The sequence below is a fragment of the Oryctolagus cuniculus genome, chromosome 11 (genome assembly GCF_964237555.1).
Source record: "Oryctolagus cuniculus chromosome 11, mOryCun1.1, whole genome shotgun sequence".
NCBI classification, from domain to species: Eukaryota; Metazoa; Chordata; class Mammalia; order Lagomorpha; family Leporidae; genus Oryctolagus; species Oryctolagus cuniculus.
This window is the reverse complement of record NC_091442.1, coordinates 52,694,460-52,755,407: the sequence shown is the minus strand read 5'-3', so window position 1 is coordinate 52,755,407 and position 60,948 is coordinate 52,694,460. Positions and strand designations below refer to the sequence as shown.

Sequence of the window (60,948 nt, the reverse complement as noted above, 5' to 3'; positions counted from 1 at the left end):
TGCCCCCACACCCAGACACGGGCTGGCCCCAGCCAGTCTCTTTCTGCCTCTGTCATTATGTGAGGTGGTGATGGGGGTGGGTGCAAGGAGAGATGAGAAAATCGCACCTGCCACCTGGTAAGCATGCCCTGTGCCCTCCATTTTACACATGTTGTTCCCACATCCCTCCCCCTGCCTTGATCCTAACAGCCCCATTTCCACCAGTCCTGGGACCCCTCCTCCCAGCCTCAAGCCCTGTGGCTGCTGTGATTCCCCTAGGAGGGGCCAGGCCAAGGAAAGGATACAGCTTTTCCTCTGGCCTCTTCCCCATCAAATCCTGTGTCTCCTCTTGGTTGCCCTGCAAATAAATGTCTCTCGCAAGAGGGTGCCGAGCACCTAATCTGCATCTTAGTTGTGGTAATTTGCATAACAACCCTCAGTCCCCGCCCCCATAAAAACACCGGTTCTGTGGTGTCCAGGCTCCAGCAGAGACCCCTGGGCCGGGACGAGCCTGGCACCGGGCTAAGAACGGGCTGGGTGGGCAGAGCAAGCAGAACTGGAGCTGCTCTCTGGCAACTTTCTTTCCCACCCCCAGGGAGACTCTTTACTCCTGAGGCAGGAGGAATGGCATTTGTGGGGTCCCACAAATACAAATTTCTCCTCTTATACAGCACACACACACACACACATACAAACACACAAAGACAACACACAAGCCCACTCACCCAGGGACGGACCCACAAGTCCAGGCTCCCGAAGCCACCTGTACCCTTGCCAACACACAGTCACAATGCACAGGCCCAGAGCTGCCACTCTGCTTGCAGGAGTGCCCCGCCCCCGCGTCTTCCCCACAGTTGATATGCCACATTGGAGTCCGCACACGGACCTGGGTGTCTCTGCCGCACGCCATTTACATCTCTCTCCTGATCTGTCAACCTGTCTCAGCTCCCGTCTCTCTCTCTCGGTCTATGTCTCTCCCTCTCCCCCCACCCTGGGGGCTGTCAGTTAGTCTCTTTCCTAAGCTTTGTCTCTGTCTCTGCATCTCGAGCTGCCTTTCTGTCTCTCTGATTCCTCTGTCGCTCCTTCTCTGCTTGCCTGTCCGTTGCTTGCTTGCTCACTCCGAAGGCTGGCCTGTCTCTCTCTCCCCATCCCTCGTCCCCGCCTCCCCTCTCCCTCTCTACACACACACACACACACACACACACACACACACACACACACACGGGTTTGCTCCGAAGCCCCCAACACTGGGACCCTATGAGGGTGGTTGGAGATTTGACTTTTCTAATTCAGGTCAATGCTAGCCGCTTGTTCTTCGGGCACAGACAGGGAGGGGCGTGGGCTGGCAAACGTGTCTCTTTCCTTGCCCTTCTTGTTTAGTGTTTGTTTTTTGGTTGAGGCTCCCACCCCTCATCTTCTCAGCTCAGGGTCCACCTGTCTTCTCTATGCCTGCATTTTGGTCCTCCTTTATTCCTCAGCGCTGTTTCTGGCTTCTTCTGGGCGCTAAGAAGGCCAAACGCCGGGTCGAGGGTGGAAGTAAAGACAGGGTGGAGACCCGCGATTTCCCCTGCAGAGCCGGGAACGAACCTGGAGGCTCGGGGGACGCGGGTGGGGGGCCGCGGCCTGCCCCGCCCCCGTACTCCCCGCTTCGGACGCCAGGGGTCGCTCCGCGGCTGGCCGCTTATAGTGGCTCTCGCCGCGCGGCGACTCACACCACCCGCACTGCCGCCCCGGGAGGGAGGCGAGGAAGCTTAGGGACGCAGAGAGCTGGAGCGCTCGCAAGAGGCAGCCGCGGGGCCAGGGCTCTGGCAGGGGCTGGGGCCGCGACTAGAGTAGCCAAGGCAGTGCCGTGGTCTCCGGGAACCAGAACGCAAAACCCCCCTGGAAGGTCGCGCCCGGTGGGCTCCACCCGCAGTTCAGAGCCCGGGACGTCCGGAGCGTGGGCAGCAACAATCTGTCTGGGTAGCCTGGGACCCGGGCAGCGCCATCGGTGAGAAAGCAGCTGTCTTGGAGAGCACGCACCCTAGCCGTGCAAGAAACCAACCGTCCGAGAGAGAGGGAGAGAGAGAGAGAGGCCGCGGAACTCAGGCGCCCAGGATCATCTCGGACTGCACAGGAGGGTGGTAACAGGAGCACGGGCTGCGAGCCGTCGGGAACTACCCTTGGCCGAGCCCGTGGGGGAGACCCCCGCCTTGACGGACGGTTTGGGGAACGGCACAGCTGCGGCGGGGGCCCGCGGGGGCAGGAGGCCCGGGCACAGCCGTCGGGGGGGGTCCAGACCCAGGCCCGAGCCCGGCCACCTCCTCCAGGGCCCGCGGAGAGCCCCGGGCCTCCGTCGCCATTGCGCCCAAGAGTGAGGAAGATCTGCTGGCCCTGGCCGCGTCGCGGCTGAGCCGCCGCAAGCGGGTGGCGGGGGTGGCCGTCGGGGTGGCCATGGTGCTGCTGCTGCTGGTGGCCATCCCGCTGCTTGTGCACAGCTCCCGTGGTCCGGCGCACTATGAGATGCTGGGTCGCTGCCGCATGGTCTGCGACCCGCACGGGCCCCGAGGCCCGAGCCCAGACGGCACCCCCGCTTCCGTGCCTCCCTTCCCTCCGGGAGCCAAGGGAGAGATGGGTCGCCGGGGAAAGGCAGGCCTGCGGGGCCCCCCGGGGCCACCAGGTCCCCGAGGACCCCCGGGAGAGCCCGGGAGGCCCGGTCCCCCGGGTCCTCCAGGCCCCGGCCCCGGCGGGGTGGCGCCCCCGGCCGGCTACGTGCCTCGCATTGCCTTCTACGCCGGCCTGCGGCGACCTCACGAAGGGTACGAGGTGCTACGTTTTGACGACGTGGTGACCAACGTGGGCAACGCTTATGAGGCAGCCAGTGGCAAGTTCACCTGCCCCATGCCAGGCGTCTACTTCTTTGCTTACCACGTGCTCATGCGAGGTGGCGACGGCACCAGCATGTGGGCCGACCTGATGAAGAACGGACAGGTGAGGCTCCCTCCCTCCCCCCCGCCCCTCCCCCCCGCCCCAGCCCCAGTCCACAAACTGAGCTCCATCCTGGAATATCGCCACCGAATCCAGAAATGCCAGGCTGCTAACAAAACTTAGGAACCGTTTCAGTTAGCCACAGAGGAATTGGAGGCCAGATTTGGGGAGTGGAGTCGGGGGGCGGGAGAGCACTTGCTTGGAGGGGGGGGTCTCCCAGTGCCTTAGGAAGGCGGTCACAATTAGAACTCAGGATTCAAAGCTTCAGGTGTGTGCTGTCCGCCCTCACACTCAGACGGAAGGCAACCTCACCAAATGTCTTGTCTCACCCTGCAAATGAGGTTCTTTTCCATCCTCTCTTGGGCTACCCGATAGTCTGTAGCAGCCCTCCTGGCCTTTGGGGAGGTCCCCCTGCATTGGGTGAGCTGCCTAACTTCAGGCTGCTTTGGATTAGAATGGGAAACCTGTGTTTCAGGCAGTAGGCAGTTAGCAGCTGTTCCTATATGGGGGGTGGGGTGGATTCAGCTTCTGTTCTTGAAGAAAAGGTAAAAAAGAAAGAAAATGCTCACTTGGCAGGCAGCTATGCTATTGCTCACCCGGGGCCTTGTGGCCAAGCCTACGATAGGCCTTGCCCTCAGCTAATACTGAGCCATAGGCAGAGGTGGGAAATAGCTTAGCAGTCCAGGAGCCAGCCAGATGGCTTCAAGGAAAGGTCTGATCCCAGCAGGAGGGAGGCAAGGGACAGGCAGAATGGCAGCTTGCACCCTGGCCTGTCCTGAGCAACCTGTCTCCAAATTTCCCTGTTCCCAGTCCCTGTGGGCAAAGCTGGAGGCATTGAGCCCCCCTGGATTGCAGGAATAGCTCCAAGGACTCAGCTCTGGTTCGATGTGCCTAGCAGAAGGGTGTCCCCACCTTGCAGGTGCAGGCATGGGGTGGAGTGGGGGCTGGTTCCAGGGTCACAGAGGCCTCTGGAGGTTGGGGTTGAGAGGTGACCTTTGGGTGCCCTGTGCGGTGCTGGGGTAATCTTATGGGGCCTGCTCCTCTGGCCTCTGTCCAAGACCTGGGCCCTGCTACAGCCACAGCGCCCTCCCGCTGCCCATCTGTGGGGGGTTTCCTCCCAGCAGGGCCACCTAGGGACCCAAAGAAAGGGAGTGACAGTGCCTGCATGCCTGTATGGGTGTGTGATCTGCGTGTGTGTAAAAGGAGTGTGTGTGTGCATGATACGTGTGTGTCATGGTGCATGAGGCAAGGGTGTGTGACACAGGGTGTCTGCCTGTGGTACCCAGTAGGTGTGCTTGGCCTGCACAGGGCATGCAGTAGAGGAGGTAGGACGCCGCGGGTTGCTGTGCGGGCTTGCCAGAGTGCGCGGCGCCGCAGCTCCCACTCTGTATTCCGCTGCGCGGGCGCTGCGGCCCCGGGGACGGTAAATAATGATTAGAATAATGATGAATAATTAATAAGTTAATAACCAGCCCCAGTGGGACGGAAGAGGGGGCTGGGGAGGGGGCTGGTGGCCTGAGGGGACCCGTTGCCACGAGGACAGAGAAGGGAAAAGCTCCCTGTTTCTCGGGGAGGCGGTCCCCACCCCACGTCACAACAGTGTACCTTCCCCTGCCCCATCAAGAAGCAGGGAGGAACCCAAGGGTAACTCTAACAGGAGGTCCCAGAGGGTAGGAAATCTTACCCTAAGGGTTTGTTTTATTTTAAAAAATGAGACCCATAACAGCAAAGCGTTTTCCGTATGGAAACGGAGTTTTGGACACATTTCAGCCTAACGACCTGGTGAGGTGGGCTCTGTAACTACTCCCACTTTATAGTTCCAATCGAGGCCCAGAGAAGGAGTGAAACTTGCCTGCAGTCACACAAGGCAGCGAATGGCCGTGCTCTCCAGGCCTCTGCCCAAGTCACGCCTGGTTCCTGCGGCCGGCGGCCCCTCGCTCCACCCTCCCCCGCTGGGGCGCGCACCGCCGCCCGGCCTGCTGCGCTCAGCCAGCCCCACACGCACGCACAGGACGTGTGGCTTTGCTGTCCCTTCCTCTCTAGGTGCGGGCCAGCGCCATAGCGCAGGACGCCGACCAGAACTACGACTACGCCAGCAACAGCGTCATCCTGCACCTGGATGTAGGCGACGAGGTTTTCATCAAGTTGGACGGCGGGAAGGTGCACGGCGGCAACACCAACAAGTACAGCACCTTCTCGGGCTTCATCATCTATCCGGACTGAGCCGGCCCCTCCCCGCGCCCTTCCCCAACCCCCTCCCCCTGCCCCCCCCACCCCGCCCCGTTCCCCACCCACCTCCCGCCCGCCCGCCACACCCAGGGCGCTGTGCGCGCTCCGGGCCTAGGTGATAGGGGAGCCTGGGGGAGGAGCCGGGAGGAGCCGACCGCCCACCGACCGCATGCCCCTGACAGCCTGAGCGGGGAGGGCGAGGAGGTCACGGCCCTGCGTCGTGCCCTGAGTTGGGGATCAGAGGTCCGGGAAACAGGAGGAAAAGAGCAGAAACAGGAGCCCATCTGAGACGACAAGAGGCGTTAGGACGGGGTAGGTGCTGGTCCTGGTCGCTCCCATTCCCGCCTCCCTTTCATCGCCATGTTCAGTCTCCAGGCTCCAGCCTTGGTGCCTGCCTTTGAACTGGGGGAATGCTGAATTTTTCCGTTGGCATTGAAAACTCATTCTGTACAGTCCCATTTCACCCCATCCAGGGCGAGCCCTGGGGCTACAGCTGCCATTGCCTCTTCCAATAAAGTGAGGCTGGGAGACTGTGTGTGGCTGCTTAACTTGCTGCCCCGGGGGTGGGGGACACGGCTGGCTGACCCGTTCCCTGTCACTCCCTGCTTCTCGGGGTGCCACTGTGTGTGCAGTGGTGGTGGGGGGGCTTGGAGGGAGAATTGGGGAAGGTCTGAACTCCAGCAGAGCTGGGGGAGACACCACCCAGAGTGACGCTAACAAGTGAGGGTTCGCTAACAAGTGAGGGTTCGAAAGGCCTGGGTCTGGTGCTGCTTCTCTTCTGTTGTGACACATGGAGAAAGTTCTAGAAGAGGAGTGCTAGGGAAAGAGGGAGTGCCAGATGGCTCCTGCGGGTGGGACACATCTCAAGAAGCGGGGAGAAGAGCAGGTGCCACACTGCTACCCCCCCCCCCAGCTCACCCAGGGGTGGGGTAGGCGGTTTCCAGACAGGGGGAGCCTGGGGCTGGCCTCCCAGCTGGGGGGACACTGCCACCATGTGGGCAGTTGGAGAACAACACCCGTCGCGACCTAGTCAGACTCACCAGCTGGATATCTGGACACTTCAGAAACTTTATTAAAGGACAAAAGGGTTTTGGCTTCCAATCCCGTGAGCACACGGGCAAATAAATAGGGGCTAAAAAGGCGAGGAGCACGCAGGTGGAGGCAGGTGACTCAGGGTGGAGAGTCCTGCAGGGCAGCAGAACCAACTGGGATGAAACTCTGGAGACAGAGAGAAGACCCCTGTCACACAGCCCGGCACCCTTCCCCCAGACAGACAGCCAGCCCAATGACCTCTCTGGAGAGCAGCCAAGGCCCGCCCCCTGCCCCGCCCCCACTCCCCACACAGCCTGGCTGGGCCAGGCCAGGGAGGGGGGTGAGAAGGGGGGTGGCGGCTCACCAGGGCATCCTGCCATTCGAGTAGTGTGGCCACAGGGTTGGTGCACACCCGGCTGGGGCCTGTGGGAGGGGCTCGGCTGGTGTAGAAGGCGCACTCGTCGTCCAGCCGGGCCTCGTGGAAGCAGTAGATGGCACTTAGACAGGCTTTGAGGCGCTGTCTCAGGGCCAGGGCTCGCGGGGCCAGCCTGCTGGGGCCTGAGGGCCACAGAGAGTTGAGAGAGGGCTCTGAGTCCCATCTCAGAGTCCTGTCTGCCCCTGCTCCCGACCCCAGGGCTGCTCTCCCAGTCCTCCAAGGCCGAGCCAACTAGGAGCACAGGGCTTAGAGAGGCAGCTCCTAGCCTGCTCCCTGCGGAACCTGGCTGGGGCAGGGTAGAAGGTGGGACGTACAGGCAACAGGGCGGCCCCAGCGCCCAGTGACTGAGGGGGGTTCCTTTGTTCACAGTGTTCGTCACCCACCTCTTACCTGCCTGGCCCGCCAGGGGCCTCGGAGACTGGAGGGAGTGGATAGGGGGGCTGGCACACAGTGGCCGCTGGGAAGAGAAGGTCAGGCTGGTGGTCGCTGGAGCCCCCTGGCTGCAGGAGGGCTGTGGGCTGGGTGGCAAGGAGCAGGCCTCTGATGGCGCCTGCTCCACCCTAGGGCAGGCCTCAGGGGCTCTGGCCTGGCCCTGGGGGCAGGGCTCTACTGGAGGGCAGGGCTCTGGTGTCCTGGGCTGATCCTGGGGAGACGGCTCTGGCACCTCACCCCTACAGGACTCTGGGGTTGCTGGCTCTGTTGCAGGGCAGGGCCGTGTCTCCTGGGCCCCCTGTGGAAGGCAGGGCTGCGGCAGCTCAGAATGAAAGCGGGAAGTCCCAGAAGCGGGCTCCAGGACATCCACAGTTCTAGAAATCTCCGCCAGCACAGGCTGCAGCTCAGTCATATCCAGCGATGGGGCCCCGTGGAGGGGGACACACTTGTCCCCTGCCAGTCCCTCCACCTCTTGCCTTAACAGCTGCTGCAGGACACTGATGCGCTGTGGGGGGAGACAGTACCCCGCTGTGACACCACGGTGCAGGGACCTTCAGCCCACCACGCTGTCCTCTCCCCACCCCCACGCCCCCGCCGGCATCGGAGCTGCTGCCCCCATAGGCCCACCTGCATCTTCAGCTCCTGGAGCCTGGGGACTCCACTGGAGTGCACAGCAGGGGGCGCTGCCAGTGGGTCCCCAGGCCCCTCTTGCAGCTCACCAGAAGTCTCCTGGTCAAACAGCTGCACCGCAATCTGCCCCTGCCACGGAGCGGGAAGGGGTATGTGAAGGAAGCCGGGGCCCGGGGCAGGAAGACAGAGCCCGAGTCCCACCCTTGTCAGGAAGGGAGGCTTCAAGTAGAAGGGGCAGTAGAGATGCAAGGAGCAGCTTTTCTAGAGAGAGCACACCTGCTCCAAACTGCTGGGCCTCTGGGCAGCCAGCACCGCACACAGGTTCTCAGCGCAGGAGGGCTTTAACACTTACCCAGGAGAGGGCGGGCTCCTCCTGGCAGGACTGAGGGGAGAGGCCACGCAGCCATCGGGCCTGGCACGGAAGTGAGAGGTCACCCACAGATGGAACCCACTCCCCCCGTGCCTCTGTCTTAACCGTCCCTACCCCTACCCGTCTCCTTTCTCCTCTAGTCTCAGTCCCCAGCAGCTGCCTCCCACGCCCCCTCTTACCTGCTGGACTCGGGGGGCTGACGGGATGGGTGTGAATCGCGTTTTGGGTCGCATGGTGAAACGCCGCAGCATTGAATATGATGTCTGGGGAAGCGATATGAGCAGCTGAACCTAGGCCTGGCAGGGGTCACCGGCCAGCTTGTTCTGCCCTCGCCCAGCCCCCAACCAAGACCGTTGATACAAACCGTTGCCGCCGAGGCACCAGGGGAGGGGACACGCTGAGCTCGTCCGAAAGGTGATGGCCGGGCAACAGGAGGTGGCGCCACACGGCCGGGCATGGGCAGGGTCACAGGGGCAGGGGAGGGTACCAAGTGTGAGTGTTGGCCGTCCTTTGGAGGGAGACAACGTGGGAAGAATGAGCCTTTCCTATATCTGGCTCTCACTACTCCAGACTAAAGCCAAATCATGTCCCTCCCCTGCTCACCCAGCCTCCCTGTGGCTTTCCACCCATTCCACATGAAGGCCAAGGACCCCGGCTCACAAGTCCTCATCCGATCTGTCCCACCCCTGCCCCCATCCCTGTAGCCCCACCTCCTCACTCTACTGCTGTCTCACAGGCCTCTCCTTTTTGCTGATCCTCAAACACACTAGGTACATTTCCACCCCAGGGCCTTGGCACCTATAGTTCTCTTGGCCTGGAACATTCTTCCCCCAAATAATCTGCATGGCTCACTCCAGGGCTTCGCTTCAACACTGTTTTCTCTGTGACAAAGCTCCCTAACTCACCTGTTGTGAACTGTAACAACCCAGTCCACTCTCAGTACCTTAGTTATTTTTTATACCATGTCACAACTATATTTTACATAGGTGTTTATTTTTGTCTCCCTCTTCTAGAATATAAACTTGCTCACTGCTGTATGTGCAAAGCCCAGAATGGTGTCTGGCACTCAGGAGCTGGTCAGTCCCTATTTGTGAGTTGAAGGGATGAGCGCCATTGGCTGACAGGGCTGTCAGTCAGCTGTCTCACCCTCGGCACTGATCTGATGGTGATTCGAGTATATCCCTATCTGTAACCTCTCACCCCCAGGCCCCAGACACCTGGAAAAGAGAGGTCAGCCCCACTCTGGTGAGGGCTGGGGTCCATCTGGGGCAAACCCTGACCCAATAACACCCCAAGGCCCCGAATGCCAGGTTCTACCCACAATCCTCAGTGCTGACTGCTACAGGATCCCCCAGGCCACTCCTCTACCTGCACCTACTGTTCCAAGAGGGTCCCACCTCACCTTGGTGTGTGTGATCTCTTGGATTTCTCTTAGTGGTATTCGCTGAGCCAGACCAAGAGGGCCCCCTCCTCCTTCATCTGAGTGAGAGACAACCTCCTGCTCTCCCTCAGGGAGAGAGGAAGCTGGGAGAAGGCAGGAAATTGGCTGCAGTACCTAAAAAGCCCTCCAAAGACTGGCACAGGGTTTTGGCAACCTTTGAAGAGGGTAAACTAGTTGGATTTTAAAATTTTTTTCTTCTGTGTTTGGAAGGCACACAGACAAAGAGATAGACAGATAGACCTTCCACCTACTGGTTCACTCTCCAAGTGTCTGTAGTAGCTGGGGCAGGGCCAGGCTGAAGCCAGGAGCAGAGAATACAATCCAGGTCTCCCACAGAGGTGGCAGGGACCCAAATACTTGAGCCGTCACCGTCACCTGCTACCTCCTAGGGGACCATTAGCAGGAAGTTGGATCAGATCGGAGCCACGGTTTGAGTCTTGGCTGCTTTGTGCTTCTGATCTGGCTTCCTGCTAATGCGCTTAGGAAGGTAGTGGGTGCTGGCCCAAGTACTTGGGCCCCTGCCATCCATATAGGAGACGTGGATGGAGTTCTTGGCTCCTGAGTTTGGCCTGGCCCAGTTCTGGAGACTGTGGCCATTTTGGGAGTGAACCAATGGATAGAAGATTTTCCCTCTGTCTCTTGCACTCCAGTTTGAGATCTGGGTATCCTGCAGTGCTATACCAAACACTTACCCTGAACATAAACCGCTTAATACCCCCTTCTACATTAATACAGCAAGGACTCATACAGAGGCCAACACTATCTCAGTAAAGCCTTATTTATCTGAACACCCCGAGGGGGCTGAGGGTGTGGTGATGGCTCTTAGGGACTGGGATTGGACACTGAGTAAAGGCAAATCTTGCAAAATGGAAGGGAAAGGGCAGAAGCCAGGACTATCTCCTTTGACGCAAGTGCAATAGGCCAACTGCTAGTTTCTTCCTAGCCTCTCATCTCCCCACTCCTCAGGGGTGTCCCCCCGACCCCGCCCTCTCACAACCTGCTGAGCTTTCTCCTCTCTCCTTCCCACTGCCGGCAGCCCACCTGCCCCTGGTCTCTCCCCCATAGCCAGACACACTCACCAGGCTGGACTGGGGTCTCCAGGAGCAATCCCGAGGCCTGGCTCACTGTAGTCCTGATGACAACAAGGACAGCAGCCAGGAGGCACTGAGTAGCAAGTGCGACCTGGCCATTGCTAAGTGCTTTACACACATCACAGCATTTCATTCTGACAGCAACTTCCAGTATCGCCACAAACACTATCCTCGCTTGGTAAACACCAAAACCAATGCTCAGAGAGCCTAAGGCAAGCTTGCAGGGCTGAGTGAGTGAGAGTCAGGAATTAAACCCAAATGCCATCGGTTGCCACTGTCTGTGCTCTGGCCGCTAAGCCAGTCAGCAACTTACACTTCTGTCTCTTCTTCCCCTCTCATATCCCAAGGACACGTCATAGCAAGCCAACCCCCTATTCCAAAGACTCCCCTGGGCAACCACAGGCTTCCCCCCAGCACCTGCAGAGGGTGCTCTGAGAGCTCCTGGAAGGCCTGAGCTCTGCAGGACCCCTCTCCAGGACAGGGGTTCATTCTTCTCCAAACACACTCTCCTTCTCACCGGCTGCTGCCACCTGTCCCTCTTCTTAGCTCCTGGAAACGGGGGCGGGCAGAGGAGTGCAAGGAGCTTCCTGCAGGTGGAATCTATTGCGTAGGAGCAGGAGATGGAAGCCAGGTCACAGGTGGGCCCAAACCTTCAAGCCCCACTCCCCAGCCTGGCTCCTCCCTCAGGGCCCATTGGCTCACCCTGAGTCAGTGCCTCTCCCAAGCCCAGCTCTCACATCTGCTTCTCAAGGGCACTCACCGTAGCCTCTAGCCTCTGGGGATGCTCACTCCGGCCTCGGGGTCCTGGTCCCTCCAACCTTGAGAAACAGGAAGCCCTGGCGGGGTCTAGTTGCTGGATGGGGGTTCTGGGAGCCAAATATGCAGAGGCCCGAGCACCCTGGGAGCCCCAACAGAGGCTCTCAGCACAGGCTCGGATCTCTCCTTGGCCCACCCCAACCTCATCTCCTCACATCCGGTCTCATTACCTGGCCCCTCCGGGTAGAGATTCCCTGGTTCCCTCGAATCAGTACTCTCTGAGCCAGACTGGACTGGCGCCCCAGACAATAACTCTTCACTCCCTCACCTGATAGGATGGTGGCCAGGGCTACGGGGTCAGCCACAAACTCTATGGCTCCCGGAGCCTCTGCAAGGGAAGAGAATGAAATGTGAGGGGGAAGAGGCAGGGGGAAGGCTGGGGGACCAGGGACCCTGGGTAGTCATCTTGTGCTGTAGGAGTGAGCAGAAGCGATTCATTCCATGGAACTCAGCTCAGAACTTTAAGAAAGCCCCCAAGCCCCACTGTGCCCTTCCCATTCCTCCACTCAGCCAGGGAGGCCGTGTTCCCAGGATTCCAATAGGTACCTGTCCGGGGAGGGGGTCCAGGCCCCACGTTTTCTCTCCCAGAGTTAGGCCTGAGCTCCTCCAAGGTGATCCAGAAGGGAGAGACCCCCTCCGATCCTTGTGATCTCTCTGTCGGCTGCGTGCCCTTCAACTTGGAGCCTGCCGCATCAACAAGGGGGCCTTGAATACCGAGCGGAGGCCTTTGCACCAATCCCTGGGGGCGGGGGGAGAAGAGGGGACAAGAAGCGTTGGGGTGCACTGCAGGTGTGCGCCGCCTCCCTGTCAGTCATCGTCACCCACCAGGACCCCTCTTACCCTCGGATCTTGGTTCTCTTGGTCCGGGGCGCACGATCTGACGGTAGGGAAAGGTGGGCGTCGCTGAGAGCGCACGGGAATCTTGCTAGGGGTGGGAGACACACCCCGGGGGAAGGTTTCCTTGGCGGCCTGGAGGGTGCTCATGGTGGCTACAACGTGAGGCTGGAAGAAGGCAGGCAGAGTCGGGGTCAAAGGTCAACCAGTGCTCAGGGCACCGGTCCTGACTTCCCTAATAACTTCCACCCCCACCCAAACCCAGGCGCCCAGAAGCAAGGCCGCTCCTCTGGGTGCCACCCCCAGACATGTCGAACCTTACTCTTTAGTCCCTGAACCCGGACCTGCTCTCCTCCCTGTGAACCCCCACAGCCCTCATTCCCTTCAAGATCCCCGTGCCGCCCCTTGCCGGGACCCGTCAGGGTCCCCCCACCACCACTTTTCACCTTTTCCCTGATTCCCGGCTCCGGCTGCTGCTACTTCCCCCGTTTGTAAAATACGCCAAGCTCCTGATTGGCTCGGCCGGAGGCTCGTGACATCTGCCTCAGCCGTCCAATCCGCGGGCTTCGGAGGCGGGGCCACAAAGAAGGACTCCTCTTCGAACGGCTTTCTGGACAGGAAAAAAAAACTGACTCGGTCCCGTCAGCCAATCGGAGAGCGGAGCGCGAGTGGAGGGCGGGGAAAGAGGGACTCGGAGGCCGCTCTGAGGTCGGGGGTGGGGGGACGTGGTCCTCCCAATCTGGGGCCTCAACGGGCGTTGTGGAACTCTCGCGAGGTCTCTCGGAACTGAGGGCGAAGGCCGAGAGGCCGGAAGGAGGCGTCGCGTTGTGGGAGGCGTTCGGCATCCCCATCGCGGCTAACGGTGCCGGGGGCTGGCCTGAGCCCCTGACCGACCCTGAGCGTAGAACGGCGCCCAGCTTTGGGGACACCGTTCCAGACGCTCGCAGAAATCACGCGGTCGGGTGCCGGAGACGAAGAACGCCAGAGTAGCCACAGCCCCGTGAGGCGCGGTCGTTTGGCAGCTAAAGAAACGAGACCTCCTCGTGGAGGGGTTGGAACTCGGTTAGCACAAGGGCACACGTGATGGCTGCCCGCCGCCGGGCTTCCCCTTGGTCAGCTCGGGCAGTGGACAGCAGTCTGGTTTGCAGGGTGACGAGACCAGAGGAGACCGGGGAATCACTGTTCCTGAACCCCTCCCTCTGCACGCCCCTTCTTTCTACCTGTTAAAGTGCCCGGAGAATTCAGGAACTCGGTTCACGTTCATTACGGCACCGCAGTCTGATCTCATTCAGGGGATTGCAAGACCCTCCCCGGCGGTCTCCCCACCACCACCCCCTCTCCGTTTTGTTTTTCTGTTCGCGTTAATTCATTCTGCATAGAGCAGCTGGAGTTAATATCCTCAAAATGCAAACCTGGTCATGTTGCCACTTGTGCCTTGATCTCCTTTTCTTTTGCCTTCCCAAACCCTTGGGCTCTTCCAGTTCCTCAAATTTGTCATGCTCCCTTTGGTCCTTGGGTCTGGAATGGCTGCGTTTTGCTTCTATTTTGCGTTAATATCCATTGTTGCTTCAGAGGGTGCCTTGAACCTCTCGCCCACAGCCTGACTCCAACTAGGAGAGGTTTCTTGGTTATGTCTGCTCAGAGAGTGGTGTGTGTGTTTTCCTTAATCATGTGTTCCAGTTGTTAATGATATATCCATCACTAAGAACAGGGTGTGTTTATTTTTGTTGTTGTTAAATATTTGTTTATTTGAAAGAGTTACAGACAGGGAGAGATGGAGAAAGAGAGATCTTCCATCTGCTGGTTTACTCCCCAGGTGGCCGCAATGGTCAAGGCTGAGCCACACCTGAGCCAGGAGCTTCTTACCGGTCTCCCATGTGAGTGCAGGGGTCCAAGGACTTGGGCCATCTACTGCTTTCCCAGGCCATAGCAGAGAGCTGGATTGGAAGAGGAGCAGCCGAGACTTGAATCAGTGCCCATATGGGATGCTGGCACGGCAGGTGGCGGCTTTACCCACTATGCCACAGCACTGCCCCCCCTAAAATATTTATTTGAAAGGCAGAGTTACAGAGAGGCAGAGAGAGAGAGAGAGAGAGAGGTCTTCTATCTGCTGGTTCACTCCCCAGATAGTTGCAACAGCCAGAGCTGCACCCATCTGAAGCCAGGAACCAGGAAGCTCTACCTGGTCTCCCACGTGGGTGCAGGGGCCCAAGGACTTGGGTCATCTTCCTCTACTTTCTCAGGCCACAGCAGAGAGCTGGATCAGAAGTGGAGCAGCCGGGACTTGAACCGGTGCCCATATGGGATGCTGGCACCGCAGGTGGTGGCTTTACCTGCTGCACCACAGCACCGGCCCATGAGTTGTAGCTTTGCTTCTAATCCAGCTCCTTGGGAGGCAGCAGGTGGTGGCTCAAGTGCTTGGGTCTCTGCCTATTACATGGGAGACCCAGAATGAGTTCTTGGCTCCTGGCTTCTGCCTCACTTAGCCTGGGTTCTTGCAGGCATTTGGGGGAGTGAAAGAGGGAATGGGATCTTTAATGAAATTAAATAAAAAGGTTAAAAGTGAAAACATTCCATCCTAGTCACTAAAAACAGTACTTATAAAGACAAGGAAACATGATAGACCATGCTGTATTCAGAGAATAGTCAGTCTTGGGGAAGGATAGGAAATAAAACCAGGAAGATTAGGGCCACTGACATGGCATACTGGGTAAAGCCGCCGCCTGCAAAGCCTGCATCCTGTATGGGTGCCAGTTCGTGTCCTGGCTGCTCCACTTCCAATCCAGCTCCCTGTTAATGGCCTAGGAAAAGCAGCAGAAGTTGGCCCACGCACTTGAGTCCCTGCTACCCACATGAGAGACCTCAAAGAAGCTCCTGGCTTCAGCCTGACCCAGCCCTGGCTGTTGCAGCCACCTGGGGGAGAGAACCAGTGGATGAAAGTTCACTCTCTCTCTGTTTCTCCCCTTTTCTCTGCAACTCTGAATTTCAAACCAATAAATAAGTCTTAAAAAACAAAACCAGAAAGATGGTCTTAGCTGAAGATGGTCTTTGGCTACCAGTGCTGACGATGTATCAAATCCTAACCTCTGTTAGCAAGTACCTTGTAACTACTATGTATAAAGGTTTGCTAGAGATTGATACAGGGAGGAACAAAGCTGAAATTTGACGGCTGGGGAGGCACCAGGATAGAGAGTGGCGGCACAGTGGGTTTACGTGATTTCAAGGTCATCTCCAAGCTTCAGGTCTCATTTTTGGCTTCATGGACCTGGAAGCTTTGAATTGTCAGGCTGCCAGGAGTGGACTTTGGCACTGACTCACACTAATCAAATTCATGAGAGAAGTGGAATAATTTACCCTAAGTCAAGTACCTCTCAATGACCAATAGAAGATGGCCTCCATGCTTGGGCCTCTGCTGTGGTGGAATGAGAAGGCCACGCCAAGATGGCCGCTGGCAAGCGAGCATCAGTTACTCAGGAATGGCTTTGAAACCCACCTGGCAACACAGCCTGCCTGGCAACAAGCTGTGATTGGATGGCTTTGGATACTGCCTGGCAACAGGCTGTGATTGGTTAGGGCATAACCTGCCCCTTGACCAGATTGGCTGTCTTGGCTATATAAGCTGTTGTACCAAATGAAATAAACAAGTGTGTGGGCTGCTCGCCTCTGGCCTGCTTTCACCGGACTCCTGGGGTCTGTGTGGTGACTCTGCGCCTCTTGCCCCCACCACGCTCCTTCTCTCAGGAATGAATCCACAGCAACACTCTGCCACCCATGGAGGAGACCTGGATGGAGTTCTAGGCTCCTGGCTTTGGCCCCAGGCTATTTGGGGAGTGCAACAGTGAATGGAAGATTCTCTCTTTCTTCCTCCTTCTGCCAGTCTGCCTGTCAATAAACAAATATTTTTAGAAAAATTGGCCAGTGCCGCGGCTCACTAGGCTAATCCTCTGCCTGTGGCACTGGCACACCGGGTTCTAGTCCCAGTCAGGGTGCCGGATTCTGTCCCGGTTGCTCCTCTGCTGTGGCCCGGGAGTGCAGTGGAGGATGGTCCAAGTGCTTGGGCCCTGCACCCGCGTGGGAGACCAGGAGAAGCACCTGGCTCCTGGCTTCGGATCAGCGCGGTATGCCGGCCACAGCGCACCAGCCACAGTGCGCCGACCGCAGTAGCCATTGCGGGGTGAACCAACGGAAAATGAAGACCTTTTTCTCTGTCTCTCTTACTGTCCATTGTGTCTGTAAAAAAAAAAAAAAGAAAGAAAGAAAGAAAGAAAAATATATTTATTTTGGGGCCCATGCTGTGGATTAGCAGGTAAAGCCACTGCCTGTGACACTGGCATCCCATATGGGTGCTGGTTCAAGTTCCAACTGCTCCTCTTCTGATCTAGCTCTCTGCTAATATGCCTGGGAAAGCAGTAGAAGAAGGCACAAATGGTTGGGCCTCTGCACCTGTGTGGGAGACCCGGAAGAAGCTCCTGCCTCCTGGCTTTGGGTCAGCCCAGCTCTGGCTGTTGTGGCCATTTGGGGAGTGAATCAGCAGATGGAAGACCCTTCTCTCTGTCTCAACCTCTCTCTATCTGTAACTCTGCCTCTCAAATAAATAATCTTAAAAATATTTTTATTTACTTATTTGAAAGGCATTTTGACAGAGAGAGGGATCTTCCATCTGCTAGTTTACTTCCAAAACACCCCCAAGTGCCAGGACTGGGCCAGGCTGAAGCTGGGAACCAAGAACTACTTCCAGGTTTCCTATGTAGGTGGAAGAGGCCCAAGCCCAGGGCCATCTTCCACTGCTTTTCCAGGCACATTAGCCGGGAGCTGGATCAGAAACAGCATAGCCAGAACTTCAAATCAGCACTCCAATATGGGATGTGGCCAGGAACCAGGAGCTTCTGTTTTCCCACATGGGTGCAGGGGTCCAAGGACTTGGGCCATCTTCAACTGTTTTCCCAGGCCATAGCAGAGAGCTGGATCAGAAGTGGAGCAGCAGGGGCTTGAACCAGCACCAATATGGGATGCTGGTACTGCAAGCAACAGCTTAACCCATTACGCCACAATGCTAACCCCTCCTTTTTTCTTTTTTAATTAATCCAGCTAAAGGTTTTTCAATTTTGTTTATCTTTTAAAAAAACTGACTTTTACTTTCATTCTTTTCTATTGTTTACTTGGCCTATATTTTACTTATTTCTGCTCTGATTTTTTAAAAAAGATTTATTTATTTATTTGAAAGTCAGAGTTACACACAGAGAGAAGGAGAGGCAGAGAGAGAGGTCGAGAGAGAGAGAGAGAGGTGTCTTCCATCTACTGGTTCACTCCCAAAATGGCCAATGGCTAGAGCTCTGCCAATCCGAAGCCAGCAGCCAGGAGCTTCTCCTGGGTCTCCCATGCAGGTGCAGGGGCCCAAGGACTTGGGCCATCTTCTCTCTCTCTCTCTCTCTCTCTCTCTCTCTCTCTCTCTCTTTTTCTTTGACAGGCAGAGTTAGACAGTGAGAGAGACAGAGAGAAAGGTCTTCCTTTTTCCATTGGTTCACCCCCCAAATGGCCACCACAGCCAGTGCACTGCGGCTGGCGCACTGCGCCAAAGCCAGGAGCCAGGAGCCAGGTGCTTCCTCCTGGTCTCCCATGTGGGTGCAGGGCCCAAGCACTTGGGCCATCCTCCACTGCCTTCCTGGGCCACAGCAGAGAGCTGGCCTGGAAGAGGAGCAACCGGGACAGAATCCAGCACCCCAACTGGGACTAGAACCCAGGGTGCCGGCGCCACAGGTGGAGGATTAACCAAGTGAGCTGTGATGCCGGCCAGGCCATCTTCTACTGCTTTCCCAGGCTGTAGCAGAGAGCTGGATCAGAAGTCGAGCATCTGGGGCTGGTGCCATGGCTCAATAGGCTAATCCTCCACCTGCGGCGCCAGCACACTGGGTTCTAGTCCCAGTTGGGGCGCCGGATTCTGTCCCCGTTGCCCCTCTTCCAGACCAGCTCTCTGCTATGGCCCGGGAGTGCAGTGGAGGATGGTCCAAGTGCTTGGGCCCTGCACCCGCATGGGAGACCAGGAGAAGCACCTGGCTCCTGGCTTCGGATCAGTGCAATGCACTGGCCGCAGTGCGCCGGCCGCGGCGGCCATTGGAGGGTGAACCAATGGCAAAAAGGAAGACCTTTCTCTCTGTCTCTCTCTCTCACTGTCCACTGTGCCTGTCAAAAAAAAAAAAAAAAAAAAAAGTGGAGCATCTGGGACTGGAACCGGTGCCCATATGGGATGCCAGTGCTGCAGGTGGTAGCTTTACCTGCTATACCACAGCAGCAGCCCCCTGATTTATTTATTTATTTTTATTTTTGACAGGCAGAGTGGACAGTGAGAGAGAGAGAGAGACAGAGAGAAAGGTCTTCCTTTGCCGTTGGTTCACCCTCCAATGGCCGCCGCGGCCGGCGCGCTGCGGCCGGCGCACCGTGCTCATCCGATGGCAGGAGCCAGGAGCCAGGTGCTTTTCCTGGTCTCCCATGGGGTGCAGGGCCCAAGCTCCTGGGCCATCCTCCACTGCACTCCCTGGCCACAGCAGAGAGCTGGCCTGGAAGAGGGGCAACCGGGACAGAATCTGGCGCCCCAACCGGGACTAGAACCCAGTGTGCCGGTGCCGCTAGGCGGAGGATTAGCCTAGTGAGCCGCGGCGCCGGCCGAGCCCCCTGATTTTAAGTTTTATTTATTTAAAAGGCAGAGTAACAGAGAAGAGGGAGAGAAAGAGAAGGAGAGAGAGAGAGAGAGAGAGAGAGAGAGAGAGAGAGCAAGCACGCTCTTCCATCTGCTGGTTCCCAAATGCCTGCAACGACCAGGTCTGGGCCGGGCCAAAGCCCAGAGCTTGGAACTCCATCCTGGTCTCCCACATGGGTTGCAGAGGCCCAAGCATTTGGGTCATTTTCTGATGACTTCTCAAGTGTGTTAGCAGGAAGCTGAATTGAAAGCAGAGCAGCCAGGACTTAAACCAACACTCCGGATAAGGGATGCTAGCATCAAACGCACCAGTTGAATTCACTGTGTCACAATTGCTGGCCCTTATGGTCTGATCTTTATTATAATTTCCTTCTTCTGGCTAACTTAGGGCTTAGTTTGTTGTTCTTGTTCTAATGGCAGGAGGTGTACAATTAAACTATTTATTTGAGATCTTTCTTTTTTCTTACGGTTGGCATTTATTGCTACAAACTTCCCTCCAAGGACTGCTTGAGCTGCGTCCCATACGTTTTGGTGTATTGCTTTTCCACTTTCAAGTTTCCCATTATTTTTCATTTCACTTTTGATTTCTTCTTTGATGCATTTATTGTTCAAGAGTGTGTTATTTAATTTCACAGTTGTGCTTTTTTTCAGTTTTTTTTTAATATTTATTTATTTATTTGAAAGTTAGAGTTACACAGAGAGAGGAGAGGCAGAGAGAGAGAGAGAGAGAGAGAGAGGTCCTCCATCCAATGGTTCACTCCCCAGGTGGCTGCAATGGCCGGAGCTGTGCTGATCCGAAGCAAGGAATCAGGAGCTTCCTCCAGGTTCCCCACGCGGGTTCAGGGGCCCAAGGGCTTGGGCCATCTTCCACTGCTCTCCCAGGCCACAGCAGAGAGCTGGATTGGAAGAGGAGCATCTGGGACCAGAACTGGCGCCCACATGGGATGCCAGTGCTTCAGGCCGGGGCATCAACCGGCTGCGCCACAGTGCTGGCCCCTCCAGTTTTCTCCTGTTATTGATTTCTAGTTTCATTCCACTGTAGTTGGAAGATGTTCTTGATATTGTAATCTGAGTGGATTTTTTTGTGTGTGTGATTTATTTTGTGGCCTAACATATGAGCTATCCTACAGAATGTTTCATGTGCATTTGGAAAAAAATGTGCATTTGTTCATTATGTCCATTTTGTCTATAGTTCTGTTCAAGTCTACTACTTCCTTACTGATTTTCTTTTTTTATTTATCATTTTTTAAAGCATTGAATTTTAAGTCCTTCACCTTTTTTAAAAAGGTTTCTTTATTTTTATTTGAAAGTCAGAGTTACACAGAGAGAGGAGAGACAGAGAGAGAGAGCTCTCCAATTGGCTGCAATGCCCGGAGCTGTGCCGATCCGAAGCCAGGAGCCAGGATCTTCTTCTGGGTCTCTCACTGTGGTGCAGGGGCCCAAGGACTTGGGCCATCTTCTATTGCTTTCCCAGGCCATAGCAGAGAGCTGGATTGGAAGTGGACCTGCTGGGTCTCGAACCGGCACCCATATGGGATGCCGGTGCTTTGGGCCAGGGTGTTAACCCACTGTGCCACAGCGCCAGCCCCTATTTTTTGAAAATCAGAGTTACAGAGAGAAATGGAGAGAGAGAAAGAGAACAAAGATATATTCTATCTGCTGGTCCACTCTCCAGATGACCACAACAGCCAGGCTGGGTCAGGAGCTTCTTCCAGGTCTCCCACATGGGTGGCAGGGCCTAAGCGCTTAGGCCATCTTATGCTGGTTTCCCCAGACTGTTAGCATGGAGCTATCAAAAGTGGAGCAACCAGGACATGAAACAGTAAAGCCATATGGGATGCCAACATTGTAGTCAGCATTTTTAAAAAGATTTTATTGGCCAGCGCCATGGCTCAATAGGCTAATCCTCCGCCTGCGGTGCCAGTACACCGGGTTCTAGTCCCGGTCGGGGCGCTGGATTCTGTCCTGGTTGCCACTCTTCCAGGCCAGCTCTCTGCTGTGGCCCAGGAGTGCAGTGGAGGATGGCCCAAGTGCTTGGGCCCTGCACCCGCGTGGGAGACCAGGAGAAGCACCTGGCTCCTTCCTTCGCATCAGTACGGTGCGGCCATTGGAGGGTGAACCAACGGCAAAGGAAGACCTTTCTCTCTGTCTCTCTCACTGTCCACTCTGCCTGTCAAAAAAGAAAAATATTTTATTTATTTATTTGTTAGGTATAGTTACAGTGAGAGGGAGAGACAGAGAGGAAGGTCTTCCTTCTGTTGATTCACTCCCCAAATGTCCGCTACAGCCAGAGCAGTGCTGATGATCCAAAGCCAGGAGCCAGGCAACTCTACCCAGTTTCCCATGCCCAAGCACTTAGGCCATCTTCTACTGCTTTCCCAGGCCATTGCAGAAAGCTAGATTGCAAGAGGAGCAGCCAGGACTAGAACCAGCACCCATATGGAATGCCAGAACTGGAGGCAGAGGATTAACCTACTGCACCACAATATCGCCACCCCCCAAGGCAGAAGCTTTAACCACTATGCCATAATGCCAGCTCCCTTATTGATTTTTGTGTCTAGATAATTATCCATTATTGAAAGTAGGATATTGAAGTCCCTACTATTATCATCTTGTTGTCTGTTTCTCCCTTCAGTTCTGTTAATATCTGCTTATATATTTAGATGTTCCCACGTTTACAATTGCCATATTCTATTGGTGACTTGTGTAGTGACCTGAAAACTGTAAAGCATTAAAAAGGAGTGAGCATTGTGGCACAGCGGGTTAAGCCTCTACTTGGGACTCCCGTGTTCCATATTGGAGTACCTGGGTTGAGGCTTGCCTCTGCTTCTGATTCAGCTTCCTGCCAACTCACCTGGGAGGCAGCAGATGATGTGTTTGGGTCCCTACCAAACACATGGGTCCTGTGTGGCAGACCTAGATGGAGTCCTGGCTCCTAGCTTCAGCCTGGCCCAGCCCCAGCTGTTACAGACATTTGGGGAATGAACCAGAGGATAGATGGTCTCTTTATCCCTCTGATGATGTGCCTTTCAAATACATTAAAAAAAAAAAAAAGAGCAAATGGCAGTTTCCAGGGCCTGAAGGGGCAGGGGAATCAGCAGATGTCTGTCAAAGTGTAGAAAGTTTGAGTTAGGTAGGATGAGGAAGCTCTGGATAACGGATGTACAGCATGGTGACCATGGTTAATGATAATACTGTGTTTGCATTGGGGTTCTCCAGAGTGGACCAACAGGAGACAGATGATGACAGAGTGACAGATGATAGACAATGACAATGATGATAGATCCGTGAAAGATAGGTGATAGATGACAGACAGATGACAGGTAGTTAGTATGATAGATGCATAGATCGCTAGATACAGATAGCTGACAGATACAGATGAGAGGGGATTTGTTAAGGGGATTGGCTCACTGACTATAGAGGCTGAGAGGTCTGAGAACCTGGGCATATAAGTCTTTGAGGTCCAAAGAACAGACAGCCTGGGGCTGACACGATAGCACAGCGGGTAAAGCCATCACCTGCGACACCAGCATTCCCGTATGGGCACTGGTTTGAGTCCTGGCTGCTCCACTTCTGATCCAGCTCCTTGCTAATAGCCTGAGAAAGGCAGCAGGGTATGGCCCAGGTGCTTGGACCCCTGATGCGCACGTGGGAGATAGAGATGGGGCTCCTGTCTTGGCTTGTCCTGGGCTGTTGGTGGTCATCTGGGGAGTGAACCTGCATATGGAAGATATCCTCTCTCCCCTCTCTCTAACTCTGACTTTCAAATAAATAAATATTTTTAAAAATAGAACAAAGGGCAGAGAGCCTTCAGTTCTGATGTCCAAGGCGTGCATCCCAGCTGTAGGGTCAGGAAATGTGTTTGCTTTCCACTGTGTCTGCTTCCTGGCCCTGGCTGATGGGGTGGCACTTGCCCCACTGAGCCTTCCCACCTTGTTCACTCACATGCTAGTCCCTGCAAACATCCTCACAGACAGCAGACGAGCACAGAAGCAATGCTTGGGGCTGGCGCTGTGGCACAACAGGTAAAGCCACTGCCTGCAGTGCCTGCATCTCATATGGTCCGAGTCCCAGCTGCTCCACTTCCGATCCAGCTCTCTGCTATGGCCTGGGAAAGCAGTAGAAGATGGCCCAAGTCCTTGGGCCCCTACACCACAGTGAGAGACTCCGAGGAAGCTCCTGGCTCCTGGCTTCTGGCTTTTGTATCAGCCCAGCTCAGCTCCAGCCATTGCCGCCATCTGGGGAATGAACCAGTGGATGGAAGACCTCTCTCTCTCTCTCTCTCTCTCTCTCTCTGCCTCTGCCTCTCTATAACTCTGCCTTTCAAATAAATAAATAAATCTTTAAAAAAAAAAAAAAAGCAGTGCTCCACCAGGTGTCCGGGTGCTCTCCCCGTCCCCCTTTTTAGATTTATTTATTTATTTGAAAGAGTTGCAGAGAGAGAGAGAATGGATCCTCCATCCACTGGTTCGCTCCCCAAGTTTCTGCAACAGCCAAGGCTGGGCCAGGCTGAAGTTATGAGTTATAGGCTAATCCTATAGGCTAATCCTTTTAAAGGATTATTTTTTGATTTTAAAGATTATGTTTGGGTCCCACATGTGGATGGCAGGGACCCAATAGTTGAGCCATCACTTGCTACCTCCCAGGGTGTACATTAGCAAGAAACCAATCGGAAGCAGAGCTAGCACTCCAATGCAGGCACTCCCAACAGGGGATGTGAGTGTCCCAACCAGCATCTTAACCACTGGCCAAATGCCAGCCCCAAGGGTTATTTTTTTTTAAGACTTATTTATTTGAGAGAGTTACAGAGAAAGAGAGAGAGGCAGAGACAGAGAAAGAGAGAGAGAGGTCTTCCATTTGCTGGTTCACTCTTCAAAGGGCTGCAATTGGCAGAGCTGGGCTGGTCTGAAGCCAGGAGTTTCTTCTGGGTCTCCTTCATGGGTGGCAGGGGCCCAAGCACTTGAGCCATCTTCTCCTCCTTTCCCTGGCACATTAGCAGGGAGCTGGATCAGAAGTGGAGCAGCCAGGACTTGAACCGGTGCCCCTATGGGATGCTGGCACTGCAGGCAGTGGATTCACCTGCTACACCACAGCACCGGCCCCTAGAATTATTCTCTTCCTTGCCACCATTATGGAATAGTGGTCCGTGTGTGTGTGTGTGTGTGTGTTTGAAAATAGGAATTAGAGAGAGAGAGGGAGAGACAATGGGATCTCCCCTCTGCTGGTTCACTCCCAGGATAGCTGCAACAGCCAGGACCGGACCAAGCTGAGGCCAGGAGCCAGGAAATTCTTCTGGGTCTCCCATGTGGGTGCAGGGGACCAAGCACTTGGGCCATCTTCTGCTGCTTTCCCAGGCTGTTAGCAGGGACCTGGATCATAAGTGAAGCAGCTGGGACACCGACCAGTACCCACATGGGATGCCAGCATCGCGGGCAGTGGCTTTACCTGCTACACCACAATGTTGGCCCCCCAATTTCCCCTTGATGGTCAACACCCCAGCCAACACTGTGCTCTTCTCAGCCTGTGGCTTGGTAGCATAAGGAGCCCAAGGTGGCCTGGTGGCGTCTCAACTTCAAGTTCCACAGAATCATGGCATCTTCTGGTGGAAACCTTTGGTCCTTTGGGCCAGCAAAGCATAAGACCATGGAAATAAGAAGCAAACGTCTCATTAGTGCCACTGCCGTCCATTTCCACCCATTGATTCCAGGCCCTGGGAATCCTGCATGTGGGAGAAACCATACCCTACATCAGATACCAACCCAGCCCTGCAGTGTGCTGCCTTGGAGAGCTGTTGTCATGGTGACTTCAGAAGGACATGCCTCTGTTCTGTCACTCCAGCTGCATCAGTGGTGGTGATCATCACACAGGTGATGGGGAACACGGTGAGACTGTGAATCCGTCAGACGGGCCCATCACCACACCTTCTTGCTTGTCAAGTGAGCTTTTGGTTCAGAAGCAGTACTATGAAGAATACCACGAAGATGCACAGGGCGTGCTGGGGATCTACGGATGGTGGCTTTGCAGAGGCCATGAAAGCAGGAAAAGCTAAAGCCACACCCAGAGTCAAGAAATGCACGTTCCGCCACAAGGGAAGTGCCCCCAGGTCAGTATCGGAGGAAGTGGCGACTTCGCTGCAATGAACCCTCCAGATGCAGAGGGGCCGGCGGAGTTGGAGCGTGCGCGGAGGCTGGAAGAACTTGGAGGAACAGACTTAGGAAAGCCCTAGAATCCTGTGGAGCGTGACTCTGGTGAGGATCAGAGGAAAGGACTTCAGCGGGAAGATGGACAGCCAAGGGCATTCAGGAAACTGGAAGAAAGGCCTTCCTTATCCCTTGTTCAACAGCTGCAAAGAGTTTGCCTGAATTGTGTCTGTGCCCTCGCACCTTCTGGAAGGGGGAAATTCAGAACAGAGAGCTGGGACGGCTGGTGGAAGAAGTCGCTGAATAGCAAAGCACTTGTTTTTCTTTATTATTCTTCTTTTCTGTATATGTCGTTGTTTTCTTTTTTTTTGGGGGGTGCTTGTAGTTTTATCCAGGTTTTTTATTATTAAAGGATTTATTTATTTACTTGAAAATGAGAGTTACACAGAGAGAGAAGGAGAGGCAGAGAGAGAGAGAGAGAGAGAGAGAGAGAGAGGTCTTCCATCCGCTGGTGGCCGCAATGGCCAGAGCTGCACCGATCTGAAGTCAGGAGCCAGGAGCTTGCTCTGGGTCTCCCACGTGAGTGCAGGGGCCCAAGGACTTGAACCATCTTCTACTGCTTTCCCAGGCACTTTAGCACAGAGCTGGATGGGAAGTGGAGCAGCCGGGACTCCAACCGCTCCCATATGTGATGCCAGCACCGCAGGTAGGGCATGTGGCTCTACCTGCCCCCTCAGGTTTGATTTTTAAAAATGTTTCAGGGAGAGAGCCCACAGGAAAAGGGTGAAACCCTTGGGGGCAGGGCCTCCCAGATTCCTGAAGAGGGGGCAAGCCCCTCCCCTTCTCTCCCCTCCCCATCTAAAGGGGTTTGGGGGGGACCCAGGCAGGGGAGGGGCCTGGTCCCCAGCTTGTGGGGGCGGTGCTTAGGGGAAAGGGCTATAAGGAACGGGAGCCCAGACCAGGGCTGAGTAGGGGAGGGCTCAAGGACCACTTGTCAGACTCCACAGCTTTCTGATTCCAGAGAGAATTTTTTCAAAAAAAGAAGGTCGGTGACGTGGCTCAACAGGCTAATCCTCCGCCTAGTGGTGCTGGCACACCAGGTTCTAGTCCCGCCCAGGGCTGTAGTGCAAGGGGAAAAGACAAAGGCAGCTTCACCAAGGCCGCTGCCCACTAGCTCTTGGCCAAGGGAGCTGGGGGAAGGGCAGGGGCTCCCCAACAGATTGAAGGGGCGGCTGAAACCAAAATAAAGTCAAACAAATTGTGTAGGAGTTCAGTCCAGGGCCAGGCCAGAGTGGGGCCAGGCTGGAGGAGGGGCTGCCCCCATTGCTGCCCTGGGAGCCAGTTACTTTGCCGTGACCTTGACTGTAACAGCTGCCATCAGGATCTCAGCTCCTCCCCAGTGTCCTGGAGCAGTGCTAGGTATACATCCTGGATGCCTGAATCAGCCTGAATCTTGGATCAGCCTGAAGTCATTCCTTCTGATATTGGGAACATCGGAACATCCGTATTGAGAGTTGATGGGCAGTTGGGAACATCCATATTGAGAGTTGATGGGCAGATAGCCTCATATTTCTTCCCATTAAAAATTCAGTACCAACAAGGTGGGACTTGACATGGTCATACTTCCAAGTAGACATCTCCATTATCTTACATGGCCAGGTTTTGAGTACCGGAAAATGGTGCAGTTTTATATATGGCGCGATCTATACCCTGACACCATCCTAGGTCCTAGCCTCTCCCCCGAACCCCACCCCCACCATTGCTGAAAGCCAGGTGGCCACATGGCCTAACCACCAGTGTCAGCTTCACCACCATCCTAATGGGATTCGCTGCTCCTGCTTCCCTGCCCGCACTCAGCAAAGTTTTAAAAGGACCTGTTCCTGAACACGTGGCTCTCTAGCCTCCTCCTCTGATCTCCTTTCTCTTCACTCTTCTATCTCCTGCTCGCTCTCTCTTCTCTCCACTCTCTCTTCTCTCCTCACTAGCTCCTCTCCTCTCTGTCTCTCTCTTATACTCTCCTTATCTCTCTTTTTCCTTCCTCGCCCCTTCCCTCTGGTCTGCTGGGTTTTCCCCAATAAACCCTTTCCCTTAGGCCGGTGTTTGGTGTGTTTTGTGACTGCCTAACAATGCTTATGTAATGCTGATCACTGCACTGAGAAGGTGGCTGAGCCCCTGCGTCTCTTGTCTCAAAGTCCAAATCATCTGCCATTAAAGTTAAGAAGCTTAGCCGGATCCGCGGCTCAATAGGCTAACCTTCCACCTAGCGGCGCCGGCACACCAGGTTCTAGTCCCGGTCGGGGTGCCGGATTCTGTCCCGGTTGCCCCTCTTCCAGGCCAGCTCTCTGCTGTGGCCCGGGAAGGCAGTGGAGGATGGCCCAAGTGCTTGGGCCCTGTACCCACATGGGAGACCAGGAGAAGCACCTGGCTCCTGCCTTCGGATCAGCACGGTGCACCGGCCGCAGCGTGCCAGCCGCGGTGGCCATTGGAGGGTGAACCAACGGCAAAAGGAAGACCTTTCTCTCTGTCTCTCTCTCTCACTACCCACTCTGCCTGTCAAAAAAAAAAAAAAAAAAAGAAAGAAAAGCTTCGATTCCAGCTCACACAAACGCACTGACTCAACCGGGTCTGCTCATTGCGAGCCCAACCACTGCTTCTCAGCCCAATGCCGCCCTTCACGCCCCCACCCCAGTTATTTTCTTAAGATTTATTTATTTATTTGAAAGGCAGATTGAGGGGGATGGGGAGAGGCAGAAAGAGAGAAAGAGATCTTCCAGCTGCTGGTTCACTCCCCAAACAGCTATAACAGAGCTGAGGCTGGGCCAGGCTGAAGCCAGGAGCCTGGAATTCCATCCAGGTCTCCCACAGCAGGTGGCAGGGACCCAAGCACTTGGGCCACCTTCTGTTGCTCTCCCAGTGCATTAGCAGGGAGCTGGATCAAAAGTAGAGCAGTGAGGACTCAAACTGGCACTCCTATGGGATGTCAGTGTCTCAAATGGCAGCTTAACCCTCTGCACCACAACTCCTGCCCCTCGGTGGCTACTTTTAAATGCAGTCGGGGCTGGCCCTGTGGTGTAGCTGCCTGCTGTGCCGACATCCCATATGGACACCGGATCATGTTCTGGCTGCTCCACTTCCTATCCAGCTCTCTGCTATGGTCTGGGAAAGCAGTGGAGGATGGACCAAGTGCTTGGGCCCCTGCACCCACATGGGAGACCCGGAAGAAGCTCCTGGCTCCTGGCTTTGGATTGGCCCAGCTCCAGCCATTGCAGCCATTTGGGGAGTGAACCAGCAGCCAGCGATGGAAGCCCTTTCTCTGTCTTTCCCTCTCACTGTCTGTAAGGCCGGCGCCGCGGCTCACTAGGCTAATCCTCCGCCTAGCGGCGCCGGCACACCAGGTTCTAGTCCTGGTCAGGGAGCCGGATTCTGTCCCGGTTGCCCCTCTTCCAGGCCAGCTCTCTGCTGTTGCCAGGGAGTACAGTGGAGGATGGCCCAAGTACTTGGGCCCTGCACCCCATGGGAGACCAGGATAAGTACCTGGCTCCTGCCATCGGATCAGCGCGGTGCACTGGGCGCAGCACGCCGGCCACGGCGGCCATTGGAGGGTGAACCAACGGCAAAAGGAAGACCTTTCTCTCTCTCTCACTGTCCACTCTGCCTGTCAAAAAATAAAAAAAAAATAAAAAAAAGAAGATGGCCCAAGTGTGGAAGACTTGGAAAAAGTTCCTGGCTCCTGGAGTCCCAGCCATTACAGCCAGTGAACCAGTGGATAGAACCTCTCTCTCTCTCTCTTCCTTCCTCTCCTATGATAACTCTGACTTTCAAATAAATAAATAAATTTAAAAAAAAAAAAAGAATATTTGCTAAGGAGACTCATCTGGATAGGAGGCAGTCTGTAGCTAAGGGAAGAAACATTTGGAAGGCATTTTAGAGAACTCTGGGGCTACGTTTCCCATCACAGTGTTGTATAATTGGAATTTGCCATGAGACATACTTTAACTTACAATGGTTTACTCTCCAGATGCCTTCCAGAGCCATAGCCTGGAGCCAGGGACTCAATCCAGGTATTTGTGAATGGCAGGGGCCCAACCCCTGGAGCCATCACTGTTGCCTCGCAGGGTGCACATTCGCAGGAATTGGGAGCCCAGGACCAGACACTCGACCCTCCTCTTTATCTTTCACATTTTGAAAAAAAAAAAAAAAATTTTTTTTTGACAGGCAGAGTGGACAGTGAGAGAGAGAGACAGAGAGAAAGGTCTTCCTTTTGCCATTGGTTCACCCTCCAATGGCCTCCGCAGCTGGCGCGTTGGGGCCAGAGCACCACGCTGATCCGATAGCAGGAGCCAGGTGCTTATCCTGGTCTCCCATGGGGTGCAGGGCCCAAGTACTTGGGCCATCCTCCACTGCACTCCCTGGCCACAGCAGAGAGCTGGCCTGGAAGAGGAGCAACCGGGACAGAATCCGGCGCCCCGACCGGGACTAGAACCCAGTGTGCCAGCGCCACAAGGCGGAGGATTAGCCTAGTGAGCCGTGGCGCCGGCACATTTTGAAATTTGAAATGCAGATTCTTGCTCCTCAGGCTGGGAACAGGTCCACAGGGAAGCCCTGACTCACAGATTATGGAAGCTGGGAGTGGGTTTTGTCCTGTTGCCACAGGTACCTGAAAATAGGAAAGTGGCTTAAGAATTGGGTAAGGCCGGGCCGGCGCCGCGGCTCACTAGGCTAATCCTCCGCCTTGCGGCGCCGGCACACCGGGTTCTAGTCCCGGTCGGGGCGCCAGATTCTGTCCCGGTTGCCCCTCTTCCAGGCCAGCTCTCTGCTGTGGCCAGGGAGTGCAGTGGAGGATGGCCCAAGTACTTGGGCCCTGCACCCCATGGGAGACCAGGATAAGTACCTGGCTCCTGCCATCGGATCAGCGCGGTGTGCCAGCCGCAGCGCGCCAGCCGCGTCAGCCATTGGAGGGGTGAACCAACGGCAAAAGGAAGACCTTTCTCTCTGTCTCTCTCTCTCACTGTCCACTCTGCCTGTGGAAAAAAAAAAAAGAATTGGGTAAAGTGTCAAGGCTAAAATAATGTTGAGGAACTTGATAGAAAAAGCCTATCTTGGGGCCAGTGCTGTGGTGTGGCAGGTAAAGCCACCACAGGCTGCAGTGCCTGTCATTGTGGCCATCTGGGGAGTGAACAAGCAGTGGATGGAAGATCTCTCTGCCTCTCCTTCTCTCTCTCTCTCTCTCTCTCTAAGATTTATTTATTTATTTGAAAGTCACAGTTACACAGAGACTGAAGGAGAGACAGAGAGAGAGGTCTTCTATCCACTGGTTCACTCCCCAGATGACAGCAACAGCCGGAGCTACGCCAATCCGAAGCCAGGAGCCAGGAGCTTCTTCCAGGTCTCCCACATGGGTGCAGGGGCCCAAGGACTTGGGCCATCTTCTACTGCTTTCCCAGGCCACAGCAGAGAGCTGGATCGGAAGTGGGGCAGCCTGGACTCAAACCAGCACCCATATGGGATGCCAGCACTGCAGGCAGTGGCTTTACTTTTACTTTACTTTAGTATTACTTGCTATGCCACAGTGTTGGCCGCTGGTTTTTTTTTTGTGTGTGTGTATTTATTTTAAAACATTTGTATAATGAATTATTTATTTGAGAGACAGGAAGAAAGAGACAGACAGTGATTTCCCATCTTCTGGTTCCTTCCCCCAAATGCCTGCAACAGCCAGGGCTGGGTCAGACTGTTGTTAGGGACTCAATCCAGGTATCCCATGTGGGTGGCAGGGGCCCAACTTTTTTTTAAATTTTTACTTAATAAATATAAATTTCTAAAGTACGATTTTGGATTATAATGGTTTTCCCCCCATAACCTCCCTCCCACCCACAACCATCCCATCTCCCACTCCCTCTCCCATCCCATTCTGCACCAAGATTCATTTTCAATTATCTTCATATACAGAAGATCAACTTGGTATATACTAAGTAAAGATTTCAACAGTTTGCACCCACACAGAAACACAAAGTATAAAGTACTGTTTGAATAGCAGTAGTTTTTGTGGTTTTTTGTTTGCTTGTTTTTTTGTTTTTTTTTGTTTGTTTGTTTGTTTTTTGACAGAGTTACTAAGAGAAAGAGACAAAGAGAAAGGTCTTTCTTCCGTTGGTTCATCCCCCAAATGGCTGCTACGGCTGGCGTGCTGCTCCCATATGAAGCCAGGAGCCGGGTTCTTCCTCCCGATCTTCCATGCGGGTGCAGGGCCCAAGCACTTGGGCCATCCTCCGCTGCCATCCCGGGCCACAGCAGAGAGCTGGACTAGACGAGGAACAACCAGGACTAGACCCCAATGCCCATATGGGGATGCTGGTGCCGCAGGAGGAGGATTAACCAAGTGAGCCATGGCGCTGGCCCCTAGTAGTAGTTTTACCATTAATTCGCATAGTACAACACATTAAGGACAGAGATCCTAAATGGGGAACAAGTGTACAGTGACTCTTGTTGTTGATTTAATAATCGACACTCTTATTTATGACATCAGTAATCACCTGAGGCTCTTGTCATGAGCTGCCAAGGCTATGGAAGCCTCTTGAGTTCACAAACTCTGATCTTATTTAGACAAGGCCATAATCAAAGTGGAAGTTCTCTCCTCTCTTCAGAGAAAGGGACCTCCTTCTTTGATGGAGGGGCCCAAATTTTTATAAAATATTTATTTGTTTGAAAGGCAGAGTTACAGAGAGAGAGAGAGAGAGAGAGAGAGGGAGGGAGATATCTTTCTTTCATCTGCTGATTCACTCTGCAAATGCCTTCAAGTGCTGGGGCTGGGCCAGGCCAGTCAGTAGCCTGGAACTCCAACTGAGTTTCCCACATGGGTGCAGGGACCCAAGCGCCTGGACCATCTTCCATTGCCCTCCCAGGCACATTAGCAGGGAGCTGCATAAGAAGTGGAGCAGCTGGGACTTGAACCAATGCTCCAATAAGAGATGCCAGCATTCAAGTGCAACCTAACCTGCTGCACCAGGCTGGCCCTCACCTTTGTCTTCTGACCCTACCCAGTGCTAAAGCTTCCCTCACTGAGCTAGCCTGGGCTCCCACCACCCTTTGACAAGTCTGGCTGTTCTTCCTTTGGCTTCTCAGGTTCACATTTGCCTGATTCTCCTCCCACATGTCTGCCGGTTGCTTTTCAACCTTGGTAGGGGACCCAGAAGGTAGCAGGTGATTTCAGATAGAGGGGAAGGAAGGCACAGAGGGAGGAGAAAACCCAGGAAGTGAGGGTCAAGGTAGTGACCTAGAGACAAAGGGACAATGCTGCAGGCCACCCCGCCCCACCCCAGCCCCAGCCCCAGCTCCACAGACAAATGCACTGACAGGTTTCTCTCGACCGCAGTTTTATTGGACTCTGCAGTGAAATTCAGATCCTGGCCCATCCTCCTTATGTGGGGTCGTGGCTGGAGCAGGCTCGTTCCTGGGGGTTTGGGGGGTGGGGTCATGAGCTTCTTCCTAGGGAGTGCGCTTACATGGGTCACAGCTATGTGTCAGGGCAAGGTGTGGCCACAGGGTGAGGGGCGGGGTGATGGATGCCACTATGAGACTCATTCAGATGAGAGACTGATTCAGGGCTGGCGGGGTGTGGGGGGGCTGACAGCAGGCTCAGGGCAGGGGCTGGGAGCTGCATCTGGGGTGAGGTAGGGTTCAGTAGGTGTGAGTGGAAGACTTGTCCAGCTCACTGTGCTGCTCCTTCTGGGACTCGGTCACCACCTGCTGCGGGCAAGACAGAAGAGGGGGTGCAGGCCACTCAGCGCCACCCCTCTTCCATTGCCTCGGAGCACAGGGCCCCCCTCTTTGGCAAAACCAGCTGAAGTCCCGGATAACCCTCCTTCACCGCCAGCCGGAGCCACGCACGGGGGCCTCTCACCTCCCCATCCCGGGTCTCGATGGTTCTAATCAGAACCATCTTGCGGCTGTGGCTGTCCTGGGGAGGCTCCGCTTCAGGCACTGGGGTAAACAGCAAAAGGGGCATATAGGCTTGGGCTTGCTCCCCTTCCACGCCCCCACTCCCACCCGTGAGGGCGGGAGGAGAAGAGCGGGAGCCAAGCGGCTGGGCGCGGAGGACTCACCCGTCGTCTTAATGTTCAAGGAGGCAAAGGAGTGGATGGGCACGGCGATCCTGCGGGCGAAGCACGCGGTCAGCTCTGCGCTCGGCGCCCGCCCCCCCCCCCGCCCCCGCCCCCGTCCCCGTCCCGCAGCCCAGCCCTCACCGGCTCTCCTCGCCCTCCAGCAGCTTCCGGTAGGTGGCGATCTCGATGTCCAGGGCCATCTTGACGTTGAGCAGCTCCTGGTACTCTCGCAGGTGTCGCGCCATCTCCTCCTTGAGCTGCCGCAGCTCCTCCTCGAGCCGCGCAGCGCCCGCCTGGTACCCGCCCGCCTCCAGGGCGAACTGCTCCTCCAACTCCCGCAGCTGCCTGAGCAGCGCCTCGTTCTGCTCGGGGGATGGAGAGGTGGGGGTGGGGGGGAAGAGCAGGGCGGCCGTGCTTGGTCTGGGCGCGCCGGGCCGGCTCCCCGGCCCGCGGCGCGCAGCGCGGGACTCACCGTGCCGCGCAGCCCGTCCACCTCGCACGTCAGGCTCTGGATCTGGCGTCGGGATTCGTTCATCTCCTGCTTGGCCTGGCGCAGGGCCTCGTGGTTGCGGTTGGCGGCGTCGGACAAGTCCGCGTACTGCAGCGAGGCGAGGGTGGTGGTGGTGGTGAGCGCGACTTCCGAGGGCTGGCGCGCGCCCCTCCCCTCCAGTACTTCCCCACCCCTAGTCCTCGCACCTTGGACTTGTACCACTCCTCCGCCTCCTGCAGGTTCTTCGCCGCGATGGTCTCATACTGCGCGCGTATATCCCTCAGCGCCGCAGTCAGCTCCGGCTTCACCGTCGCCTCCATCTCCACCTGCTGCACCTGCTGGCTCTCCACGCTCACCTGCAGGTCTCGCAGCTCCTGCAGCCCAGAGCGAGCAAGCAGAGGATGAGCTCAAGGCGCAGATTGCCCACGGACCCCGCAGTGTGCGCGCAAAAAGGAGAAGAAACGCATGGGTCCACAGAAGGGGGCGCCAAGGGGTGCGGCGGCGCGCGTGTTGCCGGGCGGCCCGCGCCCCAGCAGCTGCTAAACCCCAGGTCTGCCTCTGAGGCGCAGCTCTGCGACCCGCCAGCAGGTGGCGCAGGGGTGTGAGTCCACCCACCTGTAGAGGGGGTTCAGTGGCGTCTCAGCGGTCCAATTCCTCCCTTCCACCCTCAGCTCCTCGAAACCACGACGCAGCACCCCTCCCCCCGACCCACCTCCTCGTGCAGCTTCTTAAGGAACTCGATCTCATCCATCAGAGACTCAATCTTGCGCTCTAGTTCCAGGCGGGACAGGGTGGCGTCGTCCACGTCCTTCGTGGGATGCCAGTGGGGGATTCAAGAGAAGGGAGGGGCTCCTAAGGCCGAGGAAGGGCCCGGCCTTGCCTGTCCGCTTTCGGGGGAAACGTCTGGTGCCCCACCCTCCCGCGCCCAGCGCTGCCACCCTGCGTAAAGCCGGGGTCCGGGCCCACCTTGCGGAAGAGCACAAGGTTGTGCTCAGCGTCCTCTCGCTTGCGCGTTTCCTCCTCCAACCTGCCGGGGAAGAGGGGCAGTGGCTGAGTTGGGGGGCACCTCTCAGCTGCACCCCCCGACGGTGCCTCCCCCCCGGGGGGGTGGGGAGCAGGATGAAGGGCACTTGCTGCTTCCAGGATTGGACAAGGACTGCCTGCCTGATGGAGCCGCCCCCTGAGAAGCGAACCCCTCGAACCACAGGGGGAGGCCCAGATACCCGGTCCTCCTGTTCCTGGGACACACAGAGCAAGGAGGGGTGGGTAGGGAGGCCTGGGGTCCGCGGGTGAGGATGCTGCCTGCACCCATCGGGCCTGGCGGGGAGCCACACCCTTGGGGGGGAGCGTGGGAGGGGCGGCCGCCCCGACGGTGCCCCCTGACCTCTGCTTGAGCGCCGCCAGGTCCTCCGCCAGCGCGTCGCGCTCCACCTGCACCCGGTCGCGCTCGCGGCCCAGCAGCTCCAGCTCCCGCCGCAGCTCCCGCAGCTCCTGCTGGCACAGCTGGTCGGCGCGCGCGGGCTCCTGGCCTCGGGCCTGGCTCAGCTCCCCGCGCAGGGCCGCGTTCTGCTGCTCCAGGAAGCGCACCTTCTCGATGAAGTTGGCGAAGCGGTCGTTGAGCTCCTGCAGCTCTTGCTTCTCGTTGCTGCGCGTGGCCAGGAACTCCTGGTTGAGCGCCTCAGCCATGGAGAAGTCGAGACGCTCGGAGGGCAGGCGCAGGAGGGCGCCCGCGCCTGCCCGGGGTCCCCGAAAGCTGCCCAGGCGCACCGAGGAGCTCGGGGACGCCGAACCCAGCAGGCGGCTGCCGGAGAAGCGAGAGCTGGAGTAGGAGTAGGCCCCAGGGGACAGAGAGGGCGGCGGCCCGAAGGCGCGGCGGTACGAAGTGGAGCTGATGCTGGCCCGGAGGCCCGACGGGTGGTGGCTCATGACGGCTGAGGCTGAGCGGTTCACCGCTCTCCGGGAGAAGCTGGGGGCTGCGGGGAGCCGCGGGCGGTGGCCAGGCGGCTTTATAGCCCTGCAGCCAGGGCGGGGGGTGGCACGGGCAGCTCCTCCCCCTGGCCTGATGGCCGCCCCGGAGCGGGGCTGTGTGGGGAGGGGGTGCCCCACCCTGCGGAGCGGCTCCAGCGCCGCGCCCTCCCTGCCCGCTGCTGGCGCCGGGCCTGCTGATCCCCCCTGTTGCGGGCTGGGAGCTAAGCAGAGGTGGGTGGGTGGGGGGAGGCGGCGTCTTCCCAAGCAAGCACCTGAAGCTGGAGCTTGGGCTGAGCTGGGGTCCCCTAAAAATCCCCTGAGGTTAAAGGGCAGCTTGTGGTACAGGTGTAGGTCCGAGCGAGGTGAGGGACAGTGGACCTGAACTGGGCCCCTGAACTGGTGCTTCCCGGCGCTCGTCTCATCCCCTCTTTCACCCCAGCGGGAGAAGTGGGGGACAGGCGGGCAGAGGCTGGGGGGTTGCACTCTCCCTACTCCCCAGAGCCCTGTAAGCGCTGGCTGGCGGCTGGGCCTGCTCTGCCGCTAATGGACTGACCAGCCCCCTCCCCCACACACTTGGCTTGGCAGAATTTGCCTGCTGGGGTTTCAGCCTTAAAGACACAGCCCCCAAACCTGGGCCCACTGCAGGCCCCAGCCGGGTGGGCGCATCCTAGGGGCTGGGCTGGGTAACTGGGCCAGCTCTGGCTCACACTGGAGGGTCTGGGCGGAGCCCGCGGCTGGCCCTAGGGAGCCTGCGGGGGGCGCTGTGGGGTTTGCCAGGGTCTCCCTCACCCACCCACCCCACCGCCCAACTGCTGCGCAGTCACGGACCTTCCTGGAACCAGGGCGATTCCTGGAGTCGAAGGGGAGGGGGCTCAAGGGGCTGCCAAGGCTGTGAGAGAGATGGGCAGGCTGACAGGAACGGGCTTCCAGTGGTGGGGAGGTGCAGGTGCCCGGGGTGGGCGGGGCCGGGTGCGGAAGAGATGGTGAAGGAGAAGCCGCCCATCACCAGTGTCTGCAAGAGGCCGCGAGGGCTGGGAAAGATTTGCAGTCTGGATTCCCGGCAGCGTGCAAACCCACCACACACGCACGCACACATGCACACACGCACCCCTGCGTGCCCTCCCCCACCCCAGAGAGAGCCGGAAGGCTGATGTCTGGCCTTGGCATCGTCAACAGCTTCCAGAATGCAGGCGTGGGCTGTCCCCCCACCCCCACCCCCACCCCCACCCCCGCCCCCGGGGCAGACAGAGCAGTTCGGAGGAGGGTCGGCGGGAGTCGGGTGCTGAGGCCTGGGTTGGGGCTCACCAGGCTCGCTGGCCTGCTGCTCCGTATTGCAGCAGAGAGGGACTCCCCGCTCTCCTCCCCGCTCCTTTGTGTGTCCTCTGAGATGGTCCCAGGCCAACGCCCGCTGGCTCCCATCCCCACCTCCGCCATCTCTCCAGGCCCCTCCCTCCTCCCGGGCCATTAGTCTCTCCCTGCACAGCCGCCTGGTCCTCCTTCGTGGGTGTGGTTTGGTTACCAGGAGGATGGGAAGAGGGCGGGTGGGAGATGGGACAGGATGGAGGAACCTTGGTCTGTCTGCCCAGCCCCTAGGAGTGGGGTGCAGGGCGGTGAGGGGAGCTTGGGAAGCCAGGGTGACTTCTGCCCCAGCCCTGGGCTCTGAGCTCCTCCCTGCAGCAACACAGCAGGAGCCTGAGCTGCATGGGGAGGGGCAGGCCAGGCCTGGCAGGACCAGCTCAGGCTGGGAGTGGGGGCAGTGGGAGCAGAGGATGCTGGGGCCTGGGGAGTCCCAGATGGAGCTCATGTCCCCTCTGTTGCTGAAGCCCCCAGCTTGCTCTCCGGGGGCAGAAGGGACCAGAGGCCCTCCGGGAGCTGTGGAGACAGGCCAGGGGTCTAGGTAGGAGCTTCGGAGCAGAGGAGCATCCTGTCTTTGCCCAGAAGGATCCAGGCTCAGCTAGAGCCACGATGAAGAGAGCTGGGCTCTGGCTCCCAGCCGCACCCCTCCTGCCTGACCCCCATCACTCTCCATCTTACGTCCCTCGGGAAAGTGGGAGTGACCGGGGCTTCCACCTGTTAGTGTAGTTATGAGGCTGAAATGAATGCACACATGCAAATGCTTGGTGTATTCTTCCTGTGATCCTTGTTCATCTCCGGGGAGATGCTGTGAGCCCCTGGGTGCAGTGGGGGGGAGGTGTCTTTGGGCATCCCTGAGCTGTCCTTTGGGCCGTCCCGGCTCGCCCCCATTTTCTTTATCCATAAGTGGAGGTAAAGCCTGCCTTACAGCGCTGAGATGGAGGAGCAGTGTATGAGGCACCTGGGCCTGTGGGTGAGCATCAGCCAGGATGCTCAGCCCCGCCCTGGCTTCCCTGCCCGCTTGAGCAAAGGGGTGGCCAACAACAACAACAACAAAAAAACAGCTGGGTGTGTCCCAGGGTTTGCAAGGAAGGTGAGCATGCAGTGGAGGTGAGGGACCGCGGGCTCCAAGCAGGCGAGAAGAATGGGGTGCACTGGGAGAGTAATGAGGGCCCTAGCTGGTCTCCCAGGGGAAGGCGCAATGCAAAAGAATGGAAAGTGCGCCCCCTGGGAGTCAAGGACGGTGTTTGCAGCCAGCAGGTGGATTTGTGATTTTGCAGCGCAGGTGTTTATGAAGGTTTGGAAAGTGTTGGGGGGAGGGGCATGTGCAGCTGAGGCTACAGTGCAGTCTGTGGAAGGATCCTAGGAGAAGAGTCAGGTCCCCAGCCTGGTCATCATCACCATGCTGTGTGACCCTGGGCAAGTTGCTTGTCTCCTCTGAGCTTCAGGAATTTCATCAGCAAAGTAGAGAAAATTGGCGCTGGCGCTGTGCTGCAGCGGGTGAAGCTGCTGCCTGCTGTGCTGACATCCCATATGGGCACACCAGCTCAGGTCCTGGCTGCTCTTCTTCTAATCCAGCCCCCTGCCAATGCACCTGGGAAAGCAGCGAAAGATGACCTGGGTGCTTGGGCCCCTTCTGCCCAGCTGGGAGACCTGAATGGAGCTCCAGGCTCCTGGCTCCAGCCTGGCCCAAGCCTTAGCCATTGCAGCCACTGGGGGCTGAGCCAGCGGATGGAAATCCATCTTTTATTTTTAAGGTAGAAACAATGATACTTTTCTAGCATGATGCTTGTAGTGGGTGCTCAACAAGGTTGATGGCCTTTGTCACCCCATGTAACAAAGGACACTGGGACACATTCCTAGCCACCTGTAACTAAGTGTCAGGGGGGTCTTCCTGCCCCTCCACTCCACACCCTGGGGAAAACCCAGTGGTCCCTCCAGGAGCCCTTTGCCTTCCCAGGTGCCTCCCCTTGGAGTTGGTCACTCCAAGTCCTGGCTAACTGCACCTAACTCCCTCTTTGTCCTGGATGTGGAATTCAGTGCTGTGCCATGGCTCCCGTGGCCCCCTCCCCGCCCATCAGTGGCTTGTACCAGGATGCATAGGAGGCTGTGGGTGGCTCCCTCTCGGGGAGGGGGCATGCTAGTTGGGGAGGCCCCCACAGTCCTAGGGGTGCTGGGTATGCTGTCCTATGGGCCTGCAGGGCCCCAGGGGGCCTCTGCCAACAGGGATCCTGCCCGCCCCACGTTTTTCTGGCTGCAGGGTCCCCACTGATAATGTGGCCCGGTCAACTAGTGAGGCACCTGGAAAAAAAAAAAAAAAAAAAAAACTCTCGCCGGTAGACAGTAAAATAGAGATGTCTTGCTGCCACCTTGTGGTCATTCGTCAGAACGACATGTCTGCAGTCTCAATACATCCAGGCTGGGTGAGTGCTTAACCTCGACAACAGAAGACCCCAAGCAAAGTGTTTAGCCTGCGGGTTAAGAGGCGGCCAGTGTTCTGCATTGGAATGTCTGTGTTCCATTTTTAGCTCTTCTGGCCCCAGCTTCCTGTTCATGGAGATCCTGGGAAGCAGCTTTACCCACTATGCCACTGCACCTGCTCCCTTATTTTGTCTTGAAAAATTGCAAATCCAGACAACAGTTTAAAGAACACTACTATAAACACTAATATGGGGGCCGGCATTGTGGTGCAGCGGGTGTAACACCCTGGCCTGAAGTGCCAGCGTCCCATGTGGGCACTCCACTTCCTATCCAGCTCTCTGCAGTGGCCTAGGAAAGCAATAGAAGATGGCCCAAGTGCATGGGCCCCTGAACCCACATGGGAGACTGGGAAGAAGCTCTTGGCTTTGGGTCGGTTCAGCTCCAGCTGTTCTGGCTATCTGGGGAGTTAACCAGCAGATGGAAGACCTCTCTCTGTCTCTACCTTTCTCTAACTCTTTCAAATAAATAAAATAAATCGAATAAATAAAGTAAATAAAAGTCCCTATTTCCTAAATAAGTCTTCTTTGGAAGATTCATAAACAAGAAATTCCTCAACCTTGCTCATAACCAAAAACATCACTCTAAAGGAAATAGAAATAAACCAGCACCACAGAGGGGTGGTGGGGGGTGGGGGTGTGTGTGCATGTACTGGCAGTCCCTTCATGATTAGAGTGACAGCTACCACATCCCTGTAAGCAAGCAACAGGCATGACCCTAGAAGCTGCCCGTCACAATATGGACTACAATCCAAGCATTCTGCTTGTTGCTGCCACATTCAGGGTGATTTTCCTGTGGTCCAAGAGGGTTTCCCAGGTAGCTGATTTGCATTTCTGGGTGCAGCTGGGGGAGGGGCTGCCCTCCACACCTGCCTTGCTTCTTTCAGCTTGTGCCGGCTCCCAGTGCTCTTGGCTTGTGGCCACCTCCTGCCAGGCTGACTCGCTTCGTGCAGGCTTCCCCTCCACCCCATCTTAGGATCTAGGGTCCACCTGGTCCCTGGGATGATCTCATCTTCAGATCCTTACCTTGTTCTCATCCGTCAAACACTTTTTTTGCAAATAAGGTCACATACACAGATGCTGGGACATGAGCTTCATGGCAGGGGTGGGGTGGGGGGTGGTGTTCTTCTTTTAAACCAGCCATGCTGGGGGATTTTCTAGATGAGATGGAACCAAGACACACAACAACTAGATGCCAGGCCAGTGCTGTGGCGTAGAGGGTAAAGCTGCCACCTGCATCCCATACAAGTGCCGGTTCGAGTCCTGGCTGCTCTACTTCCAATCCAGCTCTCTGCTATGGCCTGAGAAAGCACTGGAGGATGTCATGTCCCAAGTCCTTGGGCCCCTGCACCCGCATGGGAGACCCAAAAGAAGCTCCTGTCTCCTGGCTTCAGATCAGCACAGCTCCAGCCATTGTGGCCAATTGGGGAGTGAACCAGCGGGTGGAAGACCTCTCTGTCTCTCTCCTCTTCCTCTGTAACTCCACCCTTCAAATATAAAAGAAATCTTAAAAAAAAAAACAAAAAAAAACAAAAAAAAAAAAACTAGATGCAATGTGCAAACCTACATTGGACCTGGATTTGAAAAAAAAAAAAAAAGACTACTGAGAATTCTGCATTTTGTGGGTTTTGGAATGATGATTCTGTCTTGGGTGTGAAGGCAGCAGTGCAGCTGGGCAGGGCCTGTCTGTCCTTAGAAGGACACTCCCAGCCTTTCTTGTGAGTGAGCAAAGGAGAAAGCAGACAGCAAACGTTAGCCACTGCCGGCTCTCAGTGAAGAGTGCGGAACTCCTTGTGCCAATCTTGCAAGGTTTCTGCGTGTTTGAGCATTTTCATAATGGAGAGTTGGCAAGGAGGAAAAAGAAAGGTTGGTGGGGAAGATGAGCCTGGCAGCAGAGGACAGAGGGATGCAGGAGCCATGCAGAGGAGGCGGCGGCTGCAGGGGTTCAGGCGAGGGGGCTGCTGCGGGGCAGTGGGCAGATCTGCGGGTTCTGAGAGCAGAGGTTGCAGGTGGCTGGGTGGGGGCGGGGGCAGGAGAGACCCCTGCAGGCCTGAGGAAGTGGGGAGACTCTGGAACCATTTCCCAAGGCAGGGAGCTCCCTTGTGGTGGGGAAATCCCAGAGCTCACTTTTGGCTTGCGCTCACCGGGAGCTACGGAGAAGGCAGAAGGCGGACAGGTGTGTGGGGCAACTGCCTGCATTTCTGGGAAAGCAGCACTGAGCCCATCCCAGCCAGCCCTTTACTTGGCCAGTACAGCCGAGGGCAGGGATCCAAGCTGCGGCATCTCAAGTGGCAGCCCCTCTCTGGCCTCTCAGCCTTCCATAAACTGCTCCCATGTCTTAGGGCTCCCTCAGTCTCCCTGCACCCTCTCCAGCCCCTCCCCTGCCCAGCTGCCTGACCCCACCTGGACCCCCAAGGCTAGCCCTCCAAACCCCAGCTGTCCTCCAGAGCCTGACAAGCCCTCAGTTTGGGTGCTGCTCAACATAACAAGACCCACCATTGCGACCCCTCCCGCCTTCCACACAGCATGGCACAGGGATCCACTGATGAGCAGGGGGCTCAGAGCCTGGAGGACGAGGGCGGGCACTGTGGATGCAGAGGCTGGCTCAGGAGGAGACTGCGGCTGGGGGAGGCTCTGGCTGCTGGAGCCAGGCTGAGCCCACCCTGACCTGGGTGAGGAAAATCACTCCCCAGGCAAGGTCCTTCCAAAGAAGCGGATCCAGGGGACTCTGGGGCGTGAAGCTGGGGTCCTGCAGGGTACTCCGCTGGTCCCGTACCTGCTGCCTGTTGGTTTCACTCATGGGGTGGCCCAAGGCAGTGCAAAACACGGGGAATGGCGCCCAAGAGGAAGGCAAGGAGGCAGCCCTGCAAGGCTGGGGTCCCTCCCACACCTGCACCTTCCCCCCTACCCATAGCCTCGCTCACCGCCCTGGTTTTGAGGTCATCCAGAGGAGCAGACATGGGCCTGAGCGACCCCCATGTGGGTGCCTGGGTGCTAATGCACACCCTGGGAGGCAGTGGTGAGGACCGGAGTGATTAGCCTCCTGCCACCCACATGGGAGACCCAGACTGTGATCTCCGCTCTAGGCTCAAGCCCTGGCCCAGCCCTGGCCATCCCCCGCCCCCCAGGGAGGAGCCAGCCAGGCGGCCCCTCCTCACTACCTGGATCGCTCAGAGGCTTGCTGCGTCACCTACACTGCTCCATGTCTACAAGGGTGGTAGGAGAGCCCCCTCCCGGTCTGAAATGACTGGGGAGGGGTGGAAGACCGGGCTTTTCAGGGCCTGCTGGGAGCAGGTGAGCCCCCTCGTGGCCTACCTTGCTTCTAGACCTCCCTGCACCACCCCAGGGCCGCGCTCCGGCGGACGCCCATCAAAAAGGAAGCGTTTCTTTGGCTGTGCAGTTAGATTTCACCCGGATGACCCGAAAGCCTGGAAGGAAGGAGCAGATCCATTTGGTTGCCTGGCCAGGGGAGAGAAGCAAAGGAATGGACTCTACTGTCCCAAGCTGGTGTTTGCATTGGGAAGGGGGGTTTACAAGTTTTAAAGGGTCATTTTTTTTTTTTTTTTTGACAGGCAGAGTTAGACTGTGTGTGTGTGTGTGTGTGTGTGTGTGTGAGAGAGAGAGAGAGAGAGAGAGAAAGGTCTTCCTTTTTCCGTTGGTTCACCCCCAAAGTGGCCGCTATGGCCAGCGCTTTGCAGCTGGCGCGGTGCGCCGATCCGAAGGCAGGAGCCAGGTGCTTCCTTCTAGTCTCCCATGCAGGTGCAGGGACCAAGGACCTGGGCCATCCTCCACTGCACTTTTTTATCATTAATTATTTTACTAAAATTTCTTTGAGCTGGGGTGGGCATGGTGGCACAGTGGGCTTAAGTCTCCACTTGGCACCCCCCACATCCCCTAACAGAGTGCCAGGTTCAAGTCCCAGTTGGTCCACTTCCAATCCTGCTCCCTGCTAATGTGTCTGGAATGCAGCAGCAGATGGCCCAGGTATTTGAATTCTTGCCACCTACAGGAGAGACCTGGTGGAGTTCCTGGTCCCTGGTATCAGTGTGGACAAGACCCAAATGTGACCATTTGGGGACTGAACCAGCAGAAGGAAAATCAATCTCCTCCCTCTTTCTGCCTTTCAAATAAGTAAATGAATCTTTTTAAAACTGTCTATGGGGGCTGGTGCCTGTTGTGTAGTGGGTAAAGCCTCCATCTGCAGCACCTGCATCCCATATGGGCACTGGTTCAGGTCCTGGCTGCTCCTCTTCCAGTCCAGCTCTCTGCTATGGCCTGGGAAAGCAGTAGAAGGTGGCCCAAGTCCTTGGGCCCCTGCACCTTCATGGGAGACCTGGAAGAAGCTCCTGGCTCCTGGCTTCAGATTGGTGCAGCTCTGGCCGTTGCGGCCATCTGGGGAGTGAACCAGCAGATGGAAGACCTCTCTCTCTCTCTCTGCCTCTCCTCTCTCTGTGTAACTCTGCCTTTCAAATAAATAAATCTTTAAAAAAAAATCATGCACAAGCAAAACATGCACTCACACAGTAATGTTCAAAGGTTTCCAGGGAGAAAATTTTCCTTTTTTTTTTTTTTTTTTTGTAAAATCTTTCTCCTTTCCTTTCTCCCCCCTACCTCTCCTTTCTTCCCTCTTCTTTCTTAAATTAAAAGGCAGAGAGACAGAGATCTTCCATTAACTGGTTCATTCCTCAAATGCCCACAATAGTTACGGCTGGACCAGAACAAAGCCAGGAGCCTGGAGCTCAATTCTGGTTTCCCATATGGGTGGTAGGAAATCCAGGATTTGGGCCATTATCTGCTGCTTCCCAGGGTGTGCACTAGCAGAAAGCTGGAACAAAAGTGAAGCCAGGACTCAAACTTCAGCATTCTGATATGGGATACAGGTGACACAAGCAGTGTCTTTTTTTTTTTTTTTTTAAGACTTTATTGAGAGGTGGAGTTAGAGAAAGGTCCTCCTTCTGCTGGTTCACTCTCAAATGGCTACAACAGCCGGAGCTGTGCTGATCAAAAGCCAGGAACCAGGAGCTTCTCCTGGGTCTCCCATGCAGGTGCAGAGGCCCAAGGTCTTGGGCCATCCTCCACTGATTTTCCAGGCCATAGCAGGGAGCTGGATCAGAAGAGGAGCAGCCGGGACATGAACTGATTCCCATATGAGATGCCAATACTGCAGATGGAGGCTTAGCCTACTACACCGCAGTGCCAGTCCTTAACAGCTGTGCCAAACACCGTCTCCCCTGACATTTCACTTTTTTAAAAAAAGATCTATTGATTTTTTTAATATTTATTTCATTCATTTGAAAGACAGAGTTACAGAGAGAGGTAGATCCACAGAGAGAGGTATTCCATCCACTGGTTAACTCCCCAAATGACCACAATGGCCAGAGCTGAGCTGATCCAAAGTCAGGAGCCAGGAGCTTCCTCCAGGTCTCCCATGCAGGTGCAGGTGCCCAAGGAGTTGGGCCATCTTCCACTGCTTTTCCAGGCCACAGCAGAGAGCTGGATCAGAAGAGCAGCAGCTGGGACTTGAACCGGCACCCATAGGGGATGCCAGCACTGCAGGCCAGGTCTTTAACTCACTGCACAACACTGCTGGCTCCAAAATTGATTGATTTTAAAGGCAGAGCAAGAAAGGGAGAGACAGAAAGATTTTCCATCTGCTGCTTCACTCTCCAAATGGCTACAACAGCTGGGGCAGGGCCAGACCAAAGCCAGGAGCCAGGAGATTCAACCGGGTTTCTCACTTGGGTGGCAGGGACCCAAACACTTGGGTCATCTGTTACTTTTCCCAGGCCATTAGCAGGGAGCTGGACCCAAGGTAGAGCACCTGGGACATGAATCAGCACCTATGTGGATGCTGGCGTCACAGGTGGTAGCTTTACCCACTATGTCAGAACACCTGCCTCCCAATGTTTCTAAGAGCAAAAAAGTTCTTCCCAACCTGCATTAACCTCATGTCTATAAAGATGACATCACTCGCTGAATCACCAAAACAATGACCTTGATTAGCTTAGACAATGACGCCCCCTGGTGGTGGTGGAGAGGCCTTGCCTCGTCGGATGCTCATGGATGCCCAACACCTGGACAGCTGGGGGTCCTGTTGGCAGGTGGGTAAAACAGTGAGCTGGGAACAGCTTGGGGCCCGGCCAACGTCAGCAAAGGCATTTGCCAGTTATTTCCAGTCAAGACAATCCGTGGACGGGCAGGGCCTCCAGCCTCTCACCCCAGCGAAGGCAGCTCTGCCCAGGCCCGTTCACCCACGGTGGCTGGCAGCCAGAATCCGGAGCCACCACAAGAGCCTGTACCTTCCTCTCCTGGTCCATTTGTTCCTGTCAAGCCCTCGCCTGGGCTGCAGGGGAGCCGACTTTGCATTTGCGCTCAAGGGCACAGCAGAAGACTGTCAACCACAAAGCGGTGACCTAGACCTTGGGGTCTGTCTGTTCTCGCTGCAGGCTGACTTCAGTTCACTTCCCTCCCACTCAGGAGCGGGAAATCACCACTACAAGGACAGATCCCTCCCCAGCCACTGGCCCTTTGCTCTCTCAATTCCCCAGCTTCTCTCTACTCTACTGGAATATTTTCTTTTCTCGGCAAAACTCTTTCCTTCACCTTCGTTCACCCCACACCGCTGTGGCTGCTCAGAGCCTGCCAGCACTTTGGCACTTGCAGGAGGGAATTCATCTGCAGGATTCTCTGAGGTCACTGAGGGGTCTTGGGCTCCTGCCCGACTGTTTTGATGGCTGGAGGCATCCCATGGTGGTCGCCTGCTCGGGAAACACAGGCTCCACAGAATTGGCCCCTCAGGTGAGGATAGGACCCGGCTGCGGGGGATGCTATCCTTGAGCTCCTCATCTCTGGGGTCCTGGGTCCCTCACTGCTTGTGCTGTGGCAGCCTGCAGACCCCCTCTGGCAGGCTGGCCTCTCCCACATTCATGTCCGCCCCTGGATCCCTGCCTCCCCCATCCTTGGGCTTTGGGAAGAAGCTGCTCCACCTGAAAAGTAGCAGAAGCCGAGTTTGCACTCAAGGACAGAGCTGGATCTCAGGTCACGGAAGCTGCATGGTTCTCCCACACAGGATGTGCTCTCCTGCGAGAATCGGGGGACACAGGGCAGCAGGGGGAGACAGGCAGGGACCAGATACCCCCGGGGCCATGGAGCTGCCGGCCCCAGCTCCAGCCACTTGTTGGAGCACCAACTGTTTCTCCCTTTGCAGGACTTCTGTTCCTATCAAGCAGCTCAACCTCCTGCCCAAGGTCTGCCACCCACAACACCCACACCCAGCTCCCTTCTGACCCAGAGCCCCACTGCTTCCCGTGGGTGCCTGGGAGACAGCACCCAATAACCCAGTCCATCTTATCTCCCCATTTCAAATATTCCCTGTGACTTACACGGGGGTCTCCTTACCTCCCCAGGTGCCATCAGCAGAAGGCTGGATTAGAACACAGCAGGATGCTGGGGTAAGAGTGCCTCAGATAGCCACAGCCTCCCCCAACCAAGCCACACCGTTTTAGTCTAGGCAGCCCCGGCCCAGGGTGTCCCAGCCTGTGACTCAAGATTTCAATCACCACTCAGCAGGTGAACCAGCTGGCATACCACGGGACACACTTGAGCCGGTGATTATCGGGTGGCGCCAGCTCAAACATCCCAACTGCTGCGCACGGGTCGGATCAAGTAATCATTGTGACACTGGAGCCAGCATTTAATATGCAAACATCACTTTTATTGACAGCTTCATAAGACACAAACAGCAGCAGCGTGTGCAGACAGGTTAATATTCTTCACCCTCATCCTCTCCCTCGGCACTGTCTGCTCCAACCTCCTCGTAATCCTTCTCCAGGGCAGCCATGTCCTCACGAGCTTCAGAAAACTCTCCCTCCTCCATGCCCTCCCCCACGTACCAGTGAACAAAGGCACGCTTGGCATACATCAGGTCAAACTTGTGGTCCAGGCGAGCCCAGGCCTCGGCCACGGCTGTGGTGTTGCTCAGCATGCACACAGCTCGCTGCACCTTGGCCAGGTCTCCACCAGGCACCACCGTGGGAGGCTGGTAGTTAATGCCAACCTTGAAGCCAGTGGGGCACCAATCCACAAACTGGATGCTGCGCTTGGTCTTGATGGTAGCAATGGCAGCATTGACATCTTTGGGAACCACGTCGCCACGGTACAGCAGGCAGCAAGCCATGTATTTACCGTGGCGAGGGTCACATTTCACCATCTGGTTGGCCGGCTCAAAGCAGGCATTGGTGATCTCTGCTACAGAAAGCTGCTCGTGGTAGGCTTTCTCAGCAGAGATGACGGGGGCGTATGTGGCCAGAGGGAAGTGGATGCGGGGGTAGGGCACCAGGTTGGTCTGGAATTCTGTCAGATCAACATTCAGGGCTCCGTCAAACCGCAGGGAAGCCGTGATGGAGGACACGATCTGGCTAATAAGGCGGTTCAGGTTAGTGTAGGTGGGGCGCTCGATATCGAGGTTTCTACGACAGATGTCATAGATGGCCTCGTTGTCTACCATGAAGGCACAATCAGAGTGCTCTAGGGTGGTGTGGGTGGTGAGGATGGAGTTGTAGGGCTCCACCACAGCTGTGGAAACCTGGGGGGCTGGGTAGATGGAGAACTCCAGCTTGGACTTCTTGCCGTAATCGACAGAGAGGCGTTCCATCAGCAGGGAGGTGAACCCAGAACCAGTTCCCCCACCAAAGCTGTGGAAAACCAAGAAGCCCTGCAGGCCCGTGCATTGGTCAGCCTGCAAAGGAAAGAGTTTCCATTTTAGTACTGGGACCCCTGGTGAGAGCTGAGGGGGACTTCTGGGAGCCCCTGATCACAACGATTGTGATTTAAAACTCTCCTGAAGTACATTTGCTGAGAGCAGTCATAACCAGCTTCTCAGGTCTAAGTGACTCGGACAAAGTTCACAGCTCCCGGGAGTGTGGGAGGGGAGGGGCCTGCGGCTGTTAGATAAGCCATTTAAAAGTGAGCTCTTTCACACCTGCTTATAGGCTGGGAGAACGACCCAAGGGCAGGCCTGGGACTCCCAGCCTAGTGCCTGGATCTTACACACACTTGGCAGCCTTTTCTTTCCAGGCTGGAATATGTTGGAACTGCCAAGTTCCTATGGCTTGGTGTTGGGTCTAGATCCGGTTCGGCCAGTCCCTCGCCGTGTGACTGGTGACCTCATAAAGTGAGAAAAACAATCTGCTTCGGGGCGCAGAGCATTCAGCGAGGACTTGGAACAGTGTGGCACGGGCCTCGCATGCCTGCTTAAGCTGGCCAGGTGACTTCCGATCCCAAGTCTGAGACCTCAGGTGCTGGGGGCTGTTCTGGGTAGCCGGCTGCTATGCTGGAAAAGCAGTTTGGACTTCCCAAAAGAGATCCTCAGCTGACAACCGTCACTCCTCAAGGGTGCTCATGTGGGTGGGACACCCTTCTTGGCTTGTCTCTAGACAGAGGGCAAGGTGCAGGGCAGACCCTGCCCTACCCATCACATGCACTAGGACCCTGGGGACAACACACCAGCACCACAGGACACACACAGCTGTCTGGGTAGTTAATGAACTTCACCTGGACCCTTGAAATAGCTTTTACTAGGTGTATTTGTCCCTAAAGGTAGGTCTCCAAATCTTTGTAACTGCAGCTTGGTGTCCAAGCAAAGCAACCATTACCCCATTTTGCTGGGAAGCTGCTGCTAAGCATTTGTGGAAGGAGGAAGCCATGAACTTGCCTGGCTCCTGTTGTTTCTGGAACAGACCAGCTGCGACTGGGCCCGGGATGATGTGATTTTCCTAACAAGCTGCTCTGCCCAGGCTTCACACTTGACTTTGGTTAACTGCTTACAAGCTGCTCGCATACCTGAGATCTGAGTCATCTGACTGCCAGGCTCCTAATGACAGGGATCCTAGTGCCACCTCCTCAAGGTCCCACACAGGAATGAGGTCATACTGCCTGGAGCTCCAAGCAGAAAAGACAGGAAGCTCCCGACTCCACCCTTGGCCTTGTGGGAAGGTTCCCGCGTTTCTCATCAGGGTTACACAGGCGTCCTGAGCTCTGACCTTCCTGTGTTAACACAGGGCACCCAGCCCAGATTCTTTTAACGAGTTTGATCAATGAGCTACATGCAGGAGTCAGCCACCTACACACTCGGTGTAACCCAGATGTCCTAAGGAGCGTCTGTGGCTTGAATGGCCTTATGTGTCAGTGAAACTCAAAGCTGGGTGAGCACAGTGCCCAGACCTGCCTGGGGAGACGCAGAGAGAAGGGATGGGGGGTTAGTGGTGGAGGAAAGCACCTCCCCAGGGCCAGGGGGCTGAGAAGCCAGTCAATTTAGTGAGCTGCACAAGTCTCCTTGAAATTTATAGTTTGGTCTCTGCAAGAGAAAACGCCCACCCCACTTTACATAGTAAAGTACTGTGCTCACCAGCTTGCGAATTCGGTCCAGGACGAGGTCAATGATCTCCTTGCCAATGGTGTAGTGCCCGCGGGCATAGTTATTGGCAGCATCTTCCTTGCCCGTGATGAGCTGCTCGGGGTGGAAGAGCTGGCGGTAGGTGCCGGTGCGAACTTCATCTGGAAGAGGGAAGCAGACCAGCCACCTGTCACTGACAGCCTGCAGGGCCCCGGGGTGCCAGGGGCTCCCCCCTCACAGAATTGTCCCAGACCTGTCCCAGCACCCGGGGCTCTCACTGAGGCCACGGAGGCCAACTCACCAATGACCGTGGGCTCCAGGTCTACAAACACGGCCCTGGGCACGTGCTTGCCAGCGCCCGTCTCACTGAAGAAGGTGTTGAAGGAGTCGTCTCCTCCCCCAATGGTCTTGTCACTTGGCATCTGGCCATCGGGCTGGATGCCGTGTTCCAGGCAGTAGAGCTCCCAGCAGGCATTGCCGATCTGGACACCAGCCTGGCCGACGTGGATGGAGATGCACTCACGCTGTGGGAGGGAGAAAGGAAAAAGAAAATGACACATCAGATGAGCCACCGGGGAATGATTCACGCCTAAATGACTAATTAACCTTTGAGACAGATCACCACCTTTCCAGAGGCTACTCCTGCCCAGGGACTATTTCACAAGCAGAAATCTAATTAAGAGAAACTGCTTTGGAAGACTGAAGCTATGTTAATGAACCACGAGGCAATGCCAGACCCTGGCTTTGTGGCCACAGTAAATATTCAAGGTTGGATTTCCACCATTTCAGGCTAACACAAACTGTTCTGTTACCAATAGATTCCCCACCAGCACCTGGGAAACACGCCTGCTGATCCCTTAGGTTAATGCAAAACTCCCCCTGCAGCCGGCTCTGATTCATTTTGATTGTGTAAGGACTGAGGTCATCCCCAGCCCTCTTTAATCCTATTCTTTGGGAGACAAGAGCTTCTCCTTCTCTCCTTTAAAACCAGCTTAAACCAGTACACACAGCCATATGACTCAGGGAGAAAATGCCAGACAAGCAGCAGTGAGTTGCAGCTTAAAAACAGTGGTTAGAGGCAGCCTTTAGCCCCCCGAGGAAGGGAGAGGCGTGCGGCAAGTTAGCAGGCTTCATTGGTACTTTCAGACCTGAGCCACTTCCGAGCAAATGGGCATAGATTTCCGGCATTGTAAAGGCCATGCTTTCCAGAACAGTGGGGAAATACCTGTTTTTTCTTACTTCCTGCTGAACAGAGTCATATGCAAGTGACTGAATGAATCCCTTCCCACAATAAAATAAGGCACTGACCAGAGACTCTGTAAACTAACAAGATAGAGCAATCAGAGCCCCCAGCCAAGGCTCGGGATTACCTGGGGTCAGCCAGCCCAGCTACAGGGCTGGGGGAGAGCTGACTCGCTTGTTCTGAAGAGCCCAACGCTATTTACCATTGCGTCACGTTTACCTGGACTGGACTTTGGAAATTCCACAGTCCTCCTGAAGTGGCAAGCGCAAGGTCCCCTGGTTCTAACAGTGCTCCTCCTACTGGGAGCTTCCTGCTCCCGACAGTCTAAGCTGCTTTCTGGAAGCTTATCTGTCAGTGGCTCTCCACTGGCCACCTGTACACGAAGTGAGGCCCAGGTGACGTGATGGATGAGCCGTTTCCATAACTGCATTTGTCTAAACAGGTCTGCTGCCCAGTGAGCAGTCCCAGTGCTTTAAAAAGATTTGAAAGGCAGAGACAGAGAAAAAGGAAGAGAGATTCCCATTTGCTGGTTCACTCCCCAAATGGCAGCAATGGCTGGGGCTGGGCTAGGCTGAAGCCAGGAGCTTCTTCTGGGTCTCCCACATGAGTGCAGGGGCCCAAGCACTTGGGCCATCTCCTCTGCTTTCCCAGGCACATTAGCAGGGAGCCAGATAGGAAGTGGAGCAGCCGGGACTCGAATCGGTGCTTATATGGGATGCTGGCAGGGCAGGTGGAGGCTGAACCTTCTATGCCACAGCCCTCCTACCCTCACCCCACCGCCAGTGCCTTTTTTTTTTTTTTTAAAGGTGAGAGGAAGGGAGATAAGGAGAAAGCTCTCCCATCTGCTGGTTCAATCCCCAAATGACGGAACAGCCTGGGTCTGCCGTGTGGGTGACAAGGACTCAACCACTTGAGCCATCACCTGCTGCCTCCCAGTTCTGGGTTAGTAGGAAACTGGAACTCTTAATACGAGATGTCCAGAATGAGCGTCTGAACCCCGTCCAATGCCCCAGCCTCGCTTTGAGTCAGTTTTACGGGTAGCTTTTAGGGTTTCGATCCCAGGCAACTTGTTAAAGAGTGAGCCCTCGTTTTCCGATAGCCGTAGTCAGCCTTTGAAGAAAGCCACACACCTCAGGTACAACAGTGTTCCTTTCTTCAAAGACACTATTTTGAAACATTCCACACAGGAATACTTGTTGGCCCACAGGGCCGACCGCCACCAGATATCGTCAGGGATATAACAGTTTTCACCGTCTCTGGGCCATCCACAGAAAATGCTAACTTGTGCGCACAGGGAAACCAAACTCAAACTCACGGTCGATGCCAGTTTACTCTGCGGCTTCAAGAGAAAACATTCTTTTCGTGGACTTTTTTTTTTAAACCTGCCTGAAGCCTCAGCTATAAACAGCCACTACATGAACAGGAGAAATGCAGGCTCCGACACGTGACAGCTAATTCTTCCCTACCGGGGAGCTCGCCGGCGGCCTCCAGGTGGACAGGCGAGGAGCCGGGGCCGCGGACTCAGCAGCGAGTCCCAGGGCGCGGGGAGTGCGGGCCCCGTGCGGAGGCTGCGCGCGGGTCCCCCAGCCCTGGCGACGGGGAGTTCCAGTGGCTTCAACTCCCCGGGGCCCCACGTGAGGGTTCCCTGCCCTCCCTCCACCTGGAGGGTTTCTGCTTCCCACCCCCGAGGGCAGGGCCCGGGCCCGGGCCCGGGCCGCGTGTTCCGGCCCGCACCGCCGTCAGCCCGGCCACCAGGAAGCCGGCGTGGCCTGAAGCGCGGTGTGCGCGCAAGGCTACCGCCCGGGATCCCCACTCACCATGATGGGGCTTTGCAAGAACGTGCGGCGCTGCAGGAGGCGAGGGGACAGCGACAAGGGCTCCCACTGACAGACCAGCAAAGAGTCCGGGGGAGAAGTACTGCGAGGGCGACCTGGCCGGGAGCGCCCTTTATAGCGCGCCCCCCGGCCACGCGTCCGAGGACGGCCCTGGGACCCCGCCCCGGGCGCGCAGAGGGGGCGGGGCGCGCGTCGCGGATTGGTGCGTTCAAAAGTTCAAACCAAACTCTCGGGAGGGCCCCCTCCTCCCGGCAGGAAGGGCGGAGCCGTCGGGGGGGGGGGCTGGGCCGGGGTGGGCGCCGCGACGGCAGACGCCGCGGGGAATGGGCGCCCCAGGTGGGCCAGGTAAGCGCGCCAGGTGCGCCGGGCGGCCCCGCGGCCCCGACGTCTCGCGCAGCCTGGTTCCTCCTGGTAGGTTTGAGTTACCCTCGCAAGGAACCCAGAGCAAGCTCCAGGTTTTTTTTTTTGTTTTTTTGCTTGCAGTGTAGAGCGCTCGTTCTCCGTGCCGGAGGCCCTGTTAGCCATTGCTCCGGGTTCCACAGGTGAAGGTCATGGGGCGAGGGCGGGGCCTTGATTGGTAACTGCGATCAGGCTAACTCGCCGCCGTCCCACGAAATACAGCCAGGGAGGAAGGAACCTGTGTTCGTTCCAAGCAGCTTTCCCTGGAAGGCGGGGACCGGGAGACACCGGGACAGTGGGCATCGGGGTACCGTCAGGTTCGCTTTTTGTAAGGATTAGGCAGCGGGGACTTCACTATCATGATATTGGCGCCCCCTCTCTCTCCTGATTTCTCAGGTCGAGTTTCGGTTGGTGACTAAGGGTTGTCCAAACAGAGCAGCTCCATTTCTGATTTTTAGCCTGGGGTCCTTGGACCTAGTACTGGAACCCGTGGCCGCCTTTGAGTTTGATTTGCCGCGCCTCCTACACTGCTCTGACCGTGGCTGCAAGGCGGGAGTGTATGTGTGTGATCTCTCAGAAGCACGCTTTGCCTGGTTTCAGTTGTTTTTGATTCTGGGCAACTTCCTCATGCTTTCTGAGCTCTCCAATTCCTTAACCGGGTCTAGGAGATAAGAGTCTACAGAAATATAGTCCCGCAGAAGAGGAATGACAGGGCTTTTTCGCTGAAGTGGGAAAAGCAAGAGGAAGGTAAAGGTGGGCTCTGGACAGGCAGTGGGCAGGCCTGAAGCTACTCCACCTTGGGCAGGGTATTGTGAAATTTGAGATACTAGCATCTTCAGTATTGCAGCCTTAATTAGTACAGGCTTTCAACTTTCCCATCTGTCTCGCAATTATTTTTGCTACAGTAACTAAGTGCCTGGGGGAATATATATGTGAGTGAAACTACTACAGATAAGGCCAGGGAGAGCTAGGGAACTCTGTCACCGCACCCTCCCTCGGATGCTCCTAAAACTCCTCTGATGTCTGTCCCCATTGTAGCAAAGCTACTGCCCAGACACCCCATGGCTGAAAATATTCAATATGGCCAGCTGCCTTCTCCCTACCACCACCTACATAGCTAGTTATCACAGGATTATAGGGACAGGCGTTGTGGTGTAGCAGGTAAAGCCACCTGTGACACTGGCATCTCATATGGGCACGGGTGCCTGTCCCGGCTGCTCCAGTTCTGATCCAGCTCTGTGATAATGTCCTGGGGGAAGGCAGCTGAGAAGGCTCCTTCTACCCAAAAGAGAGACCTGGATGAGGAAGCTCCTGGCTCCTGGCTTTGGCCTGGGCCAGCTCTGGCCGTTGCGACCATCAGGGAGGGAACCAGTGGATGGAAGATATCTCTCTCTCTCCCTCCCTCTCTCCCTCCCTCCCTCCCCCTGAACCTTCTAATAATTAAATAAATAAGAAAAGTACAGAGTGTTCTAGAAAAGCATAGAGCTAGCAAAGTGGAAGCCAGACTAAGGCCACCCCACAGCTCCTCCCCAACACTACAGACTGCAGCCACCTTCCCAACAATAAACAGAACAAGATGGAAGCCATTGTAAGGAACACTTATCAAGGTGACCTGGCCCAACCACCAGTGTCAAGCTCCCAATCTCTGACGCGCGACTTCCCCGGCCCCTGCTCTGTTGCACTGTTTGGACTGGGGAACCTCGCCCGGGAGCGGAATCCCAATAAAAGCCTGTGAATTAATTGATTCGTCTGCCTGGGAAGATCTGTTACGCACCAGACACCTTACAGTGACAAGATCAGGTTTCCATAAAAACAAGCTAGAAAGCTCTCCACTAAGGCCACTTCCTCCCCCTTCACCGTAAATAATGTATAACCATTGCCTTTGTTCACCTTTGTTCCTTGGAGATAATAAAGCATACAAAATACCCCTAGACTTCGAGCCCTCAGCAGCTTGGACTCTTTTCCTTTTTTTCTTTAAGATTTATTTATTTATTTTGAAAGGCAGCATTACAGAGGGAGAAGGGGAGAGACAGATATCTTAATCTGCTGGTTCACTCCCCAAATGTCCAAAAAGGTTGGGGCAGGGCCAATCCAAAGGCAGGAGCCAGGAGCTTCTTCCAGGTCTCCCACATGGGTGCAGGGTCCAAAGGACTTGGGCGATCTTCTACTGTTTTCCCAGGCCATAGCAGAGAGCTGGATCAGAAGTGGAGCAGCCAGGAACTCAAATTGGTGCCCAAAAGGGATGCTGGCACTGCAGGCTTTACCCACTAAGCCATAGTGCAGGCCCCAGCTTGGTCTCTTTCTACCAGCCTTTCCCAATAGTACTGTTCAGAGCTTCTCTTCTCCTTACTTAGATAAAATTCCAATTCTAACTCTCATGGTTGTATGCAGTCTTGTAAAGTGTTATAGACACCAGGACAGGAGCGTGGGCTCATCTCACTGCTCCTCCCATAACACTGCAGTACAATGAGGGGGCAGGTTAGCTCTACTTCATGAAGTCTGAACAAAGATCCGACGGTGGTGAGGGGTAAGGTAACCTGGAAGAGCAGTCCCACAGCAGTGAGCAACTGGAGAAGAGTGAGTATTTAATGATTCTACCGGAAGGGCAGAGAGGCCCACTGGCTGTGCAAGATGAGCAGTAGGAGCCTGAGGCCAGAGACCACACAGGAGCCACACAAAAGCCACTGCTGCAGATGGCTGGCTCTGTGGCAAAGCAGGTAAAACGACCACCTGCAGTGCCTGCATCCTGTATGGGCACTGGTTTGAGTCCTGGCTGCTTCTCTTCTGATCCAGCATCCCTGCTGATGGCCTAGGAAAGCAGTAGAAGATGGCCCAAGTCCTTAGGCCCCTGCACCTGCATGGGAGACCCAGAAGAAACTCCTGGCTTTGGATTGGCACAGCTCCGGCCATTGCAGCCATTTGGGGAGTGGACCAGTAGATGGAAGACCTCTCTTTCTCTGCCTCTCTGTAACTCCATAACTCTCTTGCCCTACCACCTATTTTAAGAGGCAGTGTGTGTTTAAGTGTGTGTTTTCCTTTTCTGAATGAGAGGATACTTCATGGAAAATGGAACGGAAAGAATCATGCATCATTTTTTTCCTAAGACACATTTCCATGAGCTTTTTAGAGGTCCTTTGTCAGCCATGGATCTTAACTTTTTTGCACCAAAATAAACTCATCTTTCAATTCCATTTTCCATGTACTTTTTAAAATTACCTTCACATTTCCTAGATGTGGGACCCTGGGAAGATGTCTCATTTCTCTAAATCCCTCCCTTATAAAGCGGGATAATATGTAATTCCAAAGTGATATATTGTTATGAGGATTAAATGAGATACATAATACCCAGCTCCCACACATAGTAATGCACTGAAAGACATCAAGAATAGATCTTACTGTTGGAGGTGGTAGTAGTGGACAAAACGAGAGATGGTAGATGCAGATCCCACATGGGTGCCGGTTTGTATCCCAGCCGCTCCACTTCCAATCCAGCTCTGCTATGGCCTGGGAAAGCAGTGGAAGATGGCCCAAGTCCTTGGGCCCCTGCACCCACATGAGAGACCCAGAAGAAGCTCCTGGCTCCTGGCTTCGGATGGGTGCAGTTCCAGCTGTTGTGGCCAAATTGGGGAGTGAACCAGCAGATAAAATACCTCTCTCTCTCTGCCTCTCCTCTCTGTGTGTAACTCTGACTTTCAAATAAATAAATCTTTGAAAAATACTGGTTTATGCTTTGGGATCCATATTTAAGTTTGCTGCCCTCTGCTGGAATTTTTTTGGGGGAAATTATGTAAACAGGACACAATCTAAAAATTATAGGCAGAAACCAATTGTACTTCCAGTTGAAAATTTCCAGAATTCATCAAAGACACCAAGTTGTTAACAGAAGACAGAAAGGCTAGGCACAAAGGGCTGGGGGACTTTGGGTGGGATTTTCCCCCGCTGTACATCAGGACAGGACCAGTAAGGCCATCCCTAGGGCCTGCCCAGCCTTAATGCCATGTGAGACTAACTCCAGGTTCTTGCTGTTTGCACAAAAGTGAGCAAAGGTGAAAATGTGCTTTCACCTTTGCTTCATTCAGCCCAGGTCTTCTAAGAGTCACCAGGGCTGGCCCTGTGGCATAGCAGGTAAAGCCGCCACCTGCAGTGCTGGCATCCCACATAGGTGCTGGATTGAGTCCTGGCTGCTCCACTTCTGATCCAGCTCTCTGTGTGGCCTGGGATAGCAGTGGAAGATGGCCCAAATACTTGGGCCCCTGCACCTGCGTGGGAGACCCAGAAGAAGCTCCTGGCTCCTGGCTCCTGGCTTCAGATTGGCAAAGCTCCAACTGTTGGAGCCATTTTTGGAGAGTGAACCAGCAGATGGAAGATCATTCTCTCTGCCTCTGCCTCTCTGTAACTCTGCCTTTCAAATAAATAAATCTTTTTAAAAAAAGTAATAATGTCATAGGAATATTTGATTACTCCTATTGTTAGCCCCCTTTCTTTTAGGGGCAAGAGACCCCCAAATGGAGTCCTTCATCCCTTAGGTGTCATGAAGCCACCAATGAATGCAAAGCTGAGCACAAAGGCCAAAGGGTGGAGAAGCCGGGGCTTCTGTTTAAACCACTGGGCCTGGGAGGAACTTCTGTCCATCTCCTCCCCCCCCCCCCTTTTTTTTTTTTAGCTTTTCATTTTCTCTGAAAGGCAGAGGGGCAGAGAAAGATCCTCAGTCAGCTGGTTCACTCTCTAAACACCTGTAACAGCCAGGGCTGGGCCAGGCTGAGACAAGGAGCCTGGAACTCCAGCCCAGTCTCCATGCAGGTGGCAAGGACCCAAGTTCTTGAGCCATCACCTGCCAGGGTGCACAGCAGGAGGCTGGATCAGAAGCAGCAGCCAGGACTTGGAAGCAGGCATTGCAAGAATGTGGGCTTTCCTGCTGCGACTTTCACATGGTGCCCAGTGATGGCCCCAACCATCCTACTCTCAGAGTAGCAAAGTTAGGGTGAGGGCATTGCCATTTATTACAAAATATTTTCTACTCTTGGTGGAATTTTCAAAAATGAAGGTTTTTTTTTTTAAAGATTTAATTTTATTTGAGAGGTAGAGTTACAGACAGTGAGAGGGAGAGACAGAGGTCTTCCTTCTGCTGGTTCACTCCCCAAATGCCGCAACAGCTAGAACTGCACTGATCCGAAGCCAGGAGCCAGGTGTTTCCTCCTGGTCTCCCATATGGGTGTAGGGGCCCAAGGACTTGGGCCATCTTCTTCTGTTTTCCACAGCAGAGAGCTGGATTGGAAGAGGAGCAGCCGGGACTAGAACCAGCACCCATATGGGAGGCTGGTGCTGTAGGCGGAAGATTAACCTACTGCGCCACAGTGCTGGCCCCTGTTTTTTTGTTTGTTTGTTTGCTTGTTTACTGAGGACAATGTATGGCACAGTAGGTTAAGCTGCTGCCTGCGATGCCAGCATCCCATATCAGAGTTCTGGTTCTTGTCCTAGTAGCCCCATTTCTGACCTACCTCCCTGCTAATGTGCCTGGGGAAGCTGTTAGTAAAATGGCACAGTCTTATATGGTGCCATCCTAGGCTTAGCCCCGCCCCTCCCACCAATTGCTGGAAGCCAGGTGGCCACACAGCCCAACCACTGGTGGCAAAGCTCCACCCCCATCCTAATGAGATTAGCTACTCCTTCTTCCTTGCTGGCCCTCAGGCAGTTTTAAAAGGACCTGTTCCTGAACACTGACTCTCTCTCCCTTTCTGTCTCCTGATCTATCTCTCTCTTGATCTCTCTTATACTCTCCTTCTGCTCGCCCCTTCCCTCCAGTCTGTCGGGTTTCCCCCATAAACTCTGTCCCTTACTCCAGTGTTTGGTGTGTTTTGTGGTGGCCTTGTTACCAGTGAATGGCAGGGTTCTTGTCTTCGCGCAAGAAAGAATTCAGGCATGAGACAGAGAGTAGTAGAAAAGTAAAATAGCGAAGTTTATTAGGGAAGGGACATCCACAAGAATGGATGGGCACCTCTCTAGACAGGACCTGAGAGTGCCCAGTCGCTCGGACTGGGAGGGAGGAGCAAGGTTACATGGTTGAATGGAGAGATTACACCTGGGCAGGCAGGCTGGCGACTCAGCATAGAGGCAGAGGGCTGAGCACACCGTCCTGTTGAGGCGGGGGTGGGGGTGGTGGGGGTTGGATTTTTAAGGAGATGGGTCTTTGTCTTCACACATCTCCTCCTGGCAGGTTATCAGGTAGGAGGGGGCAGGGCAGGATGCGAATACTGGGCTGCCCCTGACTTTGAGATGCAGACGCATGTGCTGGACATAGATGTCTTGTCTTTAGGCCTTTGTCACACACACATAAGCTCATATCTCACTTCCCACCTAACAGCCTTATAGAGACAGTGGAGGAAGGCCCAAGTATTTGGCCCCTGCCAGCCATGTGAGAAACCCAGATGGAGGTCCAAGCTCCAGGCTTAGACCTGGACCAGCCCCAGCCATTGCAACCGTTTGCGGAGTGAATCAGCAGATGGAAGACCTCTTTCTACCCCACCCCACCCCACCCCTTTCTCTTTCTCTCTGTATCACTCTGTTTCAAATATTTTTAAATATTTTTAAGATAAATGTTTTTATTTTTAAAATAAATAAAATACAGTTTATTTATTTGAAAGGCAGGGTGACAGAGAGAGAGAGAGAGAAAGAGACAAAGAGAGGTCTTCCATCTGCTGGTTCACTCCCTAAATGCCTGCAACAGCGAGGACTGGGCCAGATTGAAGCCAGGGAACCAGGAGCCTCATCCAGGTCTCCCTCAAACAAGGCAGATGCCCACGCACTGGACCATCATCTGCAGCTGTCCAGGAGCGTTAGCAGGGAGCTGGATGGGAACTGAAGCAGCCAAGCAGTCAGTCCCAGCACTTACACAGGATGTGGGCACAGCAGCAGCTGAATCCGATGTGCCACAGTGGCTGCCCTCCAAAGTGAGCTTTTAACAAAGGTACTCAGTTTACTCCAAATGGCGGAAAATAAAGTCTGAGATCTGAAATCGTTTGCCCCCAAGCCCAAGAAGAACTCAGAATTAATGCCTAAAATGACGGTTGCCACTTTTTTGCTTCTAGGTCCTTCTTTGGCCCTGTTCGTAGTTCACAGGCAAAGATGCCAGAGACAATCCAGTGGTTGAATTTGCCATCTTAAGGCAAGGCTGCAACAATAACATAGAGAATGAGCCTGTCCTACCTGGAAGAGCTCCGAAGACCACCACCAGGCAGGACTGCTGGCAGTGAAGTTCAACAACCCTCTTCACAGTCACCGTTTTCTGATTTGTGCACCCGGGTATGCGCATGACTTGCTTTTTTCCTCTGTTCATTCCCTGTAAGCACAGCATAGCACCAAACCTGAGCCCCTTCAACTTGGACTTCCTGCTCTTTATCCCACAGGTATTTGCAACCTTACTCAAACTGTCTTACAAAGCCTTTCTAGTTCTCTCCCTCCCTGCTGTGAGCAGTGCTCAGGACTCCACTTTCCTAGGGCCTTTGTCCAGGACTGAAGACTGAGATTCCAGCTGCTTTCTCCCCGGAGGGGGCATGGGCTGGCTCCCGGAGAGTGGGACCTCGAGAATCACTTCTTCAGCTGGCTA

General features: G+C 55.4%; 4 protein-coding genes across 6 annotated transcripts; 1 reads left to right on the top strand and 3 right to left on the bottom strand.

Moving 5' to 3' along the window:
• Positions 1-1,592: 1,592 nt before the first annotated feature.
• On the top strand, positions 1,593-5,710 carry C1QL4 (complement C1q like 4). The gene is made up of 2 exons (XM_002711103.4): positions 1,593-2,949; positions 4,990-5,710. Exons 1-2 carry the CDS (start codon positions 2,413-2,415, stop codon positions 5,167-5,169), a joined length of 717 nt encoding a protein of 238 aa, XP_002711149.1. The 5' UTR covers positions 1,593-2,412; the 3' UTR covers positions 5,170-5,710.
• A 513-nt stretch (positions 5,711-6,223) lies between these two features.
• TROAP (trophinin associated protein) lies at positions 6,224-15,725 on the bottom strand. 2 transcript variants are annotated; one of them, XM_070051447.1, is made up of 17 exons: positions 15,626-15,725; positions 12,704-12,867; positions 12,264-12,425; positions 11,970-12,162; positions 11,594-11,751; positions 11,368-11,505; positions 11,125-11,207; positions 10,596-10,648; positions 9,478-9,599; positions 8,440-8,583; positions 8,255-8,338; positions 8,058-8,117; positions 7,703-7,834; positions 7,313-7,580; positions 7,034-7,100; positions 6,572-6,765; positions 6,224-6,393 (listed from the first exon to the last, which is right to left on the bottom strand). In XM_070051447.1, exons 3-17 carry the CDS (start codon positions 12,405-12,407, stop codon positions 6,308-6,310), a joined length of 1,926 nt encoding a protein of 641 aa, XP_069907548.1. In that variant the 5' UTR covers positions 12,408-12,425; positions 12,704-12,867; positions 15,626-15,725; the 3' UTR covers positions 6,224-6,307. The 2 variants fall into 2 exon arrangements, with proteins under 2 accessions (XP_069907548.1, XP_008254639.1); XM_008256417.4 differs by having other exon boundaries at positions 7,034-7,580.
• A 16,716-nt stretch (positions 15,726-32,441) lies between these two features.
• On the bottom strand, positions 32,442-36,177 carry PRPH (peripherin). 2 transcript variants are annotated; one of them, XM_051845431.2, is made up of 9 exons: positions 35,062-36,177; positions 34,644-34,704; positions 34,390-34,485; positions 33,884-34,051; positions 33,660-33,785; positions 33,329-33,549; positions 33,188-33,237; positions 32,986-33,065; positions 32,442-32,828 (listed from the first exon to the last, which is right to left on the bottom strand). In XM_051845431.2, the coding sequence occupies exons 1-9, from the start codon at positions 35,601-35,603 to the stop codon at positions 32,763-32,765; spliced, it is 1,410 nt and encodes a 469-aa protein (XP_051701391.2). In that variant the 5' UTR covers positions 35,604-36,177; the 3' UTR covers positions 32,442-32,762. The 2 variants fall into 2 exon arrangements, with proteins under 2 accessions (XP_051701391.2, XP_051701392.2); XM_051845432.2 differs by having other exon boundaries at positions 32,442-32,831; positions 35,062-36,175.
• Positions 36,178-47,167: 10,990 nt separating this feature from the next.
• On the bottom strand, positions 47,168-53,169 carry LOC100357567 (tubulin alpha-1C chain). Its single transcript, XM_008256416.4, has 4 exons — positions 52,929-53,169; positions 50,170-50,392; positions 49,881-50,029; positions 47,168-48,212 (listed from the first exon to the last, which is right to left on the bottom strand). The coding sequence occupies exons 1-4, from the start codon at positions 52,929-52,931 to the stop codon at positions 47,238-47,240; spliced, it is 1,350 nt and encodes a 449-aa protein (XP_008254638.1). The 5' UTR covers positions 52,932-53,169; the 3' UTR covers positions 47,168-47,237.
• Between the last annotated feature and the right edge of the window lie 7,779 nt (positions 53,170-60,948).

Excerpts from the sequence above, each read along its gene's own strand:
- PRPH (XM_051845432.2), bottom strand. The coding sequence starts at position 35,603 with ATGAGCCACCACCCGTCGGGCCTCCGGGCCAGCATCAGCTCCACTTCG. Across the intron at positions 33,786-33,883 it reads AGGAGTGGTACAAGTCCAAG|TACGCGGACTTGTCCGACGC; the intron begins GTGCGAGGACTA and ends GCCTCGCTGCAG. Across the intron at positions 33,550-33,659 it reads TGGACGGGCTGCGCGGCACG|AACGAGGCGCTGCTCAGGCA; the intron begins GTGAGTCCCGCG and ends TCCCCCGAGCAG.
- LOC100357567 (XM_008256416.4), bottom strand. Across the intron at positions 50,030-50,169 it reads CCTGGAGCCCACGGTCATTG|ATGAAGTTCGCACCGGCACC; the intron begins GTGAGTTGGCCT and ends TCCCTCTTCCAG. Across the intron at positions 48,213-49,880 it reads TGGACCGAATTCGCAAGCTG|GCTGACCAATGCACGGGCCT; the intron begins GTGAGCACAGTA and ends TTTCCTTTGCAG.
- TROAP (XM_008256417.4), bottom strand. The coding sequence starts at position 12,407 with ATGAGCACCCTCCAGGCCGCCAAGGAAACCTTCCCCCGGGGTGTGTCT. Across the intron at positions 12,163-12,263 it reads AAGAGAACCAAGATCCGAGG|GGATTGGTGCAAAGGCCTCC; the intron begins GTAAGAGGGGTC and ends CCCCGCCCCCAG. Across the intron at positions 8,584-9,477 it reads AAGAGATCACACACACCAAG|GACGGCCAACACTCACACTT; the intron begins GTGAGGTGGGAC and ends CTCCCTCCAAAG.
- C1QL4 (XM_002711103.4), top strand. The coding sequence starts at position 2,413 with ATGGTGCTGCTGCTGCTGGTGGCCATCCCGCTGCTTGTGCACAGCTCC. Across the intron at positions 2,950-4,989 it reads ACCTGATGAAGAACGGACAG|GTGCGGGCCAGCGCCATAGC; the intron begins GTGAGGCTCCCT and ends CTTCCTCTCTAG.